The following is a 72,089-nucleotide window of genomic DNA, read 5'->3' as shown; positions in this document are numbered from 1 at the left end:
AAGTCTAGGAGGTATTGACAGCCCACTGTAGTATGCCCCTCACCAGAATTCCAATGTTCTATGTGGAATAAGAAGAGTTTGTGGCAAACTGCATAGTTACCTGTGTATTTAAACTGGTATTTACCTGTGCATGAATTTGAATTATGTAGAAACATCTTTGTTCTCGTTGGCATTGAATTTGTGCATGCCTTAGATTATATATTTGATAATTCGTGTTTTGGGTATATGATCATATACATAAATGAGATATTAGTCTGATATCTATCTTTCAGAGTAAGGAGATAATACTCTTTATCTGTATTCTATCTAATTTTCATTTCAGCTCAAATACAGTTAGCAACACTGATTAGTGTGCTTCATTCATTCACAGACTAAGTCTACTCTTTAAGTATTAAATCGATCCTCAAAGGTATCCTGTGATCCTGCACATTCTTAAGAGATTTTTGTATCTCACCTCTAAATCTTGTTTCCCTTAACTCTGGAGTCTCCTGGGGCTCCTACCACAATCTCTGGGGCTTCTTAGGAGTGATCTATGGAGCTTGTCTGGGCCACTCATCTTCTTTCACACCAATCTCTTGCCCCAACTTGCTTATCCTTGTGGTCCATGGGAAAAGTCAAAACAGAAAAAAACATTGTCAAATGAGAACACTGTCAAGGTGTTTGGTGAGAGGAGGAAGAGGAGGTGAGGAAGGTGTCTTCATGGACATGGGTGTTCCAATCATATCTGCCATGGCAAGGAGTTGGAGCCCAGGCTGGTTACAGCTTCTCCAAATGGGAATGATGGACAGGAACAACAGCAAATTAGCCTCCCATGAGGCATTGTGCTAAAGACCTCACATGCACTTCAAAAATATCTTCTTAATAATTGCACTTATCCCAGTTTTACTGATGAGGACTTGCCTGGAATCATAGAATTAGTCAGCAACACCACAAGAATTAACAGCCAGTTCAGGCTGATATTGAAGCCTGTTTTCTGTTTTCATCACCCTTATTCTCTGCTGTTCTCTTGGCCTCTGCTCTTAAAAACACACAGACACACACACACACACACACACGCACACACACACAGATACATATTCAAAAACCCACACAAACACATACATATGAATACACAGATGTACAAACATGCACCCGCAGACATACACACAGACACACAGAGTTGCATAAACATATGCACACACATGCACACACACAGCATATTCTATTCAGTGTCTTGCTGTAATAGGTTTTAAATACCTAACTTATGGCAGTAATGTTGGGTCTTCTATCAACAAGAAATAGACTTTATATTTGATACTTATCCTATAATATGTGGTAGATTCTATTTTCCTCATTGCATATCTATAGAAATTTTTTTAAAATAATTATTTTCTTATTAGAAAGAAACAATACCCACATATATTTTGGAAATGACAGGAGAAAAATCCAAACCCCTAATTTCAGTATCTAGAAGTTTTTGCTAGTTTATTACATATTTTTTTTTTAGTTTATTGTCTCCTATGTTTTCCATACAAATGTGTTTTCAGTAAATCAGATCCTCAGGTTAATAATGTTTTGATGAATATTTTATTTCACTTAGTATGTCAGAAGCATTTTCTGTCATTAAGTATTTTTTGAAAGTTATTTTTAACGACTATGAAATGCTTCTCTTATGAATGTACCATAGCTTATTTTATTATTCACCTGTTGTTCCATGTTATAGCTGTTCACATTATTTTTGGCCATTGTATAAATACATATGATAAATATATCAGCTCACAAATCTTTAATCCCATTTCTGATTATTTCCTAGTGGTACATTTTTAGGAGTAGACTGGCTGTGTTCAAGTGCATGGCTGTTTTTAAGGAACTTGCTATGTCTCATCAGTGACACAGTCTGCTCACAGGTAACATGTGAACCTGTGGTCTCATACAAGCCAGCAGTAACTCATGCCTCATCTTGCCTATCCATTTACCTTTGCCACAGCATGAAAACATGAATGTGGAAGATAAATAACAGGAGCCGTAAAAAAAAAAATGGTTTTGGAGAATCAAGCCAAAACAAAAATAATCTTTGGTTAATTCAGCAAAATAAAACAATATGCTATTTTTAAGCCACTGAAAGAGAGCAGAAACATTTCATGGTGCTTCAACCAACTCTTGACAGCATAGTCAGGAACGTTTCTATGTTCCCAGAAAATAAAAACGTGGAAGTATGACTCCTGAAGAGTTATTTTCTGGTTTTGTAACCAAGCAGATAATATGTTAAGTCTTTCAGAAAGGATAAGGGCAATACTTCCCATGCGTAAAATTTTTAATTAACTTTTAATTTTTGAACAAGAAGGCACACGATTATTGCCTGCATCCTGATGGCATTGTGAATTCTTCTCAGCACCTATTATAAGTAAAAAGGAATGATCAACACCAAGTAAGTAAATCTTTTTGGAATATCTAGTGGGTTTTATTTGTGTTTGTTTGTTTTTCCTACTCACCAAATAGAATAACCATGAAATGGTCGGTCTGCTTGCTAAAATGAGGGAAACACTATGTTAAAGGGATCCTCCCTTTGCCTTTTTCATGTTCAGACTTTGGGTGAGCCCCTTTATAGGGCAAATGCACAGCCCTTTTTAATCCTCAAGCTCCAATTGGCAAAACAAAGACAATAGCACATGCCTTTCCTTTTTCCTCTGCAAAGACAGTCATGCCTGGGATTTTAAAATAATTTTATCATTTTTATAACTTTGTCTCTTATATAATGTATAGTTCTGAAAAAGTTAAAAAAAACACCACCCTGGCATATTGACTAGTTAAGTTAAAGGTATTTGAAAAACAGCAGGTACAAAAAGGTCACTTTGACTTTCCCGCTGTTTCTTAAAAGCAGAAGATGAAATTCCCAGGTGAAAGACGCCCTCTTTATACTAGAAAGATGCAACATCCTTATTTCAAGGACGGGAAGTCGAAACAGAGAGAATCCTGTACAGACCTTGTTAAAATAACTCTTGTATTTTAAGCCTCCCATATAATTTTGTTGCTTGGCAGATTTGGTCTTCAGACATTTGGGCAGATTCTGATTTTATAGATTTGATAGAATTTGTGGTTGAGATGTACGCATGCATTATACACACTAATTGTACATTATTGTACTAACATTGCACACGCTATATTTTTATTGTGAGAGGAGAACATGAATGCATGGACTGTAACTATCTTGTGAATTTAGCCTTAGTTGATACATTTATTCATTTCAGATTATGCAAAGGCAATAGGTGTGAGAAGTAAACATTTTGAAAACTGCTTGCTTTTTATTCCTTACTTGCATAACCCTAAGAAATAATTTATTTGACAATTACAACATAGCCAGAAAACTCCAAACTCTAAAATGCTTTCAAAATATAGGCTAGGAATAAGAGTCGTTATTATAAAAGATGAGGGCAAACAAGTAAAATGTACCTCTATTTGGTTATTATGGGTTTGGGACCATGACAGGCATTTGACAAAGATATATGTTAGAAATACAATTAAAATGTATTTAGTAAATTATTTTCTATCTAGCGGGTCTGAATTTTGACAAGGGTCAAAATTTACCAGGTAGCTTTTAGATAGATTGGGTCCTACTCAAGGGAGTAGGCTCAGAAACTTCTCCATTTCAAATGGACACAGAATAAATCATTAAAGCAGCTTGTTTGCCTGTTATTGAAATGTGGGCTCGTGCGAGGGTAACTTGTCCTAGGAAATGTTTCTCACTGACACTCAGGGCGAAGATAGGGAAGGAAGAGGTTTTAAAGAGTGGTACTCTGGTTGAAAGACCTATAGCCACCTGGGTCTCTATGAAAGAAGCTCACACATCATAAGGCTCAGTCTCATGAGGACATGTGGGCAAGTGGTTAGGGCAGCAAGCATGTCACATGATAGGGTGACTCATCTGAAAAAAATGTAGGGGGATGTTTGGCTGCCTATTTCTTCCTTTCCTATTCTTTTGTTTCACCGTGCTCATCTAGATACAAGTATTTATCTTTCATGTATGACATCTCTAAAGCTCTCAGAGGGTAGTGATCGCTTGGGTTTTTTTCAGGAGTTTGCTGGCAACATATATGAATAATTGGAAAAATACTCCATAATTGTATGGATATTTATTTCCCCATAAATTTCATCTGCAACTTTTTAAATACTCTAGAGGTTAATGTGATTTGAACCATTTATTTCTCTCTCTTTTCTCTCTTTCTGTCAGATTCTTTTTTCTTTTTGAAGTTGAAAAAGACATGCTGTAATTCATGAGCTTATGGCTAACCTCAGGTTCCTTTCGATTTGTTTTCTTCCCAACCACAAGTCACAATTCTTTGTAATTAAACCAGGCAAAACAGCAAAATTATGTTCGTGTTAGCCACATCCAGGAAGTTTTTTATCAATAAAGAAATAATCTGCAACCAAAAAACAAAAATGAAAACAACTAGCAGGCAGGCATGCAGGAAGGAAGGAAGGAAGGAAGGAAGGAAGGAAGGAAGGAAGGAAGGAAGGAAGGAAGGAAGGGAAGGGAGGGAGGGAAAGAAAGAAGGAAAAAAAGGGAGAAAATAACATATGTTTTCCAAACTAGTTGACACAAACTCTAACTGAATTGAATTGATGGCCAACTGGGCCAACTTAATAGTGTACCACAAATTCATCAAAGTGATCTCTTTGTCAGAATGATGCTGTGTAGGACAATGAGAATTCCTTACAATCACAGAGTACATTCTTTAACTATTAGGAACAGTCCCTGGCAGCTACAAATGTAGCCCTGTCCATGTGGGCTCTGATATCTGTGGCAGCCAAAGCTATGCAGATTGCCAGCACAAGACAAGCCAGCTCCCAGAGACCCTGGAGGGTGATGCGTTCTTCCTTCTTGGGGGAGATGACAGCCTCCAGTCAATATTTTCCACAGTGTGCTTATCCCCCAGTGACCTTTCTTGAGACCCTCATGAGCACAGGGCTTCCCATTGACTAAGTACTCCTTAAAAGGCAACTTGACAGACACACGATTCAACTGTGTTCAGAAAAAAAAAAAAAAAAAAAGCTATGTCCTGACCTTTGTGCCAGGGAGAATTCTAATAGCAGCTGAGCCACGCCCAAGCTCCAGGTGGATGTGGATGTAGGTCTGTGCTCTGCTCCCTCGGTGTGAACTTCTCAGCTGAGAGAGCTCTTTGAAGGAAAGAACCAAGGAAATATGAAAGTGGCTTTGTGAGCAGGCATACCCAGTGCATTTTTAAGCCAAGCGTTCACAGTCACCATCTAAATCTTATGTGATTTTTCTTCTTAACTTTTTCTAAAGCCAAAGAACATCGCAGAGAATATACTCCAGCTTTCATTCTGAATTTATTTTAAGGCAAGAACTTTTGAATTTCAAAAGCTATCCACTAACACATGAATAGAGTCTCTCTTTTTCTGTACCTGTTGACATTTTTCAGTACCATCAGCAGGAAAACTGAAGGGAAGTAGGGTACATGTGAGGGAACAGAGATGCTGGCAGGTTTGAAAAGTTAGAATACTATCAACCAGTTATGTTGACTGCATTTCACACAAAAGACTTTATTCAGCTTTGCTCCTTGAAAATGCAGAACAAGTTAGGTGATCTTATTGAAACAAGTTGGAAAACAGCTATTTTATATACTTTGATAAATTTGACATTTAACTGGTAAAAAGAGGCATCTTGCTTCTTTCATTGTTGTTTGTAGGGTTAACTAACAGCAGAGAGACTTAGGCAGCAAGGGCTCTGAATGGGAGAGCAAAACTAGATGCTCACATAAACACAGACTCTGCTGCCAAGGAGTTAATAGCTGAGGGGTCTGCCTCTCTCAGGAGCTGTGCACATAGTTCATCTGACTTCTGCTCTCTGTATGCACTTAGACCCCAGAAACAACATAAAGCTCCCAGACACACAGAGGTAGCTGAGCGCACACCACAGAGTGGCACAAGTCAGAGAACAATTAAAAAGACTATTGCCTAAATTGAGATTTTATTGTAATAATTCATGTGCCTGCCTGCTAAGGTCGTATCTTTAGAAAGAAATCTGCAGGCAAGACTGTGTCCTTTAAAGAAAACACCACCATCACCACCACGACCACCACCACCACCACCACCACCACCACAATAAACATCAACATTGTGTCCTTTTCCATAAAGGAAGAAAACAAACAATAACATTCATCCTTGGGAATAAAGTCATTGATTTGTTCATAGGGAAATTGTTCTCAATCCTATTGGGGTTTTATGAGCACCACTCTCATAACAGAACCTAATAGCAGAGAGTCAAATGAGAATCATTTTAAACTGAAAGAATATTTTAACTAGAATAGCCACTTGACCAAGAAGCATAGGTTAGTTATGGCATGAATATATTCTTTTACTTAGAATGAAAAGAAGAACAGGAAATACACTTGCCAATTAAGGAGACAATGATTTAATAAACACATTACTTTTTCTTTTTATCAATAGCCGTTCTAACAGGAATAAAATGATATCTCATTGTGGTTTTAATTTGAATGTCCCTGATAATTAGTGATGTTCTGTTTTTTTTTTAATGTACCTGTTGTCTATTTCTATTTTTTTTTTTCAGAAATGTCTTTTCATGTTATTTGTCCACTTTATAATAGATTATTAGTGGGTTTTTTTTTCTTATTGATTTGAGTTCCTTGTATATTTTGGATATTAGCTCCCTGCCTGATGAATTGGGTACAATTTTTTTTTTTCTGATACAACACATTGTTTCTTCACTCTGTTGATTGCTTCCTTTTCTGTGCAGAAGCTTTGTAGTTCAATGTAGTCCCATTTGTCTGTTTTTGTTTTTGTTGCCTGTGCTTTTGAGGTCACGGCCATAAAATCTTTCCTTAGGCCAATATCCTGAAGTGCTTATCCTGTGTTTTATCCTAGTAGTTTTATAGTTTGGGGTCTTACTTACATTTAAGTCTTTAATCCATTTTGAGTTGATTTTTGTATATGGGGAGAAACAGGAGTCTAGCTGCATATGGATATTCAATTTTCCCAAGATGCTTTATTAAAGAGGATGTCCTTTTTTTGGTTTTATGTTCTTGGTGCCTTATTGAAAATCAATAGGCTGTGAATGTGTGGATTTATTTCTGGGTTCTCTGCCGGGTTCCTTTGGTCCTCGTGTGCATTTTTATACTAATACCATGCTCTTTTGGTTATTATAACCTTATAAAATATTTTAAAGTCAGGTAGTGTAATTCCTCCAGCTTTGTTGTTTTTACTTAGGATAGCTTTGACTATTTTAGCTCTTTTTTCATTTCATACAAAATATAGATGCAGGCTGCAGAGATTGTTAGAAAATGGAGAGAAAGTAGTTAGATGTGCAAAGGGGAAGCCGGTGAGACCTGACAGATGGCTATGAATAATTCAGGGGGAAATCATCGTGATTCAGAGCTGGATTAGAGATGGCAGATGACAGACAGGGGTGAGTATAATATATACTTGTGTAACTTGCATTAGGTCTATAACATTATCCACTTTGTGTAGTCAATTTTTCTATTTCTGCAAAAAAAAATGACATTGGTATTTTGATAAGCATTACATTGAATCTGGATATTGATTTGGGATAGTATGATCATTTTAACAATACTAATTATTGTGATCCATGAACATGGCATGTCTTTCCATTTGTTCACGTCATCTTCAATTTATTTCATAAGTATTTGGTAGTTTTGCTTGTAGAGATCTTTTACCTCTTTGGTTAAATTTATTCCTAGGTATTTTATTAAATTCGAGGGAGCTGTTGTACATGAGATGCCTTCTTAATTTCTTTCTCAGTGAGTTTATTAAGATATATAGAAATACTGCTGATTTTTGTTGATTTCATATGCTACAACTTTACTAAAAATTATTTTTCAAATCCAAGGGATTTTGGGGGGTATAGTTCTTCGGTTTTTCTAGACAAAATATCACCTCGTCTGCAAAGAGGGACTATCTGACTTCCTCTTTTTCAATTTGAGGCCTTTTATTTCTTTCTCTTACCTGATTTCTCTGGCTAGAACTTTCAGTACCATGTTGAATAGGGATAATGAAAGTGGGCATCCTTGTCTTATTCCAGTTCTTAAAGGAAAGGCTTTCAGCATTTCCCCATGAATATGATGTTAGCAGTTTATTTGTCATATATAGCCTTTATTGTGTTCAGGTCATGGACTAACACAGTTGAAGATGGTTACGTTGGAAAGAAGAAACAACCCAGAATGCGTCGTTGTAATACTTAGGAGTAAAATAATGAGTTCAGTTTGAGTCCTTGGCAAATCTTGGGAAATTAGTAACAGGTTAAGAAAGAGGGTCTTAAAAGCTATTTTGAGTCCTCTGTTATTTCCTTGAAGTCTCTTGAATAGTTTGAAATGTGGAAGAAATTATGGCTTCACTCTCTTAAACTCATATTCTAAGGTTTAGAATTCATGTAAAGAAAAATGGCTGAAAGAAATGTATCTTCTTTGAAAGTAATGAAGGCCACCAGATAGCAGTGCAAGATGTGTTGGTCATAGTGTTTAGCTTGTTCAGTATGAACTGCATGCATGAGACATGATCTAAAACTTCTCAAGGTTCACAACTGGACATGGCCACACATTACTGTGGTTTCTGTCATCTTTTGTGGGATTCAATCTGATTTTTCTGCCTTCAGCATTACCTTCTCTTTTCTTATTTGAATTTTCCCCAAAACTCATCACTAAAGTGGACTCAAAGTCAAGCCTACATTGCCAGGTTTCCTTATACAGACACAGAGAACAAGTAGCCCTGGCAAAAACATTGGTGACCTTGCCAATTTAATGTGAAAATTGCAAAAATATGCAATGATAAATTATTTTAGGCCTTTTTCTTCAAAATGGTATTATCTTATGGAGCAACTAGATAAAAAAATAGATTAGTCGTTAAGCAAGAAAACAGAATTAGAAAAATCTGAAACATATATCTATGTTAATAAGTCCATAAATTAAAACAATTTTTCCTCACATAAAAGATGAATATTGTTCATTTAGTCAGAAGGACACACCTCTATTCCTCTGAAGTTAATAATAACCCTGCTTCAAAGCATAATACTCCATATATCAAAAAAGAATAATAAAATTTTATAACGGGTGGAAATTTTTTAAAATGAGAATATTGAGAATATTTGAATAAGTGATGTATATTGTAAAGTATAATTAGCTTTCTATGTGGAACAGCACAGAGCTATCATTCAGAGAGAAGAAAAGGCTAGCATGCCTCTGAACTAGAGCAACAGTTCTCACCTCAGGTGGATACCTGTATCCTCTGAAGGACTTGTTGAATGGTTGTGTCTAAGCCCAGAAAGTCTGATTCCATTGGTCTGAAGTAGGACCTAAAAATGTGCCCTTTTAGCAAGTTCCCTTCATCCAGAGTGATGGAGTAGCAGGTGGACATTAGGTCAGTAAACCAATCTCCCCTAGAACATTTATTAAAACATATGAATTGGCCCCATCCTTATAATTTTTGATTCTGTAAAACAGGGGGTAGAGTCCAACAAGTTGCATTTTTCAAGAGTTCCCAGGTGCTGCTGAGCTGGAAACCACACTATGAGAGTTACTGTTTAAAATCAAGCAGTTGTTTCAGTTTCTTCATCAGTCTGTGTTATTTGTGTGACTTCAGGCAGATTATTTAACATCTCTTGGTCTTAATTTCCTTATCTTAAAATGAAAAAGCAATGGGATCTAATCCATTAAGGTAGAAATGAAGGTCAAATGAATTAAAATTAGGGCCAGGAAACTATAGCTCAAAGACTCAGTGCCTCTTTTTGTGCTAGGAATAATTTGTGTATTTTAATGGACTATTTTTAAGAAGGAGTGGGGAGGAGAAGGAGGAAAAACAGCAGAAGAAAAAGGAGAAGATTAAGAGAAAGGGGAAGGCAAAGAGGAAGATACAGAAGAAGAAAGATGAAAGAAGAGGAGGGGAAAGCTGCAGCAGCAACAACAGAGTCTATTCTGTGGCCTGCAAAGCAAAAATATGTACCATATGGAACTATAGAAAACATTTGCCAGCTCCTGGGTAACATCATGAAAACATGTGCGACATCCATATTACTATCAGTCAATGAATGTTAGTTGTCATTATGATGAATCACCTTTTACTTAATTAATTATCTGTTTCTTCTAAATAGACCAGACTAATACATTCACTATTCACCTACACATCTGATAAAGGCAACCTTTGGAAAGGGTATAATCTGATCTGGTGACAATAATAATAGATAAGGAATTGAGGCAACTTTCTTATTGTCCCTTTAACTATTTTGGATTAGAAGGTAAGAATACCTGTTTAAAAAGAAAGTGTCTCTGCTTCAATACACTTTTGTAATTTTCCCTTAGAATCTTTAAGCATTCTTTCAGTCATATGATTGTCTTTAGAATTGTTCACAGAAATTTGGGGTTTTCTTTGAAATGCCCTTAATGATGGCATGTATCTCTTTCTGACATTGGAAGTGTTATTATTGCCATTTTTAATTATTAAAAAGTAGTTAGAACCAAATTTATTGATAGTGGAGATCACATTAGAAAATGCATAATGAATATTGGAAACAAGGCAACACCAAAAACATAAGTTTTATAAAATGTTTTTGGCAATGCCAGCTGACTCACACTGTGGATGGTGTCACATATGATTACTCTAAAGGGGCATACTCTGTGTTAAGACAGACCAATGACATTCTTTCATTCATTTATGCATTCACTTAGCAAGCATTCCATGAAAATCTGTATTAAACAGAATTCTCCAGAAAAAGAGAACAAATTGTGTGTGTTGAGGTATGTTCCTTTGATGCCGAGTTTGTTGAGTTTTTATGATGAGGGGATGTTGAATTTTATTAACTGATTTTTCTGCATCTATTGAGAGGATTATAGGTTTTTTGCCCATCTTTGATGTGATGTATCACATTTATTGATTTGTATACATTAAACCATCTAACCATCTTTGCATCCCTAGTATAAATCCCACTTGATCATGATGTATTATTTTTTGATGTGCCGTTAGATTCACTTTGCTAGTATTTTACTGAGGATGTTTGCATCTATGTTCATCAAGTCCATTGGCCTATAGCTTTGTTTTTTTTATTCTGTTGGTATCTAGTTTTGGTATCAAGATGATGCTGGTCTCACAGAATGAACTAGGAGGAAATATTTCCTCTTTCAAAGTTTGAGGAAAATTGGCATTAGTTCTTTATAAGTTTTATCAAATTTGGCAGTGATGCCATTTAGTCCTGGGCTTTATGTTTTTGGTGGGAGACTTTTTTATTACTAACACAATCTCACTGCTAACTATTGGTCTGTGTAGGTTTTTTGTTTCTTCTAGATTCAACATTGAAAGGCTAGATGTGAAAATTTATCCATCTTCTCTGGGTTTTCTAGTTTATTAGTGTATAATTGTTCATAGTAGTCTCTGATGATCTTTTGTATTTTTCAACTTTTCTTATGTCTTAAGACCTCTTTCGTGTCGTATGCCCTTGATAGATACTTTCTAACATGCTTAGTCAATATTAATATCTTCCTTTGTTGAACATAACCAACTATTATTGTATGAAACACCACTTGGGAAATGGTTTATATTCAGTGTAAAATATAGTGGTATACTGCATACAATTACATAACATAAGCTCCTTAAAGTAAGGGACTGTGCTGGTTATTTTGTGGACCTATCATCCTTCAGTAATTTGATTTGCATGTGAGCCAAGTCCCCTATACCAGGCACTGAAAAAATTAACTCATGCAACAAACATTTGACCCCTCTTTAAATTTTAATTGCAATAAGCTGGAACCAGTGCTTAAATAGAGGAGATTTATTCTAATGTCACTATTTTAGAGGACCTAAATTTATCCTATCACTTAGGTGACAAAAATATATGAAGGAAGAGGGACTTAAACATTTTTAAATAGGATTTTTATTTTAGGCCAGTTTTAGATTTACAGAAAAATTATGAGTATAGCACAGAGAGTTTTCATATATGCTACCCCCATTTTCCCCTATGACACATCTTACTTTAACGTGGTACATTTGTTATAAGTGGTTAACGAATATTGGTATATTATTACTAACTGAAGTCTATACTTTATTCTCATCTCTTCAGTTTTTTACCTAATTTTTTCTTCTTATTCCAGGATCCCATCCCACCTAGGATATCACATGACATTCAGTTGTCGTGTCTTCCATGGCTCTTTTAGACCTTAATATTTTCTCAGACTTTCCTTGTTTTTGATGGCCTTGATAGTCTTGAAGGGCATTGGTCAGGTATTTTGCAGAATGTCCATCACTTGGGACTTGTCAAATGTTTTTCTCTTCATTAGAGTGTGGTTATGACTTTTTTTGGAAGGCCACAGAGGTAACATGCCATTCTCATCACACCTTATCCAGGGTATACACCATCAACACAACTTATCACTGTTTGTACTGAACTTGGCCACCTGGCTGAGGTTGTGTTTGACAGATTTCTTCACTGTAAAGCTTTTCGTCTCTCTGTTTCAGTATAATACTCTACAAAAGACAGTCACTAGGGCAGCTGACATTTAAGGGCCGGGAGTTATGCTTCACCTCCTTCAGGGAAGAGTATTTACATCAATAATTTAGAATTATTCTGGATGAAAGATCTATTTTCCCCCACTTATTAATGTATTAAATTATTCATATCAGTATGTGTTCATGAATATTTATTTTATACTTTGGACTGCTATATTTATTTTCTTGCTCAAATTATTCAAGTGTTGAGCATTGGGAGCTCTTTACTTGACTGTTGTGTCCCTTTGATCTACCCACATCATTCTGTGTGTGTGTGTGTGTGTGTGTGTGTGTGTGTGTGCTGAGTATTTTCTTACTTTCTGACACTATTTCCTTTCCAGTCTTGGGATCAGTTATTTCTTCAAGAAGCCTGGCTCTTTTTGTCAGATAGTGGTTACTAGAAACGAAGACCTTGGTAGGTGTCATCCTTCCCTCTTTTTTGCTCCTCTCCTTCAGCAGTGATCAGGGTTAGTGTTAGAACAAGAAAGCGTGTGTAATTTTCATTCTGGTAGTGCTTGAGTAAATGAATACATGTGTCCATACAAAGACTTGTATGTAAATGTTCATGGCCGTTTTATCCACAGTAATAAAAAAAATGGCAAGAGCCCAAATATCCCTTACCTTGTAAATAAAGTATGAAATGTTTATTTCAGAAAATAATTATTTCAGACGATAGATACATGTAACAATATATATATATCTCAAAAGCATTATGCTGTGTTAATTAAGTTAGATATAAAAATATGATGTACCATATGAGTTCATTTATGTGACCTTCTAACAAAAGGGAACTCCATAGGGACAGAAAACTGGTTAGGGGTTATAGGAGATGGAAGCAGAAGACTGATCTCAATGGGAACACAAGGAAAACCTTCTGGTGTAATGAAAATTAAAATATTAATTGAGTTTTGAATATAGACTAGTATTCATTTGTTCAAACTCACTGAGTTATGTTTCAAAAGGGTGAATTTTCAGGTTGTAAATTATACACCAGACAAAAGAAAGAAAGAATATGCTGTATATATTTTCTTTTGTCTAAAGTATAATTTACAAAAGTATATATATATGTATATATATATGTGTGTGTGTGTGTGTGTGTATGTACATATCTTCTTTTTTTTTTTTTTTTTTTTTTTTGGCAGAGTCTTGTTCTGTTATCCAGACTGGAGTCTAATCTTGAGAACAGGGCTTACTGCAACATCTGCCTGCTCCTTCCCAGGCTCAAGTGATCCTCCAACCCCAGCCTCCTGAATAGCTGGGACCACGGGTACATGCTAATTTATTAATTTTTTTTTTTTTTTTTTTTGCAGAGACAATGTCTCACTATATTGCCCAGGATGGTTTTGAATTCCTGGGCTCAAGTGATTTACCTGCCTTGGCTTCCCAAAGTGCTGGGATTACAAGCGTGAGCCATTGTGCCTCACCAAGATCTATTGTTTTATTTTTCAAAGTCTTGCTCTTCCCCTAGCTGGAGTCCAGTGGCGTGATCTTGGCTCACTGCAACTTCTGCCTCCCAGGTTCTAACAATTCTCCTGTCTCATCCTCCCAAATAGCTGGGATCACAGGTGTGTGCCACTATGCATGACTAAATTTTTGTATTTTTAGGAGAATCAGGGTTTCACCGTGTTTGCCAGGATGGTCTCCATCTTCTGACATCACCATTCATCCACTTCGGCCTCCCAGAGTGCTGGGACAAGATCTATATTTTAAACAGATTTCATTGTTAAGCCTGTTGTGAAGCATTTTAGAGTTCACTTATAATGAACTTCCACATAATCTTAGGTCAGCATTTGTGCTTTCAGATTCATTAGCAACAAGCAATTTCTTTTGATAGCTTTGTCTAATGAGAAAAGAAGAGATGAGAACTGATAGGAAAACGATGTCATGTAGAGTGAGAGGGAATGACTTGCACAAATTGAGCATGGCACCTGGTACAAAAAAGGTGTTCAGGAAAAAATGAGTACTATGATTATGCTATTGTCACAATTAGGCATTTATTAATAAATTATGCAAAGAAATACTGGTCCCTGGAATACAGTAAATGCTCTGACAAAAATTCTGAGTGCTTTATGAACTTATTATTAAATTTATTACTGTTTAGGGAGAAGAGCATAAACCAACCTTCAGGTTACCAAAAAACATATAATAAGAGTAAAGTCAGAATAAAATTGAAAATTTTATTATCTAAAATCAACTCCTATTTCATCAGTCATCTTTTCAACTGTAAGCGTTCAGATGCTTTGTGAAAGTGATTTTCAGGAAACTATTTTAAGTTGAGTATTTTTAAGTTAGTATTTCATTTTAATGGGGAAAAGGGAAAGAAGAATAATAAATGTTGGTGAGTCCTGAGCACTCTATTTTTTAATGTAAGTAATTTACATAAAATAAAGTATGAGAATGTTGCATGGATAGCTTGATGAGTTTGCAAAGAGAGATTATTTAATATAGATAACTATAAAATGAGTTCTATTAGAGCATCAAGAAAAAACTGGAAATGAGAAAGCTGTAGCCATGATTATGCTTCAGAAAAAAAAAAAAAAAACTGCCAGCAAGTACTGGATCAGGTACTTGAGTTAAATATCTTAATTTTTGAAGTATCTAAGATGTTAAAAGCACTCCTCAATGAGTCCTCACAAATAGAAATAAAAACAGTGGTTGTTTTAGGGCTTGGAATTGGGAGAAACTCATTCAGATTTGCTCTACATTCCTAACACATGATCCTTAGACTGGGTCTGTGCGCGAATTCCAGGCATGTGTAAACTCGACTGGGAGAAGAAATTACACCTTTATTTTCATGCTTCTTTATGAAATATATTGATTACTACAATTAAAAATGTAGACAACAAATCACAAAGTCGTATAATAACTGTGACCAGAATTCAGAGATAATTTGATATCACATTTGCTGTATTTATCTCAAAATATTATGTATATGCACCTCCTCTTTAAAAGTACAGTTACTTGACCCTCTAGTAGATCTTATTTAATACATTGATAATGAGGCATATAAGTGCCAATTGTTTTTAAAAAATATTTAAATGACATTATTTTAATATAATTTTTTCTTATCCTATGTATTTTATTTTATTCACTTAAGCATGTATATACATACACACTCTTAGGAAAGTTTTGTCTGATTTTGGACTCATCTCCTTTAAAGTGTTTACACAGGGCTCTCAGAGCATTTATTCTAAATTGCAAATACATTGAGTACATTGAGTCAAACAACTAGTTTGTTTCTGTCTGGAATCAATCCCTTTACTCTATGTCTTGGGCAAAACACTTATCTTTCAGTTTAAATTGGATAATGATACCTCTTTGATCAAGGTTTTTGGAAGAAGAGAATGAGAAGGCATGAATGATGGGGTAGGGGCAGGGCAGTTCTGGACCAGGCAGGATATTATGAACCATCCTTTAATGGAGTTTTTCTCTTCTATGGGTATGTACGGACAGTGCCTCTACTGACTGGGAGCTAACTCACCAGCAGGAGACAGCAAATGGCACAGGTCTCCTAAAGCTTTCCAGGAATGAGACCCAGATGCCTGAGTTAGAAGAACATTAAAGCAATTTGCATGTGATTTGCCTAAGATTTAGTATTTGTTCCTAATACTATATTGGCTACTATCAAGTAATTTTCAGGTTCATTTCTTATTGCTGCACTGAGGGCTATGGCATCTTGATTTTTTCCTCTGTCTTCCTTTGCTCTATCACTAGAATTGGCATCAGAAACTGGATTAGGCAATTCAAAGGATGAGAGAAAGTACAAGCCCTAGGAAAATGAAACAGGGTTGTAAACTTTGCTTCCTCCTGCCTCCAATAATACTCTATGGACCATTCACAATATTTAATACTGTGAATGCTAAGACACCAGGTGATATGGTTTGAATCTATGTCTCCATCCAAATTTCATGTGCAACTGCAATACCCAAAGTTGAAGGTGGGGCCTGCTGGGAGGAGATTGGATCACAGGGTAGGATTTTCCCCTTGGTGTTGCTCTGGTGATAGTGAGTAAGTGCTCACAAGATCTGGTTCTTTAAAACTGTGAAGCACCTCCCCCACCTCCTCTCATCCTCCTGCTACTACCAGACCCTGTGAAGTGTGCCGGCTCCCCCTTACGCTTCCGCCAGGATTGAAGCCAATCAGATGCTGTCATGCTTCCTGCACAGCTAGCAGAACTGTGAGCCAAAGAAACCTCTTTTCTTTATAAATTATCTAGTCTCAGGTATTTCTGTTTTTTTTTTGTTGTTGTTTTTTGACAGAGTTTCACTCTGTTAGCAGGCTGGAGTGCAGTGGCACAATCTTGGCTCACTGCAACCTCCGCCTCACAGGTTCAAGTAATTCTCTTGCCTCAGGCTCCCAAGTAGCTGGGACCAAGTGCGTCATGCCCAGCTAACTGTGGTATTTTTAGTAGAGACAGCGTTTCACCATGTTGGCCAGGATGGTCTCAATCTCTTGACCTCATAATCTGCCCACCTTGGCCTCCCAAAGTGCTGGTATTACAGGCATGAGCACCCTGGCCTCAGGTATTTCTTTATAGCAGTGTGAGAAATGGTCTCTAATACACCAGGAGTGTCATTTCTTTTCTTTTCTTTCTTTTTTTTTTTTTTGTCATTTCTTGATACTCCCCAGATTCACCAAGGATCTCCTCAGGCCTGTGTTCTTGGTATTGGCTCTGCCTAGAAATATTCTTCCTCCAGATATTCGTATGGCTCACTGTCTTCAAATTGGAATTGCAGATTTCACAAATAAAAATACAGAGTATCTGGTTATATTTGAATTGCAGATTAATAATGAATACCTTTTTTTGCATTAGTATGTTCCATGTGATGTGTAGGACATACTACAATGATATTTATTGTTTGCCTAAACTTCAAATTTAACTGGTCCTTCAGTTGTTTCAGCTGGCAACCCTATTTCAAATGACTACATCTTTATTCAAATGTCACCTACTATGATAGATCACTACTGACTACTTGGAATTTAAAAGAACCCTTCCTAGTACTATGTCTTCTCTGCCCTGCTTTACTTTTGAATTCATAATTTTTATCACTGCCTGATATAATACCATATATTTCTTTATTTGGCAGAGCAGTCAGGGATCTAGAAGTACCTAGAGGGCACGTTCAAAAGTGATGAGTTTAACAGGGAGCTGTTTACAAGGTATGGCCCGTGTCAAGGGAGACCGCAGAAAGACAAAGCAAGACAGAGGCACCTCTACAGCAGCAGGGCCTAAAGCTGCCACGGAGAGCAGTCTCCAGCACCCAGAAACAGCGGTGACTGTAGGAGAGGACTGTCTGGCAGGAGGGGTGAGTCCCATTGGCCAAACCGAGCTAAAGGCTTGGGGGCAAAGGGACCTACTGAAGCAGTCTCCAGAGTTCAATATCTAGGGGACATAGAAAGGGGAGAGAGGGTGGAGATTCAAATCGATTTGAGGGGCTGATGGCAAAGATCAACACCCTTGGTTAATTTCAGTCTCTCCTGCTAAAAGGCGAACTGCATGGTGGCATCAATTTCATTCTGCTCACTGCTCCATCTGCAGCCCCTGAGCAGTGCCTGCTGTATAGTAGATGCTTAATGAACATTTGGTAAAAACATGGATATATTTGCCTTGTGTATCCAGCTAAGCCACGGTTGAATTTGAGGAAACAGGCCAGGCTAAAAAGGCCTGCTTCCAGTCTTGTGTTTATTAGAGTGAGGCTGTTACTTAAGGGACAAAAACAGGGTTAATTTTTAGGAATATACTTAGTCCATCCCTCAGAACCTGATCACCAAAGGGTAAGAACAGATAGCAGGTTCAGTCTAGACAGCTGACATCGTATCATTTACAGATATAATGGATATTCCTAACAGAGTAGAATGGGAGCACATGGGAGCCGTCTTAGTACCAATCCAGGCAGGGCCTATGCATCAGGGAGGTGACAGTGAGTAGCACCGCCCAGTCCCTGGGCAATTTCCAGAACCAGACTTCCAAGAGGGTGAAGTAGATAAGACAATGGAGGGTTGACATTCTAAATAAATGGCTAGTCTCACTACTGGGACTGCAACATTTGCATCCTAGTCAGGGATCTGGTTATCAGAGTGCAGCTAAAATGAAAAGAGAGCATCTGAATGTCTGGATAGAAATCAGGGGGTTAGGTTTGAACTTTGAAGTCAAGAGTGGCCCTGCAGTGAGGGAGACCTCATGTTGACCCTCAGTGTGAGTCTTGATCACATCTTATGTTCTCCCCTAAAAGCTACCTTAGGGTTGAGCCCCCAGGTGGGATGAATGGCCAACACCTTAGAAATGCAAGGTAAAGAAAGGTAGGTGCACAGCCATGAATTCTTCATATTTTTTTCTCACTAAATCTTTATGACTACTCTGTAGGGTGTATATTATTACCCTATTTTGTAGATTAGGAAGCTGAGACTCCAGTTGAAAGCCTTGACAAGCATCTACTGTATGGCTCTCTTTGTGTTTCTTTCTGAGGAAAAAAGAATCGAGGTTTCTAAAGACAATTTTCTTCCGGTACTTACTTGTACCCATTTCTATTCAAATGAAGCCATTCCTTTTACAATGACATGCGGCTGGTTAATTTCCCGGATATATCAAATAATGACAGAGTATAAGTACAAGAAGGATGGCTTAAAAGATTTCTCACCACTGATTACAGGTGATTTATAGGAGGTAATGTTTTAACTGTATTGCATTAAGGAAATAATGACATTCAAAAATAGCTCAAGCAGTGAAGAAGGCTTGTGGATTCAGATGGGTATACGGTCACCCTCACACCTGGATCCTAGGATCTATAAATATTGAGTGATGGCTATGTAGCTAAAGCCTGGGAACCACCGTGTGAGTGATTTTAAATTCAGCTCAAGAAATCACCTTCCAAATCAATAGATGTCGTTCTGGGGGTCTCCAGATCACATTCCACAAAGTTTCCATTTTACAACCGCCTTTAAAACAAAATTATGCTTGTCCCCCCTCAACCCCAATCTGAGCACCTTCACACCTTTACCTTCCCCTCAAAAAGAAAAAAGTAGTTGAAAGGAAATTTTTTAAAATAAAATACCTACCCAAGGTATTGTTACCTCAAAGTAGCCACTCTAACTCTTCCATCCTCTCATGGTTTATAAATTAGAGAAAACAGCACTAAAAGTGGCAATGATGGAAACAATGATTATTTGTTCTTGTAGAAACCAGATGTCTAAACTCTTTAACACTGATCAAGATAGGCGGCTTTTAAAAAAGACCTCTAATTACTTTCCTGTTAATTATTTACATTCACTAAGTGTTTTGTGACTGTTTCTTAGTGAGTAGCCTTCTGAGGTATGTCAAAGTGTTAACTACTGATTTATACATCTGGCAATGATGCATTATAGCTGGCTTGCCTACTCTACCTTGGCTTAAGCCATTTATCCCCAAGATAGAACTTAATCTCCAGTGGCTTATCAGCAGTGACAAAAATGGAACAATAACATAGTAACGTATTTCCATGGTACCTTCCATTTAAAAATTCTTGGTGTTAATCATAGATGTGTGAACTTTATATTTCTAAGAGTTCATTTAGCATAATTCAAGCACATGCTTTATCATCACCAGCCAAGGTAAGTCAGCCACAGTTAGCTGTATTCTTACTTGTTGCACTCAAAGCAGACATCACTAATCCACACTGGAACTGTCCCTCTGGCCCCATATCTAATTATAATGCTTCTTAACACAGTGCTCCAAGCAATTTCCTCCAATTGATTGTTTTTTATCTCTAGGGCCAATTCATATTTATCATCGGCTACCCACACTTCAAACACCTTAGTGAGAATAAGCCTATTACCTCTCAGGGCAGCTCATTCCATAATTAACTCTGATTGTGAGAAGAGTTCTTTCTAAATACTCAGTAATAGAGCCTATTCAGTTACAAAATTTCTGCCTCTTACCCTTTTATGTACCTTTTTCTTATCTACTCTGTATGTTTTAGCTCTTTTTTATCCTGTAACTTGACGGTGTAAATTCCAATCATGCTGGAAAAAAATAAAAATAAAACAACTGCTAATGTTTTATAGGTTCTACTTTATTTGCAAATCATTCAAGTTTTAAAAATAAGTAGTTTCTGTTGTAGGCTTGGCAACAGCATTGAGGAACATCCAAGCCGGAAAACAAAGGCTCTCAAAACTGTTCTTAGTACTATTGGTAGGAGGTCACCATGAGAGTCCCCAAAGATGAAGAATTAGAATAGAATTTATAGTTAAAATTGGAGTTGCATTTTGAAAGTCCAGGATTATTTTCAGATGGAATAAAAGAAGCACATTTCAAGGAGAGAAATGGGGCAAGGGCATTGTGGCCAACTGTAAAAGTTCTTCTAGTTCAGTTCTCCAACTTAAGCTGGAAGAGTCATGAAGCCACAGATTGCCAGGCTCCACTCCAGTGTCTGATTCCATACATTTTGGGTGAAACCTCAGCAGTTATGTTTCTAACAAGTTTCCAGGCAACACTGCTGCTGTTGGTCCAGGGACCACACTTTGCGAATTGCTGTCCTAGCATTAGCACTCTTTTGCGTCCCTGCCTGCAGTTCCAATAGGCTATGCCTTCTTGTTTGCCTGGCTTGCTTTCTAAGCAGTGAGCATGGAGTGGGCTCAGGACGAATATATTCGCATTAAACCTTGAATCTTTGTCAGTCCCACAAGGGTATCTATGTCAGCTTGGCAAATGTGCGCTTACAGTGGGCCCAGTTGACAATTGTTAGGAATAGGGCTGCAGTGGTGGAGAGAGAAAGCAGAGCTAGTCTGACAGGAGGTGAGGAGATTACAGAGGGCAGTATCAGGGCAGTAGGAGAGGAAACTCCTGTCCAAAGCTCTGTGGTGGGGTCTAGAGCCATTCCAGTAGTCACTGAGATTGGGGGCTCTTGGTCTGCAAGAACACATAGCACACTGGGCTCCTTATAAAATTTATCATCACCATTGCTAGGTAAAGTGATTGGTGCAATGTCTTTTCTCCTTTCCTTGAAGAATTGCCCTTCCTCTATTTATATAACTGGTCACCTTAACAGCCATTCAACCCAGAATTTTTTTATGTTTCTTTCTATATCTCCCAAGCCTTCCTCTTGGTTTAAATTCTCATTGTACCTATCTTTTAATGAGAGTCCAGATTAATTAATCCCAATATTTTAACTATAAATTATCCCTGTGCTTCATCAACACTAATGCAATGAAAAATATTTTTCGTTGAATTGAGACCATTCTATGTATCAACGTGGTATTTGGTTTATTGAAACAGATTGCAAGCAATTAGCCTGGCCTCAAGAGTCAGTATGCATTTGAAAATCTATAGGATTGTCTTCACTCTTTACAAGCTTCTTATCATGCAAACAGCTCTAGAATTTCATTTTGTTCAAGCAGTTCTTTCCTTTCTCCTAATCTGGTCCTCACTTCGAAGGCCACAGAACACTGATAAAGAAGATGATGCCAGATCTGTCAAAGAGAGGGAGATGAAATACTGGAGAGAGCTACAGAGAGATGTGATGTGGAAAAGGTGTGAGGGGCTGAATTAGCTGCTCATTATGTTGTTACGTTTGCTTTGGGGACACTTTTTAAGGACACACTTAGCAAATTCCTAATTGGCAACCTTTGCAATGCCTTATTCTTGCTGTAGTTTTCCTAGAAGGAAAGCTTAGGGACATGTTAATTCCATTTACCAGGAGAATTTTAGAAGCCCCATGTACTTTCACTGACGGTTTGGAGCTGAGGGTGTCTTGTGCGTCTAGATGGCATTTGTCCTCTTAGAACAACTTAATGGGCTTTCTTTTGAAGACCTCAATGTCACTTCCTTATCCCCTCCAAGGCTTTTTCTATCCAGAGTTTACATGAGCACATATGGTTAAACATCTACCCTTCCTCTTTGATGGTGGCCACATACCTAAGCAGAAGGATCATGTATCTATCGGTCAAGAGGCAAACCACCACCAACTTAAGGGAGTTGGACAGAAGGAAAAATATTCTTGAAATGTTGCAGAAACATTATCTACAAGCAAATTTTTTAAAAGAAACAATTTATTTCATTCATGGTTCAACAGATCATATTTGTTTCTACTCCCATGCCTTCTTAGTTATTTCTGTTTCTCAATATATTCCCCCCCAATCTAAATGACTTTTATCACATGCCCACTTTTACAACCTATGAGATTATATAGTTACTTGTTGATTCCACCAGGTCTTCTTTCCCTTCCCCAAGTATTAAATTGACGTTAGGTACATGCTTTTATTTTAAATTAAGGTGGGTTTTCTTTGGTTTGCTCTAAGCATATAAACCATCCCTTAGATGAGTTGGGGATACTCTGAGGGTGTTTCAAAGCCCCAGTCAAGACATGCTAATTGGAGTGGCTCGGTTTCTGAAGCGCTCCCTTTTATGCCTTTGCCTGGCTAATTACAAATGGGTCCTGAGTACATTGTGGGTCAAAAAAATTTGAAAAGGCCAAAGGCACAAGTGAACTCTGACAAGAAACCTCTATGTTTTCACTTCTCTTAGTCACTGGGCCTTTGTGGCAGGGACCAGCTGTTGCAGAGTAGAAAACGGGACATCTTGAGCCTCAAGGGAAACGTCAGCTGGAATATGTTAATCTTTTTTGCTTAAAATCCAAGCAGCTTATCGTTTCTGAAGGTTCTCCTGGCTAATGAGAAGTTTGATTAATATTGCAAATTGTGCTTTGCAAGGGCTTTTGTTTAGTGTCATTTTCTATTTGTGAATTTTCTTTTTGTTCCCTTCACCAACCTCCTACCAAGCGAACCCAGCACATGTTTGGCTTCTAGTCAGTTCTTCTTTGAGTGTAAAAGTCTTGGCATTTCTGTCTTAGTTTTGGCCATGCTGCTTTCTCTATTCCAGAGCTTTATCTGGCAAAAGGATTTGCTGGAACTAGACCCAAAGAAAACAGAAAAAGGAAAAGGGAAAATAGCTCTGGAAGGCAAGATGCCAGCTTATTCGCTCTTGAGATTTTGCAACTCCGCCCTCCTCTTTCCATACCCTCAGTCTTTTATTCTAGGGTGTCTTTGCATTTCTTATGAGTGGAGCTGGTTCCCCCAACATTAAGCCATTTAAACTCCCTTTAATTGTGCTTTCTTCCATGTCAAATATTTGGAATTGAGGCAACCCTCATGATGGGAAAAAGCAATCAACTTAGTGCTGAGACCAGCAAGATGACCAAGCTTGACCAAGACCCCTGAAGAAATTGGACTTCCCAGGGTTATGTGTAGCATTATATGAGGCTACTTTTCCATCTCATTTGTCTCCAATGTACTTCACACATTCTTTTGTGTCCTGTCTCATGCATCATTCCCTCTTCCTTTATCTGAATTTTTACTTAGTATATGTGAGCTGCTCTCTCAGACCTGCTTCTGCTTTCCAGCTATTTTGGATTGCTTGTCATGGGTAGAGTTGGAAAGAGAGCAGGTGGTGGAGGTGAAGTGCTGTAGTGGAAGTGGAAACTTCTTGCAATTTTTCTGAGAAAATCTATGCTTTCTGTTGTGTGTGGATGAGCTGAGAACTCTCCACCATATTTTCCTTCCCTTTTATCTTTGGTCTCCAGAGAATACCCCCTGCAGTCTCCACTTCTGCATCTCAGCTATTGCATCTAACTGGTTCTTTTCTGTTCCCCACACACCACTATCATCTGTAATATAGGCTCAAGTATGCAAAGGACCATTTAAGATTTTCTAAGATATTTAGCTGCTAGTTCATTAGCAAAAGAGAAAGGAGAAAACAACAACATGTGTGCTAAAATTTTGACTGGTATCATCTCATAAACAAATTAGTCTTAACGGATGTAGCCAGCTGGGCCTTGATTTCATTTTCAGAACAGAACCTTAATATTTTCCTCCATAATTTCTAGATAAATAGATTTTTACCACAATAGATGGAAACACACATTGTTCTTTCCCATTCCAAAATGGTATGTTTTAATACTTATCTGAAAATTATTTCTGTAAATAGCTCAATATATTTCTAGTCATTTGCATAGTAGTTGTATTCTTGAAAATCTTGCTTGTTGTCCAGACAGGGAACATAAAGCCTGTGAATATTACTATGAATATTCCTCAGAGTATAGGTTTGTCGACACTCCTTATTAACATCTGATGGTTTTGAAGTTGTATATTTCCTCTTTAAGCCAGTTTTAAGAGAGTTATGCATGTTTAAAAAAATCCAGGTGATTGGAATTTGAAGGTTTAAGCATTTGTTATAAATTTTCAGTTTTTTCACATTTCTGTTAAATAACATAGCCTATAACTTTATGACCTGAGCAATTTATTGGAATTATCTTTGTTGTCTGGTTCATGAATTATGTATGTAAATATCCTATAAATTACTGAAAAAGATGTTTATTCACATTTCTAGGACACAAGTGTAAAAATATTTTCACTAAATATCTGATATTAATGATAGAATTCAGACTTTTCTATGTCCTTGCTTGTATTTGTCTTCTTGAGATATTAGGCTAAAAGTAATATTATATAGATTCTCCCTTCTATTATTTCAGTCAACAAACCATTGCATTTACAGCTTATATTTATTTGCATCTGACGTTTTCTAATCATTGCCAAAAATTTTGTAAATTAATAGGTATTTTCAGCAGTTTTAGGCTTAAAAAAAATCCAATGAAAAATACAAGGAGTTACCATATACACCTGTCCCCAAATGTCCCCTGTTCTTAGCATCTTTTATTTGGATAGTACATTTGTTTTGTGTACATTACACCTTTTGGAATTGTCCCACAATTCTTGGATATTATTTTCTTTTTCACTCTTTTTTTTTAAATGTTTGCATTTCAGTTTTGGAAGCTTTAATTAACATTTCTTCAAGGTCACCGTTTTTTTTTTTTTTTTTTTTTTCTTGATCAAGTCCCATCTACTGATGAACCCATCAAAGGAATTCTTTACTTCTGTATAGTGTTTTTGATTTCTAGCATTTCCTTCTGATTCTCAAAGTTTTTATCTCTCCGCTTACATTACTCCTCTGTTCTTGCATGTTGTCCTCTCTTCCCATCAGAGCTTTTAGTGTATTAATCACAGTGGTTTTAAAGTCTGCGTCTGATTACTTCAATACCTGTGACACATATGCAGCTTGTTCCAGTGATTGTTCTCCTCTCAAGACTCTTGTTTTTTTTGGTCCTTTGACGTGCCTTGTAATTGTTTCTTAAAGCTGGACTTGATGTACTGGATGAAAGGAACTGAGATACGTAAGATCTTAGTGTATTGTTTTTTGTTTTTCTACCTTGGAGCCAGGCTGTGTGTAATGTTTGCTCTAAATGTAAATTTCAGAGGCTAAAATTTATCCTGATGTTCTTGTTTTTGTCCCTTCTGTTTTTTGTTGAAATTTTTTAGAACTTCTTAAATAAGGTCTGAGACATTCAGTTCTTTGGTTGTATTATTCTAATATTGGTCAGGAGCCCTATTAATATGATGGTAAGGTGTGGGGGCAGGGAAAGTAGTCTGTATTTTATGTTTAGGTCTCAGTCTTTCAGTAAGCTTATCACCTGGGCTATGACCTTCACAAGGCTTATCAGGTTTACCTCTCCTCACCCCCTTCCCTAATGTATAGCAGAAAAACTAGACAGAGCTGGAGTTGAAAATTTCCCTTCTGCCATGTTGATTATGGTTTTGTGAAAGCTCAGTCAGTTATGGTCTGCTAAAATGGTTTCTGTTGATGATGGACCCTGCTGAGAACAAAATACTCTGAGTATATTTGAAAATTATTGTTTTTCCATTCTTCCTGCTGAAAGCATGAGAGAAGTTTTCTTTTATTTTCATTGTGAAAACATAGTAAGAGTTCCTGGGGGTAAAACTCACACAGGCTGCCCCAGCCCCCACACTAAATCTGCCCTCCCTGAAATTTTTAACTCTCAAACTTGTCAACACCAAGACTCAAGTTTTCCTAGTCTTCTGAACCCCAATACCAGTTCCTACAGAGGTTTCTGATCCCAGGCTTCTGCTCTGGTAAATTGTAATTCTCTGCATCTTCCTGTCTATCAATGTAAGAGGCAGTGTTTTGCCTGGGTGAGTTCAATTATGTGATGGGTCTAAAGATAGTTATTTTCAGTTCCTTCATCTTTTGTCTTGCTGTGAAGACGGAAGTGATGACTTCCAAGCTTTTTATTTGCCAGACTAAAAACAGAAAGTCCTCCCACAATTTTATTTTTGTTGCAAAGTTAATTCATGTCTATTTTGTTGAAAACCAAAACCTATCTCCAAAACATTTTAAAATATCTGAAATTTCATATCCATTTCAGTAAAAATCTGTGTTTTGCATGCATAAAAAGTATCCATTCTGATGGCATTTCAGCAACAAAAGTTGTCTATTGTTTTAACTTTTATTTTACAATCAGGGGTACATGTGCAGGTTTGCTACAAATGTATATTGTGTGATGCTGAGGTTTGGAATACAAATATATCCATGACCCAGGAAGTGAGCATAATGTTCCATAGGTCACTTTCTACCCCTTGCCTTGCTCCCTCTTCCCTGATCTGGTAGTGTCCAGTGTCTATCATTGCCATCTTTATGTCCATGTGTACTCACACTTATAAGTGAGAACATATGGTATTTGGTTTTCTGTGACTATGTTAGTTCACTTAGGATAATGGACTCCAGCTGCATACATATTGCTGCAAAAGACATAATTTTGTGCTTTTTATTGCTGTGTAGTATTCCAAGGAGTATATATACCACATTTTCTTTATCCAATCCATTGTTAATGACACCTGGGTTGATTCCTTGTCTTTGCTGTTGTGAATAATGTTGTGATAAACATGTGAGTGCATGTGGTTTTTTGGTAGAATGATTGACTTTCCTTTGGATATATACCCAGTAATTGAGTTGCTGGGTCGAATGATAGACCAACTCTTAGTTCTTTGAGAAATTTCCCAACTAGTTTTCACAGTGGCTGAACTAATTTACATTCCAACTAAAAGTGTGTAAGTGTTTACAATATCCACAAAAAGAATAAAATACTTAGAATACAGCTAACAATAAGGTGAAAGATCTCTACAAGAAGAACTACAAAACACTGCTGAAAAAAAATCAGAGGTAAATGAGAAAACATTCCATGCTCACAGATTAAAAGAATCAGTATTGTTAAAATGGCCACAATACCCAAAGCAATTTAGAGATTAAATGCTATTCCTGTCAAAGTGCTAACATCAGAATTAGAATTTTTGTTTTTTTTACAGAATTAGAAAAATGTTCTAAAATCCACATGGAACCAAAAAAGAGACTTAATAGCCAAAGCAGTCCTCAGCAAAAAGAACAAATCTGGAGCCATCACATTACCTGACTTCAAACTATACTATAAGGCTACAGTAATCAAAACAGCATGGTACTGATGCAAAAACAGACACATAGACCAATGGAACAGGATGGAGAACCCAGAAATAAAGCCACACTCCTACAACCACTCAATCTTTGACAAAGTTAGCAGAAGTAAGCAATGAGAAAAAACTTCCTATTCAATAAATGATGCTGAGATAACTGACTGGCAGCATGCAGAAGACTGAAATGGAACCCTTACCTATAAACATATATAAAGGTTAACTGAAAGTAGACTAAAGTCTTAAGTGTAAGACCTCAAACTGTACAATCCTGGAAGAAATCCTAGGAAATACCTCTCTTGATATCAGCTGTGGCAAAGGATTTATGGCTAAACACTCAGAGGTAACTCCGACAAACATGAAAATTGACAAGTGGAATCTAATCAATCTAAACAGCTCTTGCACAGCAAGAGAAACTATCAAAGAAGTAAACAGAAGACCTACAGAATGGAAAAAATATTTACAAACTGTACATCTGCCAAAGGTCTAAATATCCCAAATCTATGAGGAACTTAAACAAATCCACGTGCAAAAAAACCAAGTAACCTTATTAAATGTGTGCAAAGGATATGAACAGACACTTCTAAAGAGAAAACAGACAAGTGGCTAAGAAATACGTGTCATCAAAGAAATGCAAAGAAATTGTCTCTAAAAGAATATGTTCTTTTGGTTAGAGATTCTTTCTAGGTTGCAGAATGATGCATTCTATCTTAAAATAATTCTATATGTTGTACATATTTATATATATATAGTCACACACACATATATATGTATGTAGAAAAATATAGATGTAGATTAATACACAATAAATTTTAAGCAATAGTAACCTCTGTAAAGGTAATCATGTTGGTAATGGGGCTGTGAAGAAGGGACTTATGTTTTTTACTTTGTATACATTTGATTTTTTAGAGCTTATGAAAGGAATAATGATTTACTAATAGAAAATATTAATCTTTTTTTGAAAACCATCTTTCAGCTTTGGATAATTTTTTGTTATGAGTTCTACCTACCAAAGATTCAATAACCTTAGGTTCTAGTTGTTGCCTGGGTACTGAAGATCCATTCTGGGAGCCCTCCCAGCATGCAAGTCCCACTACAAGGCCTGACCTCCCTCTGGCCCTCTCTTCCACCTGCCTTCTTACTTCCCCTGCCTCTCTCTAGCTGCTGATGCTCCATTGGTGAGTGACAAATCCTGGGAAAAATAAACATGACTTCTGTGACATCAGTAATATTAATGGGATGAGTTGACAGTTGCAGAAACCTTGAAGTTTTTTTCTATAGCATTTGTGCCCTTAATTTCAGAAAAAAAGAAAAATTATGAAAGGCAAGACTGGCACCTTGATAAGCTAATCCAGAATATGAGAAAATGATCCTTCTCTTCCTTGGGACAATGTCTGAAATTTCACCAGTTTGAAATCTACTGGGGGCTAAGAAATGGAGGGGAAACTCTAATGTGGTGTTTGGCTTCTATGGAAGAGAGAGTCTGGGGCACTATTGAAGTAGTTCCTTGGGGATGTGAGAGGAAGGTCCTCACTGTGGGAGGATGGAGCACGGAAGAGGAAAGCAAAGCAGGATGAACACAAAGTGAGATAGCCAGGCACAGCAAGTCAGAAGCTTCTGTTTCCTTCAGAGACCAAGGAATATGGGTGTCTGAAGCTTAATGACAGGTGGCCTGTTGACTCTTTGTAGAGCACTGGTACTCACTTGGCAACACTCACAATCACCTCAGTGTCAAATTGGTGTATGTGGAGTAGAGTTTGGATAAGGTGAGTTCTATTCTACCAATAATTGGCAATGTCATCTAGCGAACTGTGTTTAAGTCCTTAATTACCCTCTATAGGATCCTTTTGGTAAAATGAGATCCTTAGAATTCAAGAGTGCTGCAAGTTCGATCCTACTTACCCTGACTGGATTAACCAAGTCTTGCAAACCTGTGTTTATTACTAGTACTAAATATGATCTATGGTGATTTTATATTAAACTTATGGTATACTAGAATTTCAAGAATTATCTCATATGTGGCATTTAAATATGTCATGGACTCATAGCTTGAACCCTGGAGTCACAGTGCTTGGTTTCCATTTTGGCTTACCGGTGGGTTTTTGTTTTCTCATTAGCAAACTGAGGAGTAGTAATGACTATATTTCCCACATAGATTGTGAGGAAAGGTTGTCCAAATAAATCACTCAGCACAGAGCCTGATACATGAGAGGATCTCTTTAAACTTTATCAATTAATACTTTTACCATCATCTTTACTTTCTTCTGAAACTAGTTTATTGATTCAAGGCCATGGCATGTGACTCACTGTTCAAGCACATGGATTTACTTCAGGATATTCATTAATTTTTACGGCATATTGACAATCCCTGCTACCATAATATAAACAACACAGCTAAAGATCACACCTTTGCATTTTTCTCTATGACTTTTATATCTAAATATAGAATATTATAATAATATCATAGGCATGGATGATTAACATTTACCAATGGCCAAAAGCATTTGAAAATGCAGACAAAAATATTGGCTACTAATTTCTTGGGCATAAGCAATTTGGCTCTTGTGGATGTCAACAATTTTGTATAAAATGTTAATCTTCAAGAACAAGAGAATCTATAATTTATACTTCATTTAGGTGTATAAGAAAGACAATCTCACTTTTAATCCCTCTTTGATGTGTAAACACGCTGCAAACTCAAAGAAAAAGAAAACTGAGATTCAGTAGTATTTACATTCCTTCTCTTAAGGTGATTGATTCTAAATACTTATTCATAGGTGTGTTCAGTTTTCACTTGATAAATTTGTCTTTCCGGTTTTGTCTTTTTTTTTTTTTTTTAACATTGCAAATAGTTTGATGCATTTTCTAAACCTTTCAATTTGCAAATCCCTGCATACCCTTTAAGATCCATGTCCAAAGTGACTTTCAAGTAACATTTCAATTCATTGTTTTTTCCTTTATGCCTTCTTAATATTTCAGGCACACATTGGCTTTAGGTTTATCATATTGTACTGTAATTTTTGTGTATCTTGCTCATTAAACTGTGACTAATCCCTGAAAGCTGAACTCATTTCTTGTGAATGTCTTTAAGCTCAGTGTCTAGTACATTGTAGGGACTTAAATAGTTCTTGTTGAAGATAGAGAGGAAGAAAGGTAAGAGAGAAATCTTATCATGAGTTGCTTTGGACCAGTAAGATACATTGCACACAACTACCACAAGATGTACTCTCTCTCTCTCTCTCTCTCTCTCTCTCTCTCTCTCTATATATATATATATATATATATATATATATATACACACACACACACACACACATATATACATACACACACACACACACACACACACACATATATATATATAATTGCACTTTAGGTTTAGGTTCTGGGATACATGTGCAAAACATGCAGGACTGTTGCATAGGTACCTACACGGCAATGCAGTTTGCTGCCTCCATCCTCACGTCACCCACATCTGGCATTTCTCCCTCTGTTATCCTTCCCCAACCACCCTACCCCCTGCTGTCCCTCTCCTATTCCACAGACCCCAGTGTGTGATGCTCCCCTTCCTGTGTCCATGTGTTCTCATTGTTCAATACTCGCCTATGAGTGAGAACATGCAGTGTTTTTCTGTTCTTGTGTCAGTTTGCTGAGAATGATGGTTTCCAGATTTATACATGTTCCTCCAAAGGACACGAACTCATCGTTTTTTATGGCTGCATAGTATTCCATTGTGTATATGTGCCATATTTTCCTTGCCCAGTGTATTGTCAATGGGCATTTGGGTTGGTTCCAGGTCATTGCTATTGTAAACAGTGCCACGATGAACATACATGTGCATGTGTCTTTATGATAGAATGATTTATAATCCTTTTGATATATACCCAGTAATGGGATTGCTGGGTCAAATGGAATTTCTATTTCTAGGTCCTTGAGGAAGTGCCACACTGTCTTCCACAATAGTTGAACTAATTTACATTCCCAGCAGTGTAAAAGTGTTCCTATTTCTCCACATCGTCTCCAGCATCTGTTGTCTCCAGATTTTTTAATGATCGCCCTTCTAACTTGTGTGAGATGGTATCTCAATGTGGTTTTGATTTGCATTTCCCTAATGACCAGTGATGATGAGCATTTTTTCATATGTTTGTTGGCCTTCTGTATGTCTTCTTTCATAAAGTGTCTGTTCATATCCTTTGCCCACTTTTGAATGGGTTTGTTTGTTTGTTTTGTGTGTAAATCTATTTTAGTTCTTTGTAGATTCTGTATATTAGCCCTTTGTCAGATGGGCAGATTGCAAAAAAATTTTCCCATTCTGTTGGCTGCCTATTCACTCTAATGACTGTTTCTATTGCTGTGCAGAAGCTCTTGAGTTTAATCAGATCTCATTTGTCTATTTTGGCTTTTGTTGTCAACGTTTTTGGTGTTTTAGTCATGAAGTCCTTGCCTGTGCCTATGTCCTGAATGGTTTTGCCTAGGTTTTCTTCTAGGGTTTTTATGGTGTTAGGTCTTATGTTTAAGTCTTTAATCGATCTGGAGTTAATTTTAGTGTAAGGTGTCAGAAAGGGGTCCAGTTTCTATTTTCTGCACACTGCTAGCCAGTTTTCCCAACACTGTTTATTAAACAGGAAATCTTTTCCCCATTGCTTGTTTTGGTCAGGTTTGTCAAATATCAGATGGTTGTAGATGTGTGGCATTGTCTCCAAGGCCTCTGTTCTGTTCCATTGGTCTATATTTCTGTTTTGGTACCAGTACCATCTTTAATATAAACAATACAAAGAAAGATGGACAGAAATCTAAGAGAGAGAATTTCGAATAGAAGGAAAACGAAGACCACCTCTTGCCAAGGTAAGATGACTTTCAAAGAGATGCTGAAATAGGTGAGAAGTGACAACTGATTAATGACTACATAGTTTAGATGAGAACACTTAAAATCATTATGGTTATGCCCATACCTAAAAGTGGCACTAACAACCAATATCAAGTAGTTGACAGCATTGGGATGAATACTTAATAAATGAGAAATTAAAATTTATAATGCATACTTTTTTGGTTTTTCGCCAAGGACATTAACAATGGGAATAAAGATTGATTGAAAAGCTAAGCCCTTTTAGCATCTTATTCAAAATAATAAGAAAATAGGTTGATTTAAAGACATGAAAAAAATCAACTGTCATTTCATAATCTTCTCTGCATATTTATCAAGAGAAAAATAGATTAATTCTTAATTTAAGCTGTAAAATGAACTTAATCAAATCCCAAGTTTGGTGTCATTTTTGCCCTTTTACTCTTGGTGATGGTTAAAATTTAAAATGAGCTCCGTTAAGTAAAATGCACAAAATTCAAATATTGCAGTTTTCCCATTATACTTAGTTTGACTGCCTGGATAAACAAACAGCATGGGTTGATATTTGCATATCTGCATAGCATTAATAATTATGAAGATGAAATAGATCAGCAAATGGTTCAGCAGGCAGATAAATCCTAAGTCAATAGATGCTAAGGTGGATTTTTATGCTGAGCTCTTACTTAAAAATCTTACCACAACTGAAAGTTAATAATATGCAATATAGTCAAACAGCACTGTAAGAAAAACTAAAACATAAAAATCTGGTATTAAAGGTATTATGATTTAAATTTATGTTTAAGGAAATGAATAATTTCTTACATTCTGAAACACTTTGAGAGTATTTAGTTATATAGTGAATACTAAAGTACATGTAAAATATGGTTTGATTTAACATAAAAAATCACATATGACTTTTTAGGAACACATTTATTGCACCAAAGCTATACATCTGCATTTAAGATTTGATGCATCAAGATGCAATGCAATTATTAAAATTACCACTGACTAGTGTTGTGATTCTTGATGTGAGGGCAAAATAATGATATAGTCCCTTTGTTTAAGAGCTTTAAAAGTGTGGCATGGTAGATGAGGCATGTGGAACAATTAGAGAAATATGTGAATATAAATACAGTCACTCAACTACAGCAGCGTACACAGTGCCCTGCCTCTCTTGTATCCTATGAAATGTATTTACTTATTTCTGTTTAGTCATCAACAACTACCTATTTCCTGTCAGTCTGAAATATAAGAGTTATGGGTGTGGGATTGACTTGGGGCTCAGGGTGGAAGACAGGAACACCTGTTGGCTCCCACCGTGCCGCATGCAGTGTTGCATTGTTCATTCCCTTTAATGCACAGGGAGGGGAAGCATGATCCCTATTTGAAAACGTGTGAATATGAAAGTTAAAAAAAGGTAAATTAACTGAGTAATTACTAGCAAAGACAAGACTGGAATCCTAGTCTGTTACAGAGCTTATCAAGCCCTAAACCTACCCATGGTCTGAAAATTGTCATCATCATCACCATTAACCGAACGTTTCTCTGGGCATGCTGGGCTCCAGGCAGTTTACCCGGGGCACATCTCACTTATTTCATAGCTTCCTGGAGAAGGTCTCTCCATCTTGATTTTACACGCAGAGGCGGAATCTCGGAAACATAAGTAACTTTAAAAAAATTGCACATATTTGCACCTGCGTGCGGTTTTTACCACTGGGCTTGTTGCACTTGGTATGTTTAGCTCTGAATCCTGTGTTTTCAGATAGTAAATGATACTTTCTGACATTAAGTGGCTGCCCTCTGCTCCTCTCTCAGTTAGTTTCTGTTTCTCTTCTGACAAATTTGGAATAAACCAAATATATAAATATTGTTCAGCTGCCATCTAGCACCATGTCGCATGCTTCCCTCCGGATTTCTGGAACTTCACAGATGAACACTGAAAATTAATTTGCATAATGACACTTGATCTATGTAAAAAATGGAGAGAGCCAGGCCTTGGTAGGTTCTCCATTTCTAAGTCCCAAGAGAAGGAAACTTTCAGCCCTTTCCTTGCAGCTTTGTCTTCTCAATTCTGGGCAAGTTGTGGTTAAACTTGAGTTAACAAGGCCATTGGACGTGAGGAATTCAAAGGCCTGAGTGGAGTTTCCTTGTGATCACAGACATCACTCTGTTAATAGCAGCACTTGGGGTACAGAGAAAGGGTATAATGTTGCACTCAGTTTTAGAGAATGGGAAATCATAAAAGGCCCATATAAAAAAAGATGTAGAGGAATATAGAATTGCATTGTGTCCCAAAGGAGATCCCCTTGTCCCCAAGGTGAGGCCCACAAGTATTTCTTCATGAAGTCAGCATGTATTTCATGTGAACACTTGTTACATAAAGAAATCTCATGCCAAGCATTGTCCGAGAAAATTTTCATAAGCTGAGAAGGACAAACAGCACGGTCCACTTGAGAGGCTAGAAGGGATGTGGTGGTATCCTCTAGAGAGGCAGGTACCTACAAGTTCAGAAGGAAAAAAGGCACATTTAGTGAGAAGTTTGAGGTTGTAGGAAAGTATGTGAATCATGAAACAGTATTTTGAAAGCTGTGCTTTGAAAGGGGAGTAACTTTGGGAGACCAGTTACCAGAGGATAATATGACAGTGGGGCTTCCATCTTGGGGCAAGGAACAAGGAAAATAGAAATGTGTGACATGAGGCATTTATCTGAATAGAGTTACACAAATAATAATCACCAGTCCCTAAGTGGAAGGGATGTTCTCAGTCTTTTCTGGAGTTGGATGTGGCCCAAAAGTACTGATTTTGGAGAGGGTTCGGGGTCTGTGAATCAGGAACTTCTTACTTTTCTGGAATGCATCAGCTATGGTCGTGTTTTGCGGTCTATTCCCACTACGTGCATGTAACACAGGGTTACTAAGTTTAGAATCCTAGGGAATTTGGATGGGGATGGAACCAAACACCTTTTCAAATACATCCCAGACCTGGGATTCTCCCCAGGCATATGATTCTCCCCACCCTGTCTGGAGAGGCTGGTAAAGAAGAGCTGATGTCATGCCCACAGAGCCTTACATCTCTATAGGAAAGGGGGAGGTGGATTTAAAATGGTCTCTCTACGAATTTTGTTTTCTAAACTTTATATATTTAATTTGAAAAGCTTAGTTTAAAAAATCTTATTTGTACTAAAAAAATCCCAAAACACATATTTTACAGTGGCTTGGCAAGGCTATTTTTTATAAATGGGAAGGAATGTTGAAAAAGTTCTGAAATTCTTAAAATATTGATACACTCTCTTATAGGCACTTCTAAAGGTCAAATAGAGAAAGACTTCTTTACAGGGGAGAGAACATTGTTAGTCTCAATAAATAATCTTTCTTTCAGCCAGACAAAATAGCTTGTAATCTAGCAATGCCTTAGCTCTCAGAGGATATCTTTTGTTTTCTTTTAGCTAGCAAAAATGGTGATACAGCCTCCCAGAGTTTCCAGGGAGCTTTGTGTAAGTGCCTTATGCAAGTGTGTTTTTCCAGCAGGAATGATGGGTGTGAGGAAGGACACCACCCATTCTAGCTGCCAAAAGCAAAGAAAGGAAAATGGGTTTAACCTTACCGATCTTATTTGTTTCTGCCAAATTTTGAAGAAAATCTAAAGAAAAAAATGACTCCTTAATTGTCCTGATTTACAGAGATGGAATTCATCATGCACTCCTTTTTTTCTTTTTAAAACCAAGATGTGGCTGAACTCAGCGTGAGAGTGCTAAAATCATGTTATCTAACTGATATCTCCAATGGAGGGAGAAAAGCTATTTTCTTTTTTAAGAAAGTACTTACATAACATTAGATATTGATTATCTGTTTGGCAGCATGGGGTCTGTAAACTCTGTTCTTCAATCTCCCAAGCTCCTTTTGTCATGGAGGTCTCTTTACTGACTCCCATGCCTCCTGGTAACTTCCAGTCTCCCGTGGAAGCACGCTGAGCTTTCACCTGAAATAATCGAATCTGCAGACACACATTAACACATAACCACCCTTTGCTACCTCCAGCATAAAATGTCTAATAATAGTATATACTGATAAAATAAGCCTATTCTATAATTCTAAATGTTAAAATGTATGCCTCTTGTACTACAGGGATTGGCAGTCTCTATCAGTGATCAAGTTAGAATCTCTTGTATTACAAGAAAGACCAAATTAAGTAACTTTAAAGCAAGAGGCAGAGAACAACAGTAGCTACTAATATTTGCCGCACACTTACTGTGTGACAGCAATGCCTACCACATACACTCAATTGATCCTCACAGCAACCTCATGAGGTAGGTACAGTTTACAAATGAAGCAGTAGAACCATGACCAGATTAATCTCCTGAGTGAGATAACACAACTAATAAGTGGCAGAGCCAGTATTTGAATGCAGTTGATCTAAGGGCCTTGGAATCTTGCTGGAATTAAAATATGTGTATAAAGTGCAACCAAGCTTCCTGATAATTGGAAGAAACAACAGCTATTCTTTTCTTATTTGTACATAGATTTTACTGCTTACCCTTTTGCCATGACATATAATGCTTGTCCCAACTCCAAGATCACATGAGTTTTTACAATTCTGTATTGGGTTGAATAGTTGTCCCCCTCAAAATTCATGTCCAAATGGACTTGGGAATGTGATACTACCTAGAAATAGGGTCTTTGCAAATGTACTGAAGTTAAAATGAGATCATACTTGATGAGAGTGGGTCCCAATCCAATGCCTGATGTCCTATAAAAGATGGAAATTTGGACACAAGAACACAGAGAGGGAAGATAGCTACATGGTGATCAAGACAGAGATTTGAGTTAGCTGCTACAGACCAGGGAGTGCAAAGGACTACTGGCAACCATCAGAAGCTAGATAAGTCAAGAAAGGATTTTTTCCTAAGAGCATTTCGAGGGAGCATGGCCCTGCTGACACCTTGATTTTAAACTTCTAGCTTCCAGAACTGTAAGAACATACATTTCTGTGGTTTTTAAACCACCTAGTTTTAGGACCTTGATTACAGAAACCCTGGGAAGCTAATACAAATGCTAAAATTCAGGATTCAGTTTAGGAAACAGAGATGACTGGTGGTAGGCTAATAATGGCTCCCAAAAATATGCCCATGTCCTGATCTCTGGAACATGTGAACACTGGTATCATTTGGAGAATCTTTGTAGATATAATTAAATAAAAAATCTCTAGGTTAAGAGATTCCAGATTATAGGGGTAGGCCTTAATTGCCATCATAAGTGTCCTTATACATGAAAGGGAGAGAGGGACTTGGCACAGAAACAGAGGAGAAGGTGATGTGAAGACAGGGGCAGAGATTGGAAGGATGTGGCCAGAAGCTAAGGAATGCTGGAAATTGCAGAAGCTGGTAGAGGAAAGGAACTGATTCTCTTCTAGGACCTATAGAGAAGCACAGACTCCAACACCTTTGTTTTGGACTTCTGGTCTCCAGAATTGTGACAGAATATATTTTTGTTGTTTTTAAGCCATCAAGTTTGTGGTAATTTGTTACAGCAACTAAATTAGTTATTGCAACAACTAAATTGTTACAGCAACTAACGGAAACTAAACCAGTGCATTACTGCCAGTGTTTTAAGCAGAAAGATATTCAATACAGAAAACTGTGACTCACAAAATCATCAGAGGAGCTTTAGTTGCAGAAGTGAAAGAACTGCCACTCAGTCATCCAGAAGTATAGACACTGCAGAAGACTGTGTCTGAAGTACCATGGTCCCTTAATCCCGGAATTGGTGATCAGATGGGGAAACATGAGGTCTGATGGCTGCAGTGCTAGCTGCCACCACTACAGAGGGGGTGAGGCAATTAGAAGGGACTTATAGGGAAAAGGGACAGGCAAGGGGGAGAAAAAATGGATGGAAAATGCAATGATCAATATCTAACACTACACAAGGGATGCAGTTCTAAATATTCCACACCAGTAACTATGGGCACTGTAAGTCAGAATGCACACTGGTCCTAAGCAAATGGTATGCATGTAATGACCCATGCCAGCTAAATATGAGCTCTCACAACAGCCTGTTTTAATGAAGTGAATAAGAGATTGTGATTTTCGTAGTTCATTATCTTGAGTAAGGCTGTATAACTTTTGAAAAAGCTTACTGGTGGGCTTACTCCTGGTTAAGTATTCACCAGTTCTACACGAGTTGGAGCAGGCAGTAAATAGTCAGATTCTTATTCTTGGGGTATTCCCCTAAAAGAAGATAAATGTGGTACAGATTTCTCATCTATATACCATTTTTCATTAGTCTGAAGATGCCATCTATTTTAAAACATATGATTACTTTATGCACCACTGGGAAAGAAGAAAATAAATGCTGCCAATTTAACTATGACATGACATTTATTGTAATATGCATTCCAAACTGAGAAAATGTTAAAATGTGGAAAAGCGCAGGTCGTAGAATCTATGAACTGTGGTAACTCAAAGGCAGTGTGAAATGACCCGTCATATGACTCATTGTTTGTGGGCACATTCTTAATAGAACTCTTGGCAATGGAAAAATCAAATACAACACAAAACCATATTATTCCATGTTTATTTTTTGTCTTATTTTTATGATTATAAATGTAATAGCTTATTGAAGAAAATGCAGTGTTCAAAGATGCAATCAAAACCATGAGTGGAGCAGACAAACACCATGGCAACTCACTTTAATGAAAGCAAGAGCTAGGGACAGGCATGTAATTCTCATTAAAATAACTTCCTCTCTATCACCTTAAAGAGATATTTTTTAAGATGTTAAAATAAAGATTGTTGCTGCTTTTGTTTTTGGGTAGTAAGTTCCTCTTGACTCCTCTGGTACTGTGTAATGGAGGCCGTCCTTCTAGTTATTTGCATTTTAATGAATAGCTACATTTATAACACATTTATATTAGACATGAATGAATGAGATTTGACTGCACTGTCCTTTCTGAGAACATTGCTAACTTTGCATAGGTAGTTTTTGCTAGAATAATTTCTACATATTACATGATTTACCTTATCTCTGCCTAGCCATGCTGGAAATTTTAAATATAATCTATTAGTGAAATAATGTGTGAAAATTCTGATTCAATGTCTATTGCATATTGTATCCTCAGAAAATGCTAGTTAGTGTTCACATTATTAACAAAAGTGTAGGATTTAATTTAGTGGTACTTCTGCAAATGGGTGATACTGAAATAAATAAAACAACCTGACTTGACTTGCCATTTATTAACTGTGAAAACTTTTACAAGCAACTATAACTTTATAAGCCTCAGCATTCTTATACACAAACAGAATGTAATAATTTCTCATAAATCTCATAGAGTTGTATTAATTGAATGGAATACATGAAAATGCCTAGAACAGTACTTAGCACAGCACTGGAATATTGGGTTCCTTCTTTTCCTTAATTGTTCTCATTTTCTTCTCTTTGGTAGAGGTGCATACTAAACTTTATACAAAATGAGATAACTTGATTCTAATCTCCATAAGAGTTGAGACTTGATAATTTCTATAGCTACAATAGAGTATAATAACCAAGACAAAATAGAGAAAGTAAATAAATAAACAAATAAATGAATGACTCACATGCTTGTTGCTTTTGCTTCAAGACTGCATCACAAAAATGGAAGATGAAGGCAGTCACAGTATGTGCCTCAATATATTAGTTATATATTGTTTCATGACAAATTATCCCAAATGGCTTAAGCAACATCTATTATTGCATAGTTTCTATGTGTAGTATAGCTGAATGTCATTGGTTCACTATTTTTCTTGAGGTTGCAGTCAAGCTGGTGGCCTGGCTGTGGTTTCATCTGAAGGCTCTAATGTGTCAGAGAAGAGTCCAGTTCTGAGCTCACAGAGGTGGCTGTTGGCAGGCCTCAGTCTCTTGCTGTGAGAAATTGCCAAGACTGCCTTATGACTTCCACCAGGCAAGAGATCTAAGAGAGAGTAAGAACAAACTAGGTGGCTTAAAAACCACAGAAATGTATTTCACACTTCTGGAGGGTAGAAGTCTAAAATGAAGGTATCAGTAGGCCATGTTTTCTCTGAAGCTACTGAAAAAGAATCCTTCCTTTCTTCTTCTAGCTTCTAGTGGTTGCTGGGAATTCTTGGCATTATTTGGCTTACAGGGGCATTACTTCAATCTCAGCCTCCATCTTTATATGGCATTTCTCTATGTTCACATTTTCTTCTACTTACAAGAACACTGATCATGGAGTGAGCCACTCTAATCAGTATGACCTTATCTTAACTCGATTTCATCTACAAAACCTTATTTCCAAATAAAGACAGATTTACAGTTTCTAAGACTTGTCACTTCAATATATTTTGGGGGGACACAATTTAACCCATAATAGGGAATAAAAAGTACTGTTTGGCACATGGAAATTTCCTAAGTCCTTTCTCAAATTTCCTACAGGTGTTTCGTTGGCAAAAACTTTTCTAGCAATCAATGCTATCCTACCTCTTGTGAAGGAGACCAAGGGGGAAAGTAGAGGTGATGTAAATGGACCATGAAATGGGCTTCCACTGGGAGCCAAGATCTTGGTGCAGGGATGCTTTCTTTAGTTTTTCATTCATAATGAAAAGGAAACAGGCCCTAGATTCTTTCTACTTCATTTAGATCTGTAGACACCAACCAACCAATTGCTGACGTACTTTATCTCAATTCTTACTTGACTGCAATATAGATATTCATAAATCTCCATATTAAGAGAAAGAGAACAGAAAAATGTTATATACATGAGAAGATTCAGCTATTCAAAAGGAGAAAACACTCTAAACATTCGCAGTAAATAATTCTCTCTGAAATAGATTTATTCTAAAAAAAAAAAAAAAGTAGACAAATTTTAGTAATTGCTAATACATCTTCCCACCAAGAAAACTGAATTGAAAATTCAACTTTAAAAAATCCAAAAATGTTTTCCCCTGTTTTGAAAGGGATAGAATTCTGAGACTAGAGAACTTCAGATGCAATAAAAACATGGATAAATATGGGTTCTACAGTAAAGGCATTGTAAAATTACTTCTTCTAAGACAAATTTTGAGAATGTAAAGTGTTTAAAGGAGTTTAAGAGAAAATAAAGAGAGAAAACAATGGAAAAGGTGAGACACAAAGACAGGCCATGGAAATACAATTTATTACTTTGCAAAACTGTCAAATTAATTGGAGGTACCTTTTTCCTGTATTATGTAAAGCACAAGGGCTTGCAAGGTACCCATTAAGATGAATAAAAAGGTAACAATTTACAACCTGAGAATTTTTAAATTTTAAGGCAAAAAGAAAAATGAAAAAACACACGTGGTTATCCAACTATGATTCAACAAGCTGGCCTAAACCCATATTTGTTGGTACTAAGTATTATTGACATTATTCTAAATTGATCTACCTAGTCCAACACAGAATTTTCAACTTGCTATTCATGTAAAATTAAAATAGAAAAATAGTCTTTACCATTGGGGGATACATGGAACATGCCATCAATGAATACTTCTGGGAAAAAAATGTATATTTCAGCCAACTGAAGTAATAAATCCACTGATGCAAAAGTGGGAAAAGGTAGCAGATAAAAATAACAGAAACGAAACCAGTAAAATAAAGAGTAAATGATAAATATTTGTTGTTAGAAAATTGTACAGATACATGTATCCTCTGAATCTAAAATAGATGTTGAAATTTTAAGAAAGAAAATTGTGCAAATATTGATTTTTTTAATGAGAATGTAATAATTTGGTATCAGTAATAATGCCATTTACTATGCATTTATAATGGATAAAAATTTTTAATTATACAGTCTCATATAGTAATTTGGACCTAAAATCCCAAATGGTAGTAATAAAACAATAGAATTGTCAGGAGAGGTAGAGGAATGGGAGGATATATCATGTTAAATTTATTTTTATCGATATGGTGAAGACAATAGACATTGTTTCATTCCTTGCAATTACCAATGAGTAAAAATAAATACAATTTCACGCATATACCTATACATACACACACACATAAATATATACACACTTATGTGTGTATGTATATATATACTCTCTATATGTATATGTATATATACATATAGTCATATATAAATAAATGATACAGATATCTATAGCTATGTCTCTATGTCTATATCTCTGTCTATATGTAGCATGTATAAACGTATACACACATATATGTATATATATGGATCTATATATCTATCCTTTACACTCTGTGTGTGCATAGAGTGCATATATACACACACAACATATGTATCTACATATTTGTCATATATATATATCACACATATATCTATATATGTATTCTATATAAATCTACATCTATCACTATGTGTATATATATAGAGTGTGTATATATACATATGTGTGTATGTATATATACATATGTGTATGTTTTTATATATACATTATATATACAGAGAGAGAGATATATAGATATATGTACACATATATATATGTGTGTTAATATATTCATGAACTTATATCTATTTTTCCCTAATTGGCAATAGGAAGGAATGAAACAATATTTATTGTCTTTACCATATGTGTAAAAATAAATTAAATATCTGTATATAAAGTATCTACATACATAAAATGAACGCCTACCTACCTATATATCTCTTTGTATATCTACAAAAATATATATTTAGAGAGAATGTGTGAGAAACAAGTAAAAACAATTAGATGCACACATTGCAACTTCCTATGTTAGAAAAATTAGCCAAAAATCAACAGTTCTGAAGAGACAAAAACTAAACAAGAGCCATTTTCTTGGGTGCCACCTTCTACATAGACATCTATCCATTTTCAGGACTACCTTCAGACCCAGCAGTCCAGATGCAGCCACACCTGTGGTAATCTTTGCATATTAGAAATTACATGGACACAGCATTAAGGAAACAGTGTTTCCTTCCTTTTTCTCCAAAGGTGTCCGGTGACTGCTAAGATGTTTCATTCTCAGATTTCTCTGTTGCTTATACCTCTGGTCCAGGTCCCCCAGTAGTGATAGAATAATTTTCATTAAGTCAGATTAATCTTGAGCGTGGCTGGAAATATGACCTCTAAATATGTAACCCACCTTAATGGAAAGAAAATATTGAACTGTATTAAGCAATTAAAAAATCCATTCCTATATCCCCAACAGTACAAATCAAGGAGTCAAGCAAGTGGAATTCAATGGCTGCAAACCAGTCAGCATACATTATGTAGAATTTTCAGTAGTGAACCGATCTATTTCTGGATAGAACTACATTTAAACCATCATTAAATAACTGAAAAGTCTAGCCTGTGCTGGGGATTTTGTAACCCTCCAGTGTATGGAAACTTTCATGTTAAAGATTCCAACGTTTTTATACTTTATCTTAAAATGTAATAAAATGTCAGGGAAGGTAAATAATGGCTAAGTATTATGTTTGGAGTCAAACAATATCTTTAAATAAAATTTGGTTATTATTTTTATCTTTCAATTATGAGTAGGGTAGAGCCTACGGCTACACTTGTTTTGTTTAAGATTTATGAGCAGAAATATATTATTTAAGCTAAGTAGAAAACGTTTTGGAGAATTCATCTTCCATGTGAATATTATGTCCTTTGTTTTCACTGCTGGTCTATCATATTCTGTTTTCATCAACCTCCAAATATAATTCTAGATGACAGTTTGAATAGTAGAGACAAGGTGGAGGAATGAGTCCATGGAAATGAAGGAAGGGTGTGGGACTGGCCACCTGAGCCCAAATGTCCATACCTTTTCTCTGGACTCAGAAGATGTCTACTGTTTCTTCTCTTGTAATGAACTGAGAGCTGGAATGCCTTTCAGACCTGAAATAGGAACTAAGAAGGCCCCCACAAGAAGAGCTTTGAAATAAGAAGAAATGGATATTGCAACTATTTGTGAAAGTTAGTTAAAGCAGTCAGAGAATGCCATGTAGGCTGTAGTAAAATAAAACCCAAGTAGCAATTTACAAATGTTGGGGAACAGCTAAAATCGACGTACAGAAAAGATGCACAGGAGAGAGCAAATGAAGGTAGAGAAAAGTGAGGGCTTCACAGGGAAGAGCCATTCAGATTTGCAGAAATAACTGAAAAATCATTCTAGGAAATTCTAAGGACAAACGAGTTTTATTTAAGGAACAGGAAGGCATTCACTGATTATTCAAGAAGAGACCCACTGTTATTTAATCGCTTTTGATTTTCCAACACTTAGTATGGTGTCTAACATACAGCAGGCACTCAATTCTTTTTAGAAATGAATGCAAGCGTAAGGTGTCTGCAGTGTGGAGGATGGCACTGTCTAGAGAGGATTATCTGGAGATCCCTTCTCAGTGATAAGCCAGTAAGTATCTCACTGCTTCCTAAAATTGCCAACCAGAGCAAAAGCAGACAGAGTTAGTCAAGCTTATCTCATATATCTTAGAAATTCTCCATTCCATAGAAAGGTACCTAAAAAGGGAACTTTAAGAATGCAGGTCTAGCTATGCTAATGCTGGAATGGGGCCTTTCTGTACCATGTAGAGTTTTTCTGCAGTTATTTCAGTTTTATACTCTTCGTTTTGTTTACCCAAGAATGTTACCTTACATTAAAATTCAAGAAACTCCTCTAAAACATAAAATGACTTATGTTTGTTTCAGAAACACCTAACGAGACCAGAAGAATCTCTTACTCTTTTTTTTTTTTTTTTTTTTTTTTTGAGATGGAGTCTCTCTCTGTTGCCAGGCTGGAGTGCAGTGGCATGATATCGGCTCACTGTAACCTCTACTTCCCAGGTTCAAGCAATTCTCCTGCCTCAGCCTCCCGAGTAGCTGGGACTACAGGCATGTGCCACCACACTCAGCTAATTTTTGTACTTTTAGTAGAGATGGGGTTTCAGCATGTTGGACAGGATAGTCTTGATCTTTCTACCTTGTGATCTGCCTGCCTTGGCCTTCCAGAGTGCATGAGCCACTGTGCCCAACCATTCTTGCATTGCTATAAAAAATACATGAGACTGGGTAATTTATAAATAAAAGTTTAATTGGCTTATGGTTCTGCAGGCTTTACAGGAAGCATGTTGCTGGCATCTGCTTGGCTTCTGGGTAGGCATCAGGGAGCTTTTACTCACCAAGGAAGGCAAAGGAAGAGCAGGTGTCTCCCATAGAACAAGCAGGAGAGAAAAAATTGGGGGCTGGGTGCAGTGGCTCATGCCTGTAATACCAATACTTTGGAAGACCAAGGAGAGTGAATAACCTGAGGTAAGGAGTTCAAGACCAGCCTGGCCAACTTGGTGATACCCTGTCTCTACTAAAAATACAAAAATTAGCTAGGTGTGGTAAGGGCACCTGTAATCTCAGCTACTCAGGAGGTTGAGGCAGGGTGAACCTGGAAGGTGGAGGTTGCAGTGAGCCAAGACTGTGCCATAGCACTCCAGCCTGCATGAAAAGAGCAAAACTCTGTCTCATAAAAAAAAAAAAAATGAGGACAGGTGCCACATTTTACAACAACCACATCTTGAGAGAACTCACTCACTATGGTGAGGACAGCACCAAGGAATAAGGGATCCTCTCCCATAACACAAACACTTCCCGCTAGGGCCCTCTTCCAACACTGGTGATTCCCTTTCAAGATTTGTGCTGGGACAGATATCCAGCTCTATCAATGGCCAATGAACATATGCAAAGATGCTCAACATCACCAATAAAGAGGAAAATGCAAATCAAAACCACAATGATTTATCACCTCATAACCACTAAGATGCTACTATCAAAAACAAAACTAAACAAAATAGAAAATAACAAAAGATTGGTGAGTATGTGATGAAACTGGAATCCTTGTGCACTGCTGGCAGGAATGTAAAATGGGGCAGCCCACTATGGAAAGCAGTATGGCAGTTGCTCCAAAAGTTTAAAATACATTAATAATGTGATTCAGCAATTCCATTTCTAGGTATATATCTAAAAGAATGTAAGGAGGCTCTTGTTGAAATATTTGCACACCCATACTCATAGCCACACTATTCACAGTAACCAATAAGTAGAAGTAACCGATGTGCAGATCAGATGTGGTGTATGCATGCCATAGACTATTCTTCAGCCTTAAAAGGAAGGAAATTCTGACACATGCTGCAACACAGGTGAGCCTTGGGGACAATATGCTAGGTGAAATAAGCCAGTTATAAAAAGGCAAATATAAATGCCATTTATATAAGGTACCTAGTGTAGTCAGGTTCATAGAGACAGGGAGTCAAATAGTGGTTACCAGAGACTTGGGGGGATTTGGGAGGCTATGGTTTAATAGTCATAGAGTTTCAGTTTTGCAAGATAAAAATAAAATTTCTGGAGATTGGTTGCACAACACTGTGAATATACTTAACACTGCTGAACTGTACACTTGATGGTTACAGTGGTAAATTTTATGTTACACTTACTAAAAAAAAATTAACAATTAAGAAGAAGGAATAGATGACTTAAACTTATGCCCAATAAACAAGATACTTGTGAGACATAACTGGTGGCTCCTGGTGACAGTAGGTGGCTTCCTTCCAAGTATCTCCTGCTTGGTATTTAGAACCACTGGACCAAGCACTATTGTGATAAACTCATCAGTGGATGCCAACACCCAGCAGACATCCTGAATAAGTATGTGTCGGTAAATAGGAAAAAGGCATTACTAAAAACAGTGAGATAAACAAATTGAAGGTCTGGATGCAGATTATAGATTTACCTTTTCATTAAAATTTAGCATCTGGTGAATTAAAGTTCTCCTCTTGTGTTGAGCACAAACTTCAGTGTCTAGGACATGAGGTGTGTGGGAGGTAGCTGTCTATGTGGAAAGGCAGCCACAAAACTCTGGTGGGTTTCTAGCAGACCTGGCCTGGGCGTGAGCAGTCAGACAGGACTATCAGATGAAGCCCCTGCTCTAGTTGGGGAGAATTACAGCAGGCAGGTGGAAGTGGGTGACTAACCCAAGATCCCATGTCTCAAGGGTGGCAAGTCCACTTGCCTTTCTTGCTAGTTCTGCGGGAAGAGGGACTTTTCTAGTCATAGCCAGCAGTTAAGAGTTGGCTTCAGAACGGAAATCCCATGATGACTACTTGGTTGAATGTTTGAAAAAAGCTCTTCACTGAGCTTGATTTTAGGGTCACAGCAAGAACTCTTATTTATGTCCCCTTCCACATTACCAGAAAGATCAGCTGTCACATTTCAGAGGATGATCATGTCTGAGGGAGACTCAGCAGCCTATGTCAGTGCTAGTGAACAAGGTGTCCCCTTATGGAGGGTATGATTGGGTTGCATGTCCACACACTGACACTCTTACATCCTCTTTGGAGGACGCTGGACCTAGAATCTGCTGGCATGCTTGGTCCAGCCCAGAGAGGCTTGTTTGGACTTGCAGCTTGACTAGAAAGTCTCTCATATTCCTAGCAAAACTCTATTATTCCAGGATATTCTGGGTTTGCAACAGGGTCATCAGGGCTTCTTCTTATCACAACTTGCTCTGGTGCTGCATGTCTCCCTGACATTAGGCTCACTAGAGTTTACAAAGTAATGGCAGGTTAGGGTCTAAAGTTGGAGGACCAAATATTTTGGGAGTTCAGCTGAACTAAACAGTAGTCAAATATTTCCAACAGAAAAGCACTTGTCCTGGGTCTCTTGTTGCACTGAGTTCCCTATTGGGTCACCATGCATCACACTGAGTGACCTGCCCACCAAGGGGATTACTGCTTGATGACCTAACAATAGCAATGGAAGTTGGGTTGCTAATGCTTCCCAAGGCTTTGAGAATCCATTGCTAAGAGGTAATTACTGAGGTATCATTCAGGTATCATTGTTCTATCAAGGACATGGGCTTTGAATTTAGGCCCACTTGATTTTGAAGCTCCACTCTACCACCTGTTAGATTTGTGATATTGCTTTTTTGTTGAGTCTCATTTTTCTTGTTTTTAAAGTATAGATATTACTCTGGCATACATAATTTTAATATATGTTGGGCACATAGTAGTTTGGAACTTTGCTATCAGGTTGAATCTGTAGCTGTAGCAAAGTTTATCTGAGAACTAATCCTTAGGGTTGGAAGAAAGATTGGCTAGGTGACCAAGCTGTCAGGTCTTTGAGTTATTCTCTCTCTGATCCTGGTAGACTTACAATCATCCAGATATATTATTCCTAAGATGAATACTTATTCTCTAATTGATCACTTTCTTGATTAGATAGTGATCTGTTTGAAATCAGGGACTATGTTTTATCCTTCAAATAACAAGTATCTACTAGGTGACCAGTAGATATTTGTGATTCATGAATACTGAATTGTGGCTAAATTATGACTCAATTTAACGCACTTGAATAATTTCCTTTTTGTTATGAACTTTTCCCCCCATAAAATCTGTCAGTGAGATCAGACTCTAAAGCAAAGGATTCTGAATCTTTTATAATATGAATAAGGAATAGGAAAGGATTCTGTTTTGCAGAAGAATTTCTGGGCTTCTCTCCCAACATTGGGAGCAATTACATTTCATCCTTGGGAAAACATTAAAACAGTTCCATTGAACCACGGAAGCCTATTTTGCTAAATGCACAGGTTCCATTCTTGGGTGAATCACTGTTTACCCCTAGCTGCTTGTGAAATATGTATATATATACAAGTGAATGTGCACCCACTGAGCAAAGAAGAGCAGAGAAAAAGAAGCAAAAGAGATTTTACATCCTCAGTGGTCTTGCCTTGCAGCTGTTAATGACTATTAACCACAACCCAGACAGCAGCAACATTTGGGACACTTTTTTCCGCTTTCCAGATATGGTTACTTGGAACTAGGAGCAAAATGCCTCAAAGACAGACAGAGCCCATTTCCCAATCAAGGAAAGTCATTATCTCCAGAGCAGTTTCGACAGCAGCTGCAGCAGGAGTGACACAATCCCATCACCAGGCTGGTGCAGCCACAAGAGCAAGGTAGTTGCATTCTGAACACCTGAAGGCATCTTCTTTTTATAACAATGCCCAATTCCAAAGCAAGGGCAACTTGACTTGCCAAAGTTTAGCATTGCTCCTCTTTGTAAAACAGTAACAATTGCCCCATATCATGCTTTTAAGACACAGCGGACTTGGAACAGTGATTTTAGGAATATAACTCCTAAAGACCTTCAACAATCATGCATTATAATATATTAAGATAAAAATTATAGAGAAATCTATAGAAATAATTATAGAAAAATTACAGAGAAAAATTAGCTAGGTAGCTTTGCAGACAGAGCAAGAGATAAAAGTCAGCACAATTCCATGTCCTCCAGCCTAAACAGCTGAGGAAAGGAAAGCTTTTCAGCTGTAACTGCCATTCTGATACAATAGGAAAGAGGAAAATTTTATTTCTAACTCAGCTCCTGTCTCCAACCTTCTGGGTGATGTTGCACAGAAGACCCTGTTGGCCCCATTCACACTGTCCCTCCAAAGCTGTGAGCTGCCTGCTCATTCTCAGCTCTTGCAGATCAAGGTGATCAGGGTGAAAAAGAAAGATGCTAAACTGGTGGAGGAGACAGGTAATGGGAGTCCGGTGGAGAGCAGGACATCAGCGTGGGGTGGCACCAGTGACAAGCTCCATGTTCTTTTGGCCTAGTTTTTTTTCATATGGGCTATTTTCTGGTTTCTTGGCAGGCCTGAGTCCACATTCATCTTTCCAAATGCTGAGTTCTGCTTAAATAGATGAATGGTTAGGATAGGCACCCTCCCAGGAACAGCCAGCTCACATGTCCCTAAAGCCCCGTCTCCACCATTGGGTATGTAAACAAGCTCCATGTGGACACAGAGATGGAGAGAAAGACACACGACCAAGGAGCAAAGACCTCTGTCTCAGAGCAACTTGCACTTGTTACCACAGGATTTGGGAGATAAATAAATGTCTGCAGTTAGGTCTTAGTTTCCTGGAAGTAACGAGTGATTTTAAAAGTTAATATAAAGTTTTGGCTTCTTTCTGTAAAAACTTGATTAGAAAGGTCCATTTCCACTTACTACTTCACTTCCACAAGTTGGTGGCACAAGGTAAGAAAACAAAAAACTGAATTGATAATTGGGCTATTTAAAATTGTGGTCATTGACAGACTGCTGTAGCCATAAAATGTATAAGTTATTTTAGATTCTTACCTATTGATTTCTTTCAATGACATGGTAATAACCTTTAGCAGGTGCTGAGATGTCCTTAAATTTTAGTAAGTGACCAGATGTTGAAACAGATACTCACTATTAATAAACCTGTTTCATTGTTGCTGATTTAACAATCACCAAACAAATGGTAATGTGCACAGCATTTCCCCTTTCATTGTGTTATTTACTAATTGAAATCAACACTGGAAGGCTAACAGTATCTGAAGTGCTCCTTAAAAAGCAGATTCCTGGCCCCCACCTCCAATTTCCTGGGCACATTGTATTTGAGAACCATCACTCTCTTCTGCAAGTCTTCTTCTCTAAGAGGAGTAAGACGTAAGCAGCGCCAACCTTCAAGAACAACCACCTTGAACTTGAACTTTATTCTGTTGATTTCGACTCCACAGTGAAGGGAGAGTTGACTAGTTATACAGATAGCAAAGCGGTAGCTGCAATGTGTACGGAGTCTCTTAACTAGATGTTCGTTATCTGCGAAACATTTATGAATACAGGTTCAGTGTGGCAATTCTTTCCTTCTATTTTCAGCTGCTTTATTTGTAAACATGATGACAAAGGTATTGGAAGATCCAAAAATCCCACATAGCACCATGAGCTATAATAATTTGCTTTTCTTTGGTATCCCAGATATGTTCTCATCCCAGATTCTGTGGCTAAGATGTGATTTGGCTAAGAAATGGCTACAACCCAACTAGCCACTCAACTTGGTTTATGCTTCTTCTAAATGGAATGGTCTGCTGAATTGCCCTCTACCTCTTCTTATATTTACACCATTAATACTTTTTCTGAAACTTAACAAAAACCTATTCCCTGCTTACCTAAATTATATGCAGAACTATTCTACCCTACAACAAGCATTGTTCTCCTTTAAGTTTGCTGGGCTATCTATAGACTGTGTTATTTTAGTGGCATTTAATCATATTTTCAATCATTGCATCCCATTGCTTGTAATGGTAAAAACCACAATTACTTTTTTACCAACTTAATACAAGGTTGCCCATACTACAAAGAACAAAATCCTATAATGGGAAAGCTGTTCTACAAAAATCCATGCTGTATCCTCTCTGAGTCCGTGCAATCAGACAAACAGAAAAGTATCCTGCTTGGGGAAACCATGATGAAGAGGTGATGGTCCTAAATGAAGGAGACGAGTGACAACTGAGTAAACAGTAAGAAAGGGTCTAAATGAAATAAACTATCTTAACGCTGAGAATGAGCCAGTAGCCATAAGCTATTACAAAGACAGGCAGGTAGGTAAAATTATAGGGGTGCACATTCAGGCTGCAGTTCTTGGGAGAGGTAATGTTATTTTTTTCTAGGCATAACAGTCAAGGTTTAATTTTAAAAAGAAAAATCTCAAGAGGGTGAATCATGGCTACTGTGTTCAAAGTTGGGAACAAGTCTGCAAAGCCTTGATCGCTAGATGGTCAGAGTAGATTCAGAAGGCAAGGAGGCAGGGCAGGTCAGCCCCTACCTAGTGCCCTGTGAACTGGGCAGAAGGCTGGATCTGATAGAATCAGCACCATCCACCCAAATAGTGATAAAAATGTGAATATACTGTGCAGGAGGGATCTGGGCCCATCTCTGTAAGTCCAGATGAATGCTCCCCTGAAAGTGGGCTGTCTGGAGATTTGGGTCGAGGGTTGGTCAAGAAGGCTGGGAGATAGGCGGCACCCTTATATAAAATGTGTTAAGTGGAAACCTTTAACAGAGACAAAGCAAGAAAAGAGGAAGGCAGTTTGATGCAGTCCTTATATGGTGCATGCAAGAACTGTGTGTGAAGGACCTGCCACAAAATGGTGCCAATGCCACTAAAGAACAAAATGAGGGGCATCTGTGAACCCCAGGATGTAATGGGTAGAAACTGGTGATTTTTCCTCTTTGCTTTTGACTTCTCAGGTGGTTGCAGTAGCACCTTATCTCATGGTTGATGGGCATGACTGGGGAGTCTTTGGTTTGAGGGTTACTCTATGCCATGGGTTTACACCTACCAGGCAGAGGAATAGGAAGCAGGAAGGGACTAGAGGGGAAGGAAGAGAGGAGCAAGTGTGGTTCTATTTCTTCAGAGACTGAGGAGTCAGGGTGGAGCCTGGGATCAAAGGTGAATGAATGAGTGAAGAAGCAGTGATGTGGGTGTCTGGAAAGGAAGAGTGTCTGAAGCAGGGGTCCTCAAACTACAGCCCGCGGGCTGCGTGCAGCCCCCTGAGGCCATTTATCCGGCCCCCACTGCACTTCAGGAAAGGGTACCTCTTTCATCGGTGGTCAGTGAGAGGAGCACAGTATGTGGCGGCACCACAAAGCGTGGCATCGCTCAGGTACAGTACTACTTCCTGTGACACGGGATGCATGCATCATGGCTCCAGAAGCGCATGATATTGCACATCCGGTCTGTGGCTGCGGCGCCCCACATCACTGGAAGCAGTGTGAAATAACAGTAGAAGTAGGAAGAAAGGCAAAGCACTATAACCATTACTACACAGTACAATGCCCCCCATACTCCCCCAAATGTACAACAACATAATGGCCCCTATAACCTCCCTTTGCCCAAAAGTCTCTCCCCACATTACTACACACAGTGTTTCCCCTACTATAAGACCCTGTGTTATATTAATTTTACCCCCAAAAGACGGGGGCTGTCTTGTTTTTAGGAGGTGTCTTATAATAGGGGAAACATGCAGCAATGGGCTTCCCACAGAAGAGGCCCACCACTGCTGCAGATGTCCAGGACGCTGTATACACAGTGTCACAGGCTGATCACCGCCATCCCTGTATACAGCACTGGCGGCGGTGCTGGGCCTGTGACACTGTATACCGCTGTCTGGGATAGTGGAGGCAGCAGCGCCGGCTGTGAAGGGTGTCACACCTTGCATAGTCTGGCCCTCCAATGGTCTGAGGGACAGTGAACTGGCCCCCTGTGTAAAAAGTTTGGGGACCCCTGGTCTGAAGGGAAGTTGGCCTTCAGAGTCTGCATGACTCTGGCAACACTGTTCTCACCTAGGACTAACCCTTAACCACTAAGAATGAGAATGAAAAGGCGATTTTAGGGAATTTAAGATAGGGGTTAGCATCCTCTACTTATTTCAGCTGATCCTTTGTCCCTCAGGTGTCCTAGGGACTAAAGGCTGAACATACAAAAAAGCACATCTATAAAAGAAGGCTGTGTCTTAGGCACTGTATCTATTTGTCCTACTGTAGAAATTGCAATAAACTAATTAATAAAAAGCAATATTAAAACTTTAAAATATTCAAAATTCCCAAGGTTAACAATAGTATCAAATCTTCTTGACTACCTTTGTGATTCAACTAATTCATTGGTTAGCTGGTTACTGGACTGGTGAATCAAGGAGTGAATACAGATGTGCTGGTTTGATTTCAACAAGGGACATACAGGTGAAGCATCCCAAGTCTGAAAATCCAAAATCTGAAATGCGCCAGAATCCAAAAATTTTGGAGCACCAATGTGATGTCACAAGTGGAAAATTCCACAACTGATCTCATGTGATGGGTCTCATTCAAAACACAGGTGCACAACACACAGTTTTTTCAGTGTTCTCAAGGGAAAAATGACATTGCCAAGGCCTTTCAGCTGCAGCATATGCTTTTTATGCATGCCCAGATTGTCCCACACAAGCATGTTCATAGACGGTACTAAAATAGCATGTGTGAAGGATGAACATACACAAAATGATTTATAATATTTATAAAATTACCTTCAGGCTATATATACATATAGGAGGTAAATAAAACTTAGATGAATTTGTGTTTAGATTTGAGTCTCACCCCCAAGATATTGCAAATATCCCCAAATCTGAAAATATCTGAAATCCGAAACACTTCTAGTCTCAAGCATTTTGGATAAGGGATTCCCAACCTGTAATAAGGCTCAAAGAGGTCTGTGTTAGTCTAGGCCTCATGCTCTAAAAGCAGTGGGTAAAGAGTGAGATTTTCTTTGGAAGATTTTGTATTATAGATGCAAAGCCAAGCTTGATAAAGAAATAATGTCCCAAAGTGAAAAATAACTTTCTGAATAATTTTAATTTCTCTACAATATTAAATATACTCTTCAACTTAAGCTTAATCAGAGTTTAGAGATTTAATGCCTTTAGATGTGGATTTCTTTATCTAAAAATAGCTCCATCTCTTATATTTGTAAATAAACATGTTAATAAAACTCTGGCATAACTGTTTTAAGGTTGAGGCAGGAGAATCGCTTGAACCCGGGAGGTGGAAGTGAAAGAAAAAAAGAGAGAGAGAGAAAGAAAGAAAAAAGGAAAGAAGGAAGGAAGGAAGGAAAGGAGGGAGACAAGGAGGGAGGGAGGGAAGGAGGGAAAGAGAAAGAGAAAAAAACAAAACTTAATCCCTTTTACAATAGCCACAAAAATTAAAATATCTAGAAATATATTGAACCAAGGAAATGACATGTGTTTATAAGGAGAACTACAAAATACTTATGAACTAAATTATAGATGATACAATCAAATGTAAAACATTCCATGCTCATAGATTGGAAGGATCAATATTGCTAAAATGACCATAGTTCAGCAGGGGGTGGGGAGGTTGGAGTAGGATAACATTAGGAGAAATACCTAACGTAGGTGAAGGGGGGATGCAGGCAGCAAACCACCATGGCATGTGTATACCTATGTAACAATCCTGCAAGATCTGCACATGTACCCCAGAACTTAATTTAAAAAAAAAAAAAAGACCATCGTTCCCAAAGCTACAGAGTCAACACAGTTTCTATTAAAGTATAAATGACATTTTTTCATAGAATTATAAAATAAAATTTTAAAATTTGTATCTAAACAAAAAAGAGCCCAGATAAAAAAAACAATCCTAAACAAATATCAAAAAGTGGTCAGCATCACATTACCCAACTTGCAATGGTGCTACAAGGCTATAGTGACCAAAACATTGTTACACTGATACAAAAATAGACCATAGAGCAATAGCATAGAATAGAAAACCCAGAAAGAAAACCATACACCTAAAACCACCTGTAGGTGGTTGAAAACTGGAAGGAAACCTGGGAAAAATGCTTCTGAAAATTGGCTTAGGCCAAGAATTTATGACTAAAACCTCAAAAACAATTGCAAGAAAAACTAAATTTGACGAATGAGACTTAATTAACTAACTTCTGCATAGCAAAAGAAACAATTAACAGAGTAAACAGTGTACAGAATGGGAGAAAATATTTGCAAGCTATACATCTAACAAAAACTAATATCCAGAATCTATTAGGAACTTAAAGCAATAAACAAGACAAAAAAAAAAAGCCCATTAAAAAGTGGGCAAAGGACAACAAACATACGAAAACATATTCAATGTCACTAATATTTAAAGAAATGTAAAACAAAACCATAATGAGATACAATCGGTCAGAATGGCTAACGTAAACACACATGTTGGCAAGGATTCAGACAGAAAGGAATGCTTATTCACCATTGGTGGGAAAGCAAATTAGTTCAACCCCTATGGAAAACAGTATGAAGATTTCTCAAAGAACTAAAAATAGAATTATCATATGACCCAGCAATTCCACTACTGGGTATCTTCCCAAAGGAAAATAAATCATTTTATCAAAAGATACATGAACTTGTGTTTATTGCAGCACTATTTACAATAGCAAAGTCATGGAATAAATTTAAATATCCATCAACAATGAATTGAGTGACTAAAATGTACAACATATACACTATGGAATACTATGCAGCTATAAAAAAGAATAAAATCAGGTTCCTTGCAGCAACATGGATCCAGCCGGAAGACATTTATCCTAAGTGAATTAACACAGAAATGGAAAATCAAATACTGCATGCTCCTCTTATAAGTGGGACCTAATCAATAGGTACACTTGTATATAAAGGCAGAAACAATGGACAATGAGGGGAAGAAGGAGGGAGAGCAAAGATGAAAACTACCTATTGGTTATTTTGTTCACTATTTGGGTGATAGGTTCACTAGAATCCCAAACCCCAGTATCACCCGATATATCATTTAACAAAACTGCACATGTACCCCTGAATCCAAAATAAAATATTTTTTAAAGACCTTGAAATGGTGTTCATCCATTTTTTCCTTATAAGGATTTTTGCTATTTTTGTCATACATTTTACTTATACATACAGAATTCAGAGTATTTTTTCATTTATAAAGTAAACTATGTTTTAACGAGATTTGAGTAATAAGAACAATTCTATATATTTATCTATGTATTTACCATATCATTTGTTCTCTATTCCTTTGTGTAGATTTATATTTCCTTCTGATTTTATTTTCCATCTGCTTAAATGACTTTCTTCACCTTTTCTTATAGTGAAAGTGTGACGCTAATGAATGTTTCTTCTTTTGCATGTTTGAAAAATTATTTATTTCGCCTTCCTAAAGAAATAATATCTTTATTGAAATATAGTTCATATCCTATAAAATATACCTCTTTAAAGTATGCAATTCAGTGTTTTTTAATATATTCATTGAGTGGTACAACAATGACCACATTTTTTTTTTTTTTTGAGACAGAGTCTCACTCTGTCGCAAGGCACCAGGCTGGAATGCAGTGGCACAATCTCCACTCACTGTAACCTCCGCCTCCCAGGTTCAAGCAATTCTCCTGCCTCAGCCTCCCAAATAGCTGGGACTACAGGCGCACGCCACCATGCCCAGCTAATTTTCGTATTTTCAGTAGAGACGGAGTTTCACCATGTTGGCCAGGATGGTCTCAATCTCTTGACCTCGTGATCCACCCCACCCACCTCGGCCTCCCAAAGTGCTGGGATTACAGGCTTGAGCCACCGCGTCCAGCAAACAATGACCGCTTTTTTAACTTCAGAGTGTTAAGTCACCCTCAAAAAAACTCCACTTCCCATTAGCCATTAATATTCATTCTTCAGACTCTCAGCCCCTAGTACACACTGATTAACTCTCTTTCTATAGAAATTTACCTATTCTGGACATTTCATATAAATGGAATTATAAATAATTCACTTTTTCTGTTTTGTGAATGTATCTACTTTTGTGAAGTGCTTCTCACCTAGCAACATGTTTTCAAGGTTCGCTGTTGTAGTAGTAGTTATCAGTACTTCACGCCTTGTTATGGCTGTATATCTCCTGTCTGGATATACTGCATTTTCTTTATTCATTCAACTGTCATTTGATAGCTTTCCCACTTTTTGGTTATTATGAATACTGCTGCTATGAACATTTGTGTACAGGATTTTTTGGACATATACTGTCAATTATGTAAGTTATGTAAGTAGGAGGAGAATTGTTGATTATATGTTAACTCTACATTTAATAATTTTACAAACTGCCAAATTGTTTTTAAAGGTGCTACTTTACTAACAGGAACATATGAGGTTTGCAATGCTTCCATATCTTTGTCAACACTTGCAATGTTTGATCTTTTGGATTATAGCCATCCTAAGAGTGTGAAGTGTATCTTATTATAGCTTTGTTTTGCACTCCCTTAATGTCTAATGATATTGAGCATCTTTTACTGACATTTGTATACCTGCTTTGGAGAATGACTTCAATTTTAAAGGGCATTTTTGCTCGGTATATATTTCTAGGTTGACAAAGTTTTCTTTAAATATATTAAAAATGTTGACCCACTGTCTTATCACATACATTTATTCCAGAAAGAATTCTATAATCCTTTTATTTGTTCCTGTATATACAATGTGTCTTTTTCCTCTGGTTGTTTTATATTTTTTAAAAAAAATCACTGATTTTGAACAATTTGATTATTATATGGCTAGGTTTTTTGTGTGTGTTTATTGTACTTGAGGCTCATTAAACTTTTTAAAACCTTAGACATCAATTTCAATATATTTGAAATAATTTTTATCATTTTAAAAAAATAATTTTTGTACCATCTTCCTGGGAACTAGAACCAGTTTTATATTTTAGGCTATTGAAGTTATTCTACAGTTCACTGAAGCTCTGTGTATTTTTAATATCCTCTTTCTCTCTTGATTTCTTATTGTTGGCTTTTACTGGTATGGCTTTAAGATCACTAATCTTTTCTTCCACTATGTCTAATATGCTGTAAACCCCATCCAGTGTACTTTTTATTTCTCATGTATTTTTTTCTCTAGTTTAATTTTGATTTTTAAATATATTCCATGTCTTCATTATATTTTCCTATCTATTTTATATTCCTGGAAATATTTTATTTAATGCTGAACACTGTTATCTTATGTTACGTGAATATTTTGGTATTCTTACAGGTAATCTTGAGATTTGTTCTGGCACAGTTAAAGAGTTGGAAACCATTTGATATATCTGTGTCTTGTTTTAGAAATTCCTACCCAGTTTCAAAGCAGCCTTTGGTTTAGGGCTAATTATTTTCAAATGTTGAAACAAATACCTTTTTATTATGCTATCCAATGGTCCATAAAATTTGAGGTTCTCCAACCTGGATTCTGGAAACAGATTCATTGCCTTTTGCATGTCAGCTTTGGGCTTTGTCCTTAACAGTTTTTCTTTTTCCAGTTTTGATTAAGTTTCTTAAACAAGGAATATTTTGCTGAATGCTTGAGGAGGATTTTTTGCAAATTTCTGAGCTTCTTTCTTTGTGCAGCTCTCTGAATTCTGGTAATCTCGCCCCTGGTTCCCTGCTATTCTCTGACTTGAAGGTTTTTCTTTTCAACTTAGGGTGTCCGCTGAATTCTACCTGGGTTTTGCCTCTCACTACAGTATGCCACAAACTCCCTTTTATTAGTAAGCTCAGGAAATCCTAAAACATACCTCATTTGTATTCTCTCTCTCAGGGGTCACTCTCATTCACCTATCCAGGGTTATGCTTGATATTCAGTCAGTTGGAAACTATTGTTACCCATATTTTGTCTCATTTTGGTTGTTGTTGCTTCAGGCAGGAGGATAAACTCATCCTCATTAATCCAGTTTGTTTGGAAGCAGACACCCTTCAATGCCAGTGTGCAAGTTCTTAACCAGAAGGAAAGTGAATTCTAGTTTTAAAAAATCTATTATTTACTGATTAATAAGTGGGGATTGATATCTCTTCTCTCCTATCAAAATATGCATGGGAACATTATGGCAGGTGAGAATTTTTCTTCTGGTATATATATTTTTTCCTTTAACTTTCTACTCTTTTCATTTTAAAATCCAAATGCTCTGCTCTCTCTGGACTTAACAAAATTCTGCTGGTCTGTAGGAAATGAAAAGGGACATATGGTTTAATCACATGCACTGCCAGAATTTGAGTAAGAATGTTTCTCTTCCAAAGCTATTTGCATGAGAACACACATCTATTTTGTAATAAAAGATTTAGTCTCACATTAAATGAATTTCTGACATGAATTAATAGATGGCAGAAAAATACAAGGGAGAATTTTGGTCAGATTTTCTTAGAAGTTCTCAACCTCATTGAGAGGCAGTTATTCAGGCTTCTGTTGCCTACATACCCACCCTTCCTCCTGCTCCAGGGAAGGCAAAATGAGCTGTGTCTGTGAGGAACCACCTGAGCCAGAAAACAGAAAATTGCCATGTGTCTGATTCTGCAATTCCAATTATAAAAATCTACTATAGGAAAATAATTTAAGATGAGGCTAGTACTTACACATATACATGCCTATACACCCACTGGGCTGTGCAGTTCAGCCACTGAAAGTAGAAATGTGGGGCCACTGTGCATGCCGATCTATTCACATCATGGCCTACATTTTAGTCCACTGAAAAAGCCCTTACATTAATGAACAAAAAAGAGAAAACAACTTAATTGCCTCAAAATGAGGCCAAATTCATGCTGACATACCCATCCACTTGATTGAATGGATTGAATGTTGTGGTAACGTTAACATTGATGGTGTAGGAGAACATTTAAAAACATGGAAAATTACTAATAATATGGCATTAGGTTAAGAAATAATGGTTAAAAACTCTCCCTGACACTAGTATTTAAAAATTAATAGTACAGAATTTAAAAAGAATCTACTAAAACTTTTAGCTGCTATAATCTTTAGGTGATACCATTACAGGCAAATTTTATACTTAATGTTCATATTTTGTACTTTGTGATTTTTATTGTAATGGGCATACATTGCGTTTATAATCAGTAAAACATCAATAAATGACCATATAAGTAAATGAATATTTAAAACGGAGGGAAACCACTGAGTCAAGATAGCTCTGGAGCTTCCTCTGACAAGTTAAGTGTAACTAATACTTACTCTTTATGTTTCCACTCCCCATATTAGAGAAGGGGTGTGTGTATTCTCATCTCTGCAGCTACCTATCCCAGCAACACACTCATTACACACTCCTCTTAGGAAGCACAGACTGTGCCTGGCCTGCCAGCCTGTCTGATGAAGCATAGTCTTTTCTAGGTATGTAACTGCCTTTTACAAGTTACCTGAAAACTGTCTCAAAACAGCAAAATAATAAACTCTAGCTACGATTGAAGTATAAGGATCTGTACTTAAAAGCATGCTTGAACAGGGTCTGTGCTTAGGGGACCCAATTAAGAACCTGTAAACAGTCTTCATGCAGTTGCATCCAGTGCTCCCGTGCACCCACTGGGCTGTGCAATGCAGTCACCGCAAGTAGGAAGGTGGGGCCCCTGTGCATGCCGATCTATTCACCATCATGGCCTACATTTTAGTCCACTGAAAACGCACAGTTTTATAAATCATCTGTTTTAATGCAGCAGCAAAAGCAAACCTTCATCACACTTTGGGTAATTTGTATTTTCAATATTAAAATATATTTTGTCATATTCTTCCTGACTGTCATGCAAATTCAGCCCCTGTCTTCAAAAATAGATTTCGGGAAGCATCTCAATGCCGGTCACAGCACAGGTGAAATACTAAATTCCACTGTGACTGAGCAAGGGGGTGTGGAGCTCGGTGCTTTTATCCTCAGCTCCTCCGTGTTTCCTAAGCTGTAGAAGTAAGACAGAGTAATTCTCCTTTTTGACACAGTCTGCTCAGGGGCTCACATTTCTGTAGCTGTCAAGCATGAACAAATTAAAGTTTCTTTATTTTTCTATCAGGCATAAGTGGCCTTGGGGTATCCTTGGCTGCCTCATTTTCTCTTACCCTCAAATTCTCATCATCAGTCTTGCCTGCTTTTGCATCCCATGTCCACAACAAAACCTTCACACAGGACTTTGGCTTTTGATTGGGCGGTGCTGAGGGTGGAGGGAAGTCAGGCATCTGTGATGGATTTCTTACTACAGGTAAAACATACAGAAGTAGAGATACTGTGTAATTATTCCCTTTTCCTTGGAGTAATATCTCCGGGCCTTTGCCTCAGCTATCTCTCACCCACATCTCCTGTGTGCTCATTAATTCCGTAGGCTTCTAAAACACGCACACCCAGAGACACAGGCTGCAAGACGCGCAGGCTAAAAGAGCACCTCCTAAAAATAAAACATTGAAAAGCCTTGCCCCACCATCTACAGTTAAATCTCTAATCATCTTCCTGCATACCTGTGTCTACATTTTTTTTTGCATCTTCTTTTTAAAATTACTCTGTCATCTACGGCTTCTTTTAGGATCATTCAGTAGGAGGATTGTAGGGATCAGATGATATTGTAGATATAGGACTGATTTGAAAATTAACGAACAGCCTATATGGGAATGAGTTTGTTTCACAGTCAATACATTAGTCCCTTATCAGAAAATGTTGTGGAATTCTCATCTCATGCCCTTCCAAAGGGTCAGAAAGTGGCAGAGTGTGAAAGGCAGTGAGAATTCCTCTGCAATTCCCATGACTCATTCCAGACCCTGTTCTAAGAGGCTCCCAGTGTTTCTTCTGTGATCTCGTTTTATGGAGGTGGATGTGTAGATGTCTTGAGTTGTTTGTCCAGTGGGAGCAACTTGCCAGCCTCTTTGTGCTTTCTTAGCCCAAAGCTGAGCTAGCTGCAAAATGTATTCTTGATTCCCATAATTTGAAGAGGCAAGATGATCTCCATTGGTACTGAGGGTGGTGGAGTGTCATTAAGTCACAGAGTCTTTTTCAAGTTGCTGTTGCCTGTGGGAGACCAGCTGAACTCTAGGAGGACAACCTGTGTCTTAATGGGGACTTAGTTTTAAAATTCATATCGTGATAATATTGCTTATAAATGGACCAACGTAATGTTTTGTGGATTATGTGTTCAGGTATACACACACAGGCCTTCCTTACGAATGTAAGTACTTTAACTTTGAATATATTCATAAAGAGCCAGGAATTCTAAAGTATACCACATGTTATATGTACATGTGGTATAAATACTTTTTCAAATATCTATATCTATTTAATGTGCCTTTAAAAATATTTTCAACTGTCTTTTTTATTTTGTAAAAAGGAAAAAAAAAAAAACACTGGGCATGGTGGTTCACGCCTGTAATCCTAACACTTTGGGATCACCTGAGGTCAGGAGTTCGAGACCAGCCTGACCAACATGGAGAAACCCATCAGCTGGGTGTGGTGGTGCATGCCTGTAATATTAGCCATTCGGGAGGCTGAGGCAGGAGATTGCTTGTCCCGGGGGGTGTAGGTTGTGGTGAGTCAAGATTGAGCCATTGCACTCCAGCCTGGGCAACAAGAGTGAAATTCAGTCTCAAAAAAAAAAAAAAAAAAGAAAAGAAAAAGAAAAGAAAGAAAGAAAAACAACAAAAAAAAAATCCAGCTTGGTTTTCTCTTCTTTTTTTTTTTTTTTGAGACAGAGTTTCACTTTTGTTACCCAGGCTGGAGTGCAATGGCACGATCTTGGCCCACCGCAACCTCCGCCTCCTGGGTTCAGGCAATTCTCCTGCCTCAGCCTCCTGAGTAGCTGGGATTACAGGCATGCGCCACCATGCCCAGCTAATTTTTTTTGTATTTTTAGTAGAGATGGGGTTTCACCATGTTGACCAGGATGGTCTCGATCTCTTGACCTCGTGATCCACCCGCCTCAGTCTCCCAAAGTGCTGGGATTACAGACTTGAGCCACCGCGCCTGGCCTGGTTTTCTCTTCTTATTTCTTTTTTTCCAAGGCTTAATTGATGGTTGCTTAGTGGAGAAGCAATTGATACAAATATTAGCAAACAAAGAACATGTACTAAAAAAGTCTATTATGTTGAGAGCAACCCACCTCCCTTAACTATTAATAGATATTAATTTATGTTGTGCTTTCTTGAGGAAAGTGGTATAAGAAAAAATATCAAGAATGAGGCCCTAAGAAAAGGAAATACACCATGTGATATGGGCTAATGACGGTTGCAGCCCCTGCATATCTGTATCTTCCAACCTATTCCAGGATCACTGGTGACACTAAAATCACCTATTTATTTTCCTTTTGCTAGGCTGGACTCTGAGCTTCTTAACAGCTAGGCTGTTCACTTGTCCCCACGGCCCCAGTCCACAGTGTCGTGCTTGGCTCAGAGTTGGTCTCATGAATGAGTTAATGGTAACAATGATGGCCCAGAGAGTCTGCCTGATTCTCATTCATCTAAAATGAAATGAATCAGTTCTGGTCAGTTTCATGTCGATTAAGGTAGATGGAGACATCACTATATTGGGGTAGAATTCCCAGGACCAATGGGAACCTGGTATATCTGGAGTATCTTCTGATTAGTGCCACAATCTTCCGCCATTCTCTACTCTCATTACTAAGGGGTTCTCCACCTTCCAGGGACTCTTGTGGTTCATTATGGCAATGGGCCTCAATGAGGAATGAAACGCGTTTGTGTGTGTATAGTGAGAAAATTCTTTCGCAGTGAAAGAAAGTGGTTAAATACTCAAATTCTGGACTTGAAATTCCTGGGTGGAAACATTTGCTCTGCCAATTACCAGCATGTTATATAGGTTTCATTTAATCCTCTATTATATATAATCTAATAATATGTATAATTGTATAGATTAAAAGAGATGTCTGGGTACAGTGGCTCATGCCTGTAATCCCAACACTTTGGGAGGTTGAGGCAGGTGGATCACAAGGTTAGGAGTTGGGGAGCAACCTGGCCAATATGGTGAAACTATGTCTCTACTAAAAGTACAAAAATAAGCTGGGTGTGGTGGCAGGCACCTGTAGTCCCAGCTACTTGGGAGGCAGAGGCAGGAGAATCGCTTGAGCCCAGGAGGCAGAAGTTGCAGTGAGCCGAGATCGCACCAATGCACTCCAGCCTGGGTGACTGAAAAAGAAAAAAAAAAAAAAAGATAGAGATAAAGTCTTTTGAAGTGCCTGACAAACATGGACATGGAAATTTTCAGGTGTGCCTAAAGCATCATTCCAGCACAGTTGCTAATCATCAACTGATCCTTGGTGACAGGGCTGCCACCATTGCAGTCTCCATTTTCCAGAGAGTGGTAATGTCACAGATGCTTCAATGCTTCAATGTGTGTGTTGTTTTTGAACACCTGGTCATATTTTAAATTTATTTCTTAGGATGGATCTTGAAAGGAAACTTACTGACTCAGAACCATTTCAAAAGCTGCTTTCCAAAAAGTTTGGTCCAAGCAGATACCTCTTACTTTCTAACATTCTCATGTGCCTACTCATTTCCCTTTCTCTGGGCTTGAGAGTATTATACAAGAAAATGTGAAAAAAAAATAAAGTGAAATCTAGCCATAGAATCCATTATAAAATATCAGAGACTGTGCAGGGGTGAATGGCAGCAGAGGTTCAGCCCAGCAAGTGGATACAGGTTACAATGAGAAGTGGTAGGCTTGCCTCTGCCTGAGTTTGCAGCTCCACGCAACAGGAGTGTGAAATGGAAGGAACCTCATAGCTGCTCTCTTATCTAAAGCAAAAATGTTCTCAAATCCACAGCAATGTCTGATTCAAGATATTGTCTTTTCCTTCTGTCTTGACTTTATGCTTGGACAAATTCTTCAGAAGACAGCTGAGCATTTCTGTCCCAGAGCCAGATAAAACTCTCCATGTCTCTGTTTCCACTGATAAACAGAAAAATAACATAGAGGACTATTGGCCTTCTGTGTTGTGGCCAGTAAGGGTTTGGAAAGCTCCTCCACCTTCATGGGTTCACTTTGAGAGGGGTCTGAGCAGAGTATTTGAGCTCCCAAAGGTTTATACTTAAAGGAGGCCAAAAATCCATGCATAAGGCATTATGCAGCTAATTTATAAATTAACATCCCTTGGATTTAAGCCCCCATCAGTCAAGTTTAATCATATGGTGCCTGGAGAAGGAAGCACAGGATAAAGTTAGCAGAAAACCTTCAGTTCATAATCAGAAGGCACCATCAGCTCATTTCGTTTTTGTGTCAATGGTTTGTTAATCAGGCTTTTTGTTCCAAATACCACTCTCATGGAGAAATGAGCAATCCATCATTTGGTTCAGTCTCTCAGCTGACACTTATTTGTACATTGAATATGCAGTTTCCATGAATAGTCCCATGTCCAGACAAAGAGACTAGCTGACTGGAGTTTCTGCCTCCCTTAGTAGTCACAGATTGGTGCTGTCAGCGCCTGATGGATGAAGGCGACAGATCAGAATGGGTGGGAGGGGATTGGGTCTGCCTTGCAAATCATGAGGGAATCCCAGGGAATGAAAACACTGCTCTGTCTGATAGTGAGGGTGAGTAAGTAGTGCAAGTTTTTCATATTTCATTCACTAAGCTGAACAGTTCTGAACTTAATAAGCAATATTTCATTATATATATTCTATTGAAACACTAAAGATTTTTTGAGCCCAATTTAGTTGAATAAACATTTATTGAGCATCTGGTATATGCAACCTGCTTTGTAGGGATCCATGAAGATGTTAGTGTGATGACAGAGTACAAACTCACTCTCGGGTAGGCCTCAGCCCAGCCAGAGGGATAGATTAGTGTTCACACAAATAGCCAGAACACAAGGCAGAAGGTGTTAAGTCCTCATAAACGGTTACAAGGACTTGAGGGAAGAGGGATCAGGTGGGATCAGAAAGGCTTTAGGAAGGAGTTGGAATTTGAGAGGGGGCTTGAAGCATGAACCAGATGGTTGATTGCGGCTTGTAGCAGGTAGGCAGATGCTGGGGCTGCAGAGGACGTGTCCAAAAATAGATGGGCGACAAGAGTAGAAGGTATGTTTGCAGATATGCTGTGTAACACTGTGTTGAGAAGTTTGTGATGAATTCCATAGACAGTGGATCCCCATTAGACATCTTCATCTGGGAAATTACATGCTTGGAGATACTAAAACACCATAAACATTTTAGATAATGTGTTTTTCATAATGTCTGAGAAGTAGGGACCTATTTTGTCTGTTTCATCAGTCTGAGGGCCCACTGTTCTGCTTCTAGCTCAGAGAAGGACACAGTCTCAGACTATGTGACCCACCCCACATTCCCCATGGAAGACAGGAAAATGAGCCTGAAGATGATGTACATAATTTCCCTTATTTGGCTTGGTAGTCAGCTTTATGTATGTATGTATTTATTTACTTGAGACATAGTCTCACTCTATTTTCCAGGCCAGAGTGGAGTGACAAAATCTCAGCTCACTGTAACCTCCACTTCCTGGGTTCAAGAGATTCTCCCACCTCAGCTTCCTGAGCTGGGACTACAAGTGTGTGTCACCATGCCTGGCTAATTTTTTGTACTTTTAGCAAAGACAGGGTTTCACCATGTTGGCCAAGCTGGTCTCAAACTCCTGGCCTCAAGCGATCTGCCTACTTCATCATCCCAAAGTGCTGGGATTACAGGCATGAGCCACTGCTCCCAGCCTGCAGTCAGCTTTAGACCCTCTTGCTGTGCCTTGCTTTTGTTAAGATCCTTGTGCCCATTTGCAGGTAGCATTTATTTCTACTCTCCTCCACCCTCATGGCTCAAGGGCAGCCCTGAGTACGATCCAATACACCAGAGATTAGCATTAAACTTCCTGCTGACCTCTCCTACTGCTATCCTGGCTTCAGTCTGGTTTCTCTAGATCTACACATGTGTCTCTGTCATTTAACCAGCAGTTTCAAAACTTAGTGCCATGGAGTGTCACCTGGGATAACTGGCTGCAATGCATATTCCCAGACACTCTCACTCAGTGAAGGAAGGTTCAAAAACCTGATTCTTAAACGAAGACTTCCCCCAGTGATGCTGATGCGCATGGTTCCTTGACCACCCTTGAGGGAGTCAGCTTCTAACCTCATCACTTAGTCAACCAAGCCTTACACAGACTTTGTGTTGCCTCTTCCTGGACTGCCCTCCCTCCATGCAATACACAGCTGTAAGTCCCTTTCTCTATGAATTATGTTCTCTTCACTTCTCTTGCTGCTCTTATCACCCACTGATCTCCTTTTCAGATTAAAGCTGTGCCTCAGTCATTATTACACTTTCTCAGAAATGTTTTCAGAAATAACATTCTCTGTAATCTTTGCTTTCCATTGGTGCCTGCACACTGTGAGGGGCTCAGCAAAGTCTCTTCTGAGATGGCTATTTATCGAAGAAATACGAAGGACACCAAGGAAAAGCAAACACTGAAAAATATGTTGCTCCTGTATAAAGAGGCCGTCTTACCATTATGCACAAGATGCTAACTCGTAAACTCAGATAAAACTCTAAGTGATGCATTTCCTAGACTGCATGGGGTGGTATACTACATTGCACATCTCTGTTCCCTGCACTGTACCCTACACTGCACAGTGATCTACTAGCTTAAGTGCACAGTCATCTACACCCTGCACTGCGTAGTGATCCACTCTCTGCACTTCATAATGGTTCCCACCATATGTTGCACATTGGTATTCATCCTATGGCACAGAGATCTGCTCCCTGCAGTGCGTGATGATGTGCACTCTACCATGCATGGTGATGCACTCTCTGTAGTGCACAGTGATCAATGATACAATCGGCACAGTGACACCCACCATACTGCATAGTGGTGTACGTCCTATGGCACTGTGATCTGCTCCCTACACTACACAGGAACTGACACCCTATACTGCACAATGATCAACACTGTAATCCACATGGCAGTCTACTCTACACTGCATTCCGATGACATCTTCTGCTGCACGGTAATCTACTCCCCCCACTGCAGTGATCTCTTTTTGTTCCTACACCAACACAGTGATCTACACCTTACAATACGTGTCATACACACAGTACACTACACAGTGATCTCCTTACACTGTATAACAATCTAAACCCTATGGTGAGTGTATTCCCTAGACCTTCGGTTAAAGCTCCATAATAAGAGGGCTCAATGGGTCTTTTTGAATACTGACCCCACTTAGGGTAAGAGGCACATTTTATTGGTTCCACTAATGCTGACAGGGCACTCTATTTAAAGACTTAATAGAGATAATAATCCTTTCAAATAAGGACCCCTACTTTACAAACCTCACTCGACCTTCCGTCTTTGAATTTTCCAAAGAGAATAAGTGATCACATCAACCTTACTCTAAATCAAATAATTTTAAAATGTTATTCACTAGCAGAATATGCATCAACTGAACTCACCAACATCAAGAAACATATGATTCTTAATCTTGCTTTTAATTAAAATTGTGTCTTTGACAGAGTTGCCAGATAGAGCCCTAGCAGATGTCTGAGCTGGGAAGAAAGACAAGTTGGAGACAGACTCACTGTTGGTGAACTGGGTGTTCTTGCCAATGTCCTAAAGCCTCAGTTTCCTCTTCGGTTCCCACAGACTGTCAGCCAACCATGATGTGTAAAGTCTTCCGGGTGATGCTGACTTGTGTTTGGTTAAGAGTCACTATCTAAACTTGTTCTACCAGTAGGTCTGCTGTGTAGTGAGCTGAAAAACAAGAAAACCTTGGAAGTTGCCTGCACTCGTTCTCTCTTCCTATATGTAAAAACTTTCTTGGAGGCTGTTATCAGAGAGGCTTAGAGAATACTCTTTACCTTCCACTGGAAAAATTAAGAGGAGGTGTATCTTTATTTTCACTCCCAGGAAACACCAAAGAGCTCCCTGCATGATTTGTGATGCCTTGACATTTCTGCTGTGGTTGTGAAATTTCAAAAACATGAAACAGTTTCTCAACTTAATTCAAATTTTGGGAATAACTGACTTCAACCCTAGTGTCAGTAGGCTTGTCTGAATAAATTCTCATTCTTTACTCACCATTGCCTCAGAAGAGATTTACTACAATTGCTTATTTTCAGAATTGGACATTTAAATGTGTGGATCCATAATTATAACCAATGATGTCTGCATTTTATAGAAAATGTGAGAAAAAACTCAGTTTCAAATTACATGGATGTGTCTCCTGAATTTTAGTCACATGCATAGTTAGAAGAATGTGCTTTCCCAATGTGTATGTACATAAATAATTTTTATTTCTTGTTTCTGTATATTCTTCTTTCCCTTTCATACAAATTAGACAGAAAGATGACCTAGATTATGTGTGTACATTGGCTGGAAAAAATGAAATTACATTTCAACTAAGAATTTTCCTTGCTCAAGAGAGATGAGGAAATGGAGAAATGCAGTTAATATTTTAACAAAAAGCCATTTCTGAAAATGATTTGAAGTTCTAGTACTAAACATTCAGATAAAATTTTAGTTGACATGTGAAGTTTGTGCTACATGTGGAAAACTTTAAATTGTACTGACCAGGTTTTTGTCTTACCTCTCTGGCAACTTTTTATAGCTAGAATACACAATTTGTTCAGATTTGTGCTCTACTATAATGTCTGCTGTTATAAAATCATATCTATTTATATTTCTATTTTTTTCACAACCTACATTTTAAAACTGTAATGTATGTCTGGATTTTATGGGCCATTAAAAGGCTATACAGATACAGGCACACTATAAAATAATAAGACGAGTGTTTCGGAAAATTTTGTGGAAATTGTCCTCAATGTTTATAGCTAAATCACAAAAGTCTTATTATTCTAAAAAAAATTTTAGAGATTCTACCATGTGTATGCTCCTTTGCTCAGTATTGGGCATCAAAAAAAGATTGAGAAAATGGTCTACACCCTTAAAAATATTACACTTTATTTGACGTTACAGGAAGAACAATACTGACAAATGAAAGCCCCCTTCCAATGTAGTGTGATATGAGTAATGAGAGTGGGGTGAGGAAGGGCAGGGCTCCTCAGAGAGTGGTTTGGGGTCAAACTTTGGAGAAAATGCACTGAGATTAGAAGTACCCCAATCTCTCATTTCCCTCGTCTCTCCCTCACATCGATTTCAAGTTCGTTGTTACTTTATTTTTATTTTTTAAATAAAGAAGAAATTATTTTTTTTCAATAAAAAAGAATATACAAAACAAAAAATAAAAATTATTTATATATATATATACACATTGGGAAAGTACATTCTTCTAACTCTGCATGTGACTGAAATTAAGGGGACACATCCAGGCAATCTAAAACAGGTTTTTTTTTTCCACATTTTCTAATTTCCTTAATTTTTTATTGAAAATATGGCATATTTCTTGAAATAATGATGTTGTTAGTTTGACAGGAATTGAATCTGTATATTGTTGCAGTATGGCCGCATTAACAATGTTGATTCTTGGAATGCATGAGCATGGACTGTTATGCTGTTTGTTTGTGTTACCTGTGATTTCTTTCAGCAGTGTTTTGTAGTTCTCCTTATGGACATCTTTCATCTACTTGGTTAAAAAAATATTCTAAAATACATGTGGACCAAAAAAACAGCCCAAATCATCAAAGCAATCCTAAGCAAAAAGAACAAAGCTGGAGGCATCACACTACCTCACTTCAAACTATACTATAGGGCTGCAGTAACCAAAACAGTGTAGTACTGATATAAAAACAGGCACAAAGACCAGTGGAACAGGAGAGAGAACCCAAAAATAAAGTCATACCCATACGACCACATAATCTTCAATAGAGTCAACAAAAAGAAGCAAAAGAGAAAAACTTCTTGTCAATAAATGGTGCTGTGATAACTGACTAGCCATATCAGAAGAATAAAACTGAATGCACGTTTTTCACTACATACAAAAATTATCTCAAGATGGATAAAGACTTATATGTAAGAGCTAAAGCTATATAAATTCTAGAAAAAAACCTAAGGAATACAGTTTGGGACATCAGCATTGGCAAAGAATTTATGACTAAGCCCTCAAAAGCAATTTCAACAAAAAAAAAAATTGGTAAGTGAGAGCTAATTAAACTACAGGTGATTTGCACAGCAAAATAAACTATTACAGGACTAAACAGATAACCCACAGATTGGGAGAAAATATTCACAAACTATGCATCTGACAAAGGTCTAGTATCCAGAATCTAGAAGGAACTTAAACAAATCAACTAGCAAAACACAATAAATCCCAATAAAAGTGGACAAAAACATGAACAAACTTCTCAAAAGAAGACATGCAAGCAACTAACAAATATATTTAAAACATTCTTGGCTGGCTTGGTGGCTCACGCCTGTAATCT

Source organism: Saimiri boliviensis, chromosome 1 (genome assembly GCF_048565385.1).
Source record: "Saimiri boliviensis isolate mSaiBol1 chromosome 1, mSaiBol1.pri, whole genome shotgun sequence".
NCBI classification, from domain to species: domain Eukaryota; kingdom Metazoa; phylum Chordata; class Mammalia; order Primates; family Cebidae; genus Saimiri; species Saimiri boliviensis.
The sequence above is the reverse complement of the archived record's forward strand: the minus strand, read 5'-3'. Positions refer to the sequence as shown.